At 35.4% G+C, this 72,089-nt stretch overlaps 1 protein-coding gene and 1 long non-coding RNA gene across 3 annotated transcripts; both read right to left on the bottom strand.

The window, feature by feature from the left end:
* Positions 1-33,338: 33,338 nt before the first annotated feature.
* On the bottom strand, positions 33,339-42,704 carry LOC128548908 (uncharacterized). Its single transcript, XR_008367331.1, has 3 exons — positions 42,573-42,704; positions 40,598-40,836; positions 33,339-38,485 (listed from the first exon to the last, which is right to left on the bottom strand). It is a non-coding gene; the product is annotated as an uncharacterized LOC128548908 (long non-coding RNA).
* Positions 42,705-48,648: 5,944 nt separating this feature from the next.
* On the bottom strand, positions 48,649-60,191 carry LOC128548906 (uncharacterized). Of its 2 annotated transcripts, none has more exons than XM_053524536.1 (4): positions 59,278-60,191; positions 58,065-58,199; positions 57,302-57,517; positions 48,649-50,141 (listed from the first exon to the last, which is right to left on the bottom strand). In XM_053524536.1, exons 1-3 carry the CDS (start codon positions 59,821-59,823, stop codon positions 57,443-57,445), a joined length of 756 nt encoding a protein of 251 aa, XP_053380511.1. In that variant the 5' UTR covers positions 59,824-60,191; the 3' UTR covers positions 48,649-50,141; positions 57,302-57,442. The 2 variants fall into 2 exon arrangements, with proteins under 2 accessions (XP_053380511.1, XP_053380512.1); XM_053524537.1 differs by having other exon boundaries at positions 57,302-57,427.
* Between the last annotated feature and the right edge of the window lie 11,898 nt (positions 60,192-72,089).

Raw genomic sequence — 72,089 nt, 5'->3', positions numbered from 1 at the left:
AGCTCTTGTTTTCTAGGGTGCCTCAAGTAAACGGATTTAATTAGACAGAATTCTAACTCCAACATTGAAAAATTAAGGTCGAATCCTGTGGGTCTGTTTTGGATTTTGATCCTTTCATGCAAAAATAACCTTGGGGCAGAAGTAAAACCTACCTACATTTCTTCCACAATATGTAATCTAAAGAATGAAGGCAAAATAGAGAACTTTTACCGCACATAACTCATTATTTTTAAAGATTTCTAACTCTACCCATATTGTTTCAGAGGTAAATTCACTTTGAACAGCAAGAAATCGCTTATTAAATGAAAAAAGTTTCCACTTTTGTACTATACATCAATAATAAGTCTTGAAAAAAGGAAAATTGGAAAAAAAATATTTTGGTCCCAGTGGGGCTTGAACCAACACCCCCCTGAAAATTGCAGTCAAAGTAGGTTTATAGTAGGAACTGAATACTCTTCAAAAAGGAGTCACTCTATTACGGGTCCAATACCTTAAGTTCATGATGTATCATTGATATGTCATTGATATATATCAAAAATAAAAAAGGTCCTAGAATAGACCCTTGAGGAACGCCTGATTTGACGGTAAGTATGTCTGATTGTAAGTTACCTACCTGGACTAACTGTTTCCTATTTGATAGATAAGACTTGAAAAGACTTAGTGTATTTCCAGAAAAATGGTATAATTTCAATTTGTAAAAGTAATATTTCATGGTCTACAAGATCAAATGCCTTTCTTCAATCAAGAAAAAATGTTCCAATTATTTTTTCAACTATCAATATCTTTAATCCAAGCATCAATTAATCTAATTAATGCTGTATTGCAAGAATGATTTTTCCTGAACCCAGACTGTTGTGTATTATACTTGTATTTTGAAAAAATAATTGAAGATGTGAGGCTATGTGGCGCTCATATATTTTGGAAATGGTAGGTAGCATTGAGATTGGGCGATAATTTTCTGCAAGTTCTTTACTTCCTGATTTAAAAATAGGTAAGACACGAACCTCTTTAAGTTTATCAGGGAAAATCCCAGAGTATATACTGCTATTTACAATTGATGTAATGCACGGAATAATAACATCCCCACAGTGTTTCAAAATTTTAGGCCCTATTCCATCAAGACCTGTAGATTTATGTGTATTTAGTTTAGAAATAATATCTTTTACTTCAAGTGTTGTTATATTGGGAATACTAAAGGCATGTTCTCCTAAGTGTGAATCAAATGTCACTTTCAGATCAGAGAAATTACTTTCAGAAAAAGAAGTTCTTTTTGTAATTCTTGAAATATTTATGAAATGCTTATTTAACTCATTTATAATGTTTAAATCACTTTCCAGCACTTTATCAGTAGTTTCAAGTTTAGACGGAATAGTGACATTTTTCCTTTGATTTAAGTTAGAAACATCTTTTAAGTTTCTCCAAACGTAGCAAGTATCTTTATTGTTTTCAATGACTTTATTAAAGAATTTTTTTTATCATGGAATTTACTTTATTTCTCAATAACTTGTATTGATCAATGTCTCCATTGGCATGACAGGAGTCATAACTCCATCAAGGATTTTGGCTGAATTATGGCCCCTTTTGACTTAGAAATCATGGTTAAATTTTTCGTACCAGTTCATATTTGTATATTTGTTTCATATCTGTAGGAAAGAGTACATAACTCTGTCATCTATTTTAGCTGAATTATGGCCCTTTTTTGGACTTGGAAATTTGTTCAGTTTTCATACAAGTCCACGTTTTGTCAAAACTATTTGACATATTGCTTTTAAACTTTGAACACTTGTTTATCATCATGATTTCAATCTGTAGGCAAGAGGACCTAACTCTGATAACTATTTTGGCTGAATCATGGCCCTTTTTGGACTTTGAAATTGGTTCACACTTTTAGTGCAAGACTTATCAAAATCCACAAATACAGGAACATTGTTTGTCTAATCTTTTTTTTTTCTTTTGTCTGAATATCTGTGGTAATATTTTGACCCCATTCTTCAATCAATTCTTCGAATAGTCCAGCGAGCTGTCATCCGACAGCTCTTGTTATCAGCAAGAAACAGTTCTACCAGTTTGCCTATTGATGTATACATACATTTCATGTCTTATTGATGTAGGTTAAAACAAAATGCTTTAGGAAGATTTAATTCAGGTGTTTTGTATGTTTCAGTTTCTGTAGGAATCGCCGCTTCAGCAGGGAAGTGCCTAAGCATGGGGAAGATCCTTCTCGAGGTAAATTGATAGGAAATTATATTGTTCTTTCTTGACTGACCAACATCTGTTACATTCTATGGCTTTAAACACTTTTTCTATGTATAAGTACCTTATTAAGTGTGTGTAATGTTTGCTAAAAATAACACGTTGAAATAGACCTCGTAATGTTTGTGGATTTTAAACACCTAGAATACACAACTTGTTATTTGGGTAATAAATGTAAAACAATACCATTCTTCATAACCTAAAAACATTTCTGTCGATTGGCATTTTGGTATAGCTCCAAGAGACAGTTTGATATGGAAAAGTAATGAATTTTGCTGTAAGTTACTTACGTGCTAGTTAAAGTAAAGAACCTCATTTTGTTTGATAAAGTATTTTTTATGCCCCCCAAAGGTGGGCATGTTAAAATTGCACTGTCCATCCGTCTGTGCATCCAGTAAATTCTTGTCTGGGCTGTAACTCTTCCATCGATAAGGAGATCTTGCAATAACCTGGCATAAATGTTAACCATAATGAGATGATGTGTCGTGTGCAAGACTCGGACCCCTAGCTCAAAGGTCAAGGTCACACTTAGATGTCCAGGGTTCGCACAGGCCTTGAAAAGTCCTTGAATACGATGGTAGTCCTTGAAAACTCCTTGAAAATGACAAAACCCCTAAAAAACCTGGAAAAGTACTTGAATTTTGAAAAAAACTCCTTGAATTTGACCTTTCACTCCTTGAAAATATTCTTTCCGTAACTTTGCTTTGCAAAAAGAATTTAAGGCTTAAAATAAATCGGAGAAAATGAAAATAAATTCGTGAAATTGCAGGATCGGGTCACTCGTATGCTATTATAGTGGTCTACGGCCACACTTTATCGATATTTACAGAGTGCTATTTCTACTATATCACCGTTTGCATGTTTCCGTTTCCGTTTAAAAAAGTACGGGGAATAATAACTCGCAATTTTTAGCTATTTGCGAGTGTTTCCAGTGAATTAAAATGAGTAAGAAAAATAAACATGTTTACTCAAGTAAGCGGGAGATGAAAGACGAATATAAACAGTGGCTGAAGCCCTATAGAGCAGACAGAACGAAGTGTATTTGTACGTCGTGTGACAAAATTTTGAGGTATCATTAGTAGGAGTGTGCTAAAAAATCACAAGAATAGTGATAAACCTCAGCAAAATAGTGAATTACATCAATCTAATAATCGAATTACGTCATTTTCAAAGGTGTGACAAGTGATGGTTGTTTTATTTTTGCATTACATAATAAAAGTTTTTCAGATTAGGTCGTGGTTTTGAAAAAAAATAGTGCTTGAAAAATTGTAAAAAGTCCTTGAAAAGTCCTTGAAAAGTACTTGAATTTTGTCTCTGATATTCTGTATGAACCATGGATGTCAAAGGTTAACATGGTCTGTTTCATGTCCGGTCTATAACTCTGCCATCCATGAAGGGATTTTGAAACAACTCGGCATAAATGTTAACCATAATGAGATGATGTGTCATATGCTAGACCCAGACCCCTAGCTCCAAGGTCAAGGTCACACTTATAAGTCAAAATTTAACAGGGTATATTTCGTGTCCAGTCTGTAATTCTTCTATTCATAAAGGGATTTTAAAATTACTTTGATTAAATGTTTCTCATATTGAGACAATATGTCATGAGCAAGACTCCAACCCTAGCTCCAAGGTCAAGGTCACACTTGAAAGTCAAAGGTTAACATTGTCTGTTTCTTGTCTGGTCCATAACTCCGTCATTGATGAAGGGATTTTGAAATTACATGTACTTGGCATAAATGTTCCCTATAATAAGATGTGTCATGTGCTTGACCCATATTCCTAATTTCAAGGTCAAGGTCACACTTTGAAGTCAAAGGTGTTTCTTGTCCGGTTCAGAACTCCATTTATCAAGGGATTTTGAAATAATTTGACACAAATGTTATCCACATTAAGAAGATGTGCTACGCTTATGACCGAGGCCTCATAAGTCATGGTCAGGGTCTCAAAATGATATGTGAATTTGCGCATACAACTGTGGCATTCTTGGGTCTACTTCGGGGCTTCACCGATAGTGACAGCTCTTGTTTATGCTTGTTATTTTTAGCTCACTGAAGCCAAAGGGTCAAGGTCAGCTTTTGTGACTCTGTTGTCCGGAGTTCATCGTGCGTCATCAGTCTGTCAACAATTTCTGAAAAATCTTCTTCTTCAAAACAACTGGGCAATTTACACCAAACTTCACAGGAATAATCCTTGGGTGGCCGTCTTTAAAACTTGATCAAAGAATTAAAATCCATGCAGAACTTTGGTTGCTATGGCGACTGAAAGGACAATCTTTAAAAATCTTGTCCAATACTGTAAAGCGCAAAACCTTGATATTTGGCATCATCTAATTATGCTCTATGAAGGTTGTTAAAATTATGCCCCTGGGGTGATAAAAGGCACTATACCAGGAGTTCCGCTTAAGTTGGTGCTAGGGGCATTAGAGGTGTTGCACATTTCATTACCTCCCATAAACAGGCTCAATCAAACCAAGCCCGCTGTTATTCTTCTTGGTTGCATTCCTTGCTCCGAATGGATCTTTTTTTACAGATTTTATTAACTATCACAAAAGCAATCTTTAGGTGTCATGTGGTGGCTGTGAAAAGTCTCCAGGTGGTTTGATTCAGTGCTGTTATATTTTCTAGTCATTTAGGATCATCGAGTCCTTCCAACAATCATGTAATAGTGTTCTCCTTAAGCCAGTGCTAGGGGACGTGAGAGGTGTTGCACATTTCATTACCCCTCATGAACAGACTCAGTCAGACTGAGTCTGCTATTATTCTTCTTGGTTGCAGTCATCTTTTTACAGATTTTATTATTACAAAGACTTGTATTGGAAGAACCGTCAAAAATCTTTTTGTCTGAAACTACAAGGCCTTGTGCTTTAATATTTTGTATGTAGCATTATTTTGTGGTCCTCTACCAAGATTGTTAAAATTTTGCTCCTGAAGTAAAAAATGGCCTGGTCCGGGGGTCACACATTTTACATTGACTAATAAAAGAAAAGACTTTGAAACCTTCTTGTCTGAAGCCACAAGGCCTAGGCATTATACATATGTATTTGGTAAGTAGCATTGACTAGTGGACCTCCACCAACATTTTTCAAATTATGTCCCAGGGGTAAACAATAGCCCTGCTCAAGGGGGGCCACTAGGTCATTATTACCTTCAGGGCAAAGTTCATGGTCACACTGACCTGTAGTACCAAAAAAGCTTATAACATAAGACTGGTTAAGGGTAGGACCTTAAAACTTAGTGGGGATATTGGTCCTGACTAGCAGATATATACTCAAGGGCAGATGTCATGGTCTATTTCACCATGACCTTTTACTACCAGAAAGATTGTAAACTGCAATTTTTAGGGATAGGAACTTCAAACTTAAAGGATGTTGGTCCGGGCCAATTGATGACCCTGAGCCTGAAGGCAAAGGTCAAGGTCACCATGACCTTTAGTATTAAATAACATGATTCAGGTGAGTGCTATAGGTCCAGAATGGCCCTTTTGTTAATTATCAGACTTGTCCACTCTACAACTGTCCAATAGAATTTGAACTGTTACTTAGTGTTCATGACCATGGTGTCAAGACATTACGCAGAGTGTATGTCTCAGCAAGTTTAGATGAGGGTTATACGAGTGTCTGCAGCTATTGACTTATAATGTATTTATGAAGTTTATACAAATGTGTGTGGATACCTCTGTATGTACAAAGGACCTGTTAATTGTTTTCAGAGTCAAGCCATAGTAGCACTGAAGTGTCCCACAAAGGCAAGCCTTCTAGACAACACCAAGGTACCATTGGGCCTTATAGGCAATGAGGAGCCTTATGGTCATGAAGGTGTTATGATGCAAGAGTAGGAGAAATCCCGGATTTCAACAGTGATGAGCAGCCCTCAAGCTATCAAAGTGACGAACAATACTCTTATAGTGAAAGCGAGGAGGCCTCTGACCAAGAAAGTAATCTAAAGCCTCTTGACTTGGAAAGTATAGATGACAGTGTAAACGATCCTGATGTATAGATGCAGAAATCTGTATATGTGGAAATCTTGTGAATTTGCGAATCCGGTTATTACTTGACATTAAGCCATGGTTTGACTGATATATTGTTGTGCTTACAAACTGTAACAGCCAAGATTCTTACTTGCCAAATTTTACAATTATACACTTTGTAGAATAAAAGTTACCAATAGAAGAAAATCACTTAGTTTCTTTGGCGTTTTAATGTTTTCTATGTAGAGATTAAAGATCTTTATGTGAGGTTGAATGTGGATATACCAGCCATTTTTTTCAAGGGCCGTACAGTTAAAATTGTGTTTATTCTGATGAAATTGTATTCTCAAATTAAGTGTCTTGATGTCATGTTTCATTCATTAATGCATACTTATAATACTATATTGTTTTATAGCTTGACTTTTCAAAGAAAAAGTAGTGCTTTTACACCTGCCCTGGGGTCTGTGTCACTGTTGGTTAAGTTTTTTGTTAAAGTCTAAAATCTCTGTTACTATTAACTCATTAATACCTGGAGCCATATCTCCACTTAAGTAATGTTACCAATTTTCAAGTCCATTCTTAAGCCACTTGTACTTTTATCTGCTCTGTTAGCCTGGCTCCCTGGCTGTATGGTTATTTTTTTATTAGCTCACCTGAGCACAAAGTGCTCAAAGGTGAGCTTTTGTGATTGCCCTGTGTCTGTCGTCCATCATCATCCGTCCGTCCACAATTTGACTGTTAACACTCTAGAGGTTACATTTTTGGCCCAATCTTAATGAAACTTGGTCAGAATGTTACCCTAAATAAAATCTTGGATGAGTTTGATATTGGATCATCTGGGGTCAAAAACTAGGTCACTAGGTCAAATCAAAGGAAAAGCTTGTTAACACTCTAGAGGTCACAATTTTGGCCCAATCTTAATGAAACTTAATCAGAATGTTACCCTCAATAAAATCTTAGATACCGTAGATACCCATGTATAATGCGCAGTTTTTTTACCCTCGGGACCACCCCCGAATCGTGGGTGCGCATAATACACAGGTATAGACAATTTTCCAACTTCAAAACAAGTTTGTTACCGATGTTCGCCATTTTGGTAAAGGGAAACTACTCCCCGCGCTTACTGTGTCCGCTAAAATCTAAGATTGCCGTTACGTTCCGTAAAAGATCGAATTGTTTATTTTTCTTTCAAACAAAATTAATTTCATATAAATTTAAAAGTATTTTGACGAAAGAAATGTTTACAAATCACAAAAATTATAATACTAATTAAAGATCGAGAATTATCTTTAACCGAGATCAAACTGTGAACAACATAATTGACACGAGGTGACATGTTAATTGCCGGTAAGTACTGGCTTTATGATCGTGACAAAAAGACTATCACACCTTTTGTTATCAGTTTGAATTGAGAAGCTCATGTCATTTTGAAAGATACCATTCCGAAATATTGAATCAGCTGCTATTTATTTATTCAAAATAGTGAATTAAAAAAGGTAAAACAACAAATATAACAATAATTTACTGGTTTTATTTTCGAGAAAACAAAAATCGATAGTACCGTGAACCCGATGCTGCTCTCCGCTGCGGAGATAAAATTTATTACCGGTGTCGATGTAAACCCTACTTTCGTTTTCCATCCACCTCAAAATTGACCAAAATTTTTTTTTTTTTTTTTTTTTTTTCCCCCAGGATTTTGGACTAAGATCGGGGGTGCGCATTATACACGGGTGCGCATTATACACGGGTATCTACGGTAAGTTCGATATTGGGTCATCTGGGGTCAAAAACTAGGTCACTAGGTCAAATCAAAGGAAAAGCTTGTTAACACTGTAGAGGCCACATTAAACTTGATCAGAATATTAATCTTGATGATCTCAAGGTCCAGTTTGAATCTGGGTCATGTAGGATAAAAAACTAGGTCACCGGGTCAAATCAAAGGAAAATCTAGTTTACACTGTAGAGGCCACATTTATGACCATATCTTTATGAAACTTGGTCAGAATGTTAATCTTGATGATCTATAGGTCAAGTTCAAATCTGGGTCAGATGGGGTCAAAAACTAGGTCACTAGGTCAAATCAAAGGAAAAGCTTCTTAACACTCTAGAGGCCACAATTATGACTGTATCTTCATGAAACTAAGTCAGAATGTTAAATTTGATGATCTTTAGGTCAAATTCGAATCTGGGTCATGTTGGGTCAAAAACTAGGTCAACGGGTCAAATAAAAGGAAAAGCTAGTTAAGACTTTAGAGGCCACATTTATGCCATATCTTAATGAAACTTTGTCAGAATGTTAATCTTGATGATCTTTAGGACAATAGGTCAGGTGAGCGATACAGGGCCTTCATGGCCCTCTTGTATAGATACTGCAGGCAAAATAAAAAAATCTTAAGCCTCTAAAATAACACATTTTATCTGATGGCTGAACCATACAGTTCTATGTTCGGAGCCAGGGGCAATAAAAAATGTTGGTGTAGAAACAACCTGCTGGAGTTACTTCCCTCTTATTGAATAAACTTATATAGGCCTATATGTGTAAATAAGAACAAACATAGGGACGGGAGCCAGTCTATGTCTTCTGGTACATACATGTACTTCCTGATGATAAATAACAACCACTACTTTTCTGCTAGTTTTGATTACAAGACGAAAATTGTGTTTTGGACTTGTAAGTGTATGAATGTATTGAATGACAAATCAGTTGTGCTTTTGACATAAAATTAAAGTGATAAAGGCCCTAGATTTTTCAGGGTTTTCTGCATGAGTGACAGCAGCTATAATTGCATATTTTGTGCTACATTTATTTGATTTATTTGAAGATATCCGTAGTTTTTAACAACTGCCTTCACCTCCCAGTTATGATCAGAAATTAATTGTTGAATGTTAGGAGTATTTCCGAAAATGTAGATATGGATTTATAGAGAGATTAGGCACCCACTCGATGAAAAATGAAAGAAATGTATCATTTATTACAGTTTCTTAAAATTTCAAGTACTTTCCAAGAGTAGAGACATTGATTAATTTTTATTTTGTCACATAAATGCTTACTTATGATACTCAGTTTGTATCGCGATATGTACTGTATCGTTGCATCTGTATCACAATACATATTGTATCGTGAGACTAGCATATTGTTACACCCCTAGCAGGGGCCCAGTAGCCCATCGTTCCTAGATTTTGGGCTGGGACCCTAACTTGTTGGAGAAAATGTCCATATACCTAATGTTAAACATTTATTTTTGACAGTCTCGGCCCCTAAATAAAAATAGCTAGAAAAAAAGGTGGTAAATCAGCTTATATACAGAGTTGACTTGGTAGAAAACTTGAATGATTACTAATATCCCCATTACTATTTTTTTTAGCCCACCATCTGATGATGGTAGGCTATTCAAATCACTCTGCGTCCGTGGTCCATCGTCCTTCCGTCCGTCCTTCAGTCCGTTAACAATTTCTCGTTATCACATCTCAGAAACTACCAGGGGGATTTTGACCAAACTTTGTCAGAATGTTGCATTGGTACCCTAGTTGTGTCCCCCAGAAAATCAGACTGGTTCAACAAGTTTTAGTGAGTTATGGCCCTTTGTTTATTTTTATCATTTACATAGATTTATATAGGGAAAAACTTTGAAAATCTTCTTGTCCAAAACCACAGAGCCTAGGGCTTTGATATTTATTTATTTGAAATTATCCCCCTAGGGTCAAATATGGCTCTGCCCTGGGGGTCACATGGTTCATATAGACTTAGATAGGGAAAAGCTTTTAAAATGTTCTTGTCAATAACCTACAACATTCCAATTTAGACCACATGTATGGTTTTGAGTGGCAAGATGAACCTTGGCATGAGTTGACCTTGATTTTGACCTAGTTACCTACTTTCACATTTCTGTAGCTACAGCCTTCAAATTTGGACCACATTCATAGTTTTGTGCACTGAAAAAAAACTTTGACCTTGACATTGACCTAGTGACCTACTTTCACATTTTTGAAGGTACAGGCTTCAAATTTGGACCTCATGCATAGTTTCGTGTTCCGAAATGAAATTTGACCTTGATTTTGACCTAGTGACCTATTTTCACATTTCTCAAGCTACAGCCTTCAAATTTGGACCACATGTGTAGTTTTGTGTAGCGAAACAAACTTTGACCTTTACATTGACCTAGTGACCTACTTCCACATTTTTGAAGGTACTGTCTTCAAATTTGGACCACATGCATAATTCTGTGTTCCGAAATAAAATTTGACCTTGATTTTGACCTAGTGACCTACTTCCACATTTCTCGAGCTACAGTCTTCAAATTTGGACCACTTGCATAGTTTTGTGTACCGAAATGAACTTTGACCTTAAGATTGACCTAATGACCTACTTTCACATTTCTGTAGTTACAGGCTTCAAATTTAGACCAAATGCATAGGATTGTGTCCGAAACAAACTTTGACCTTGACATTGACCTAGTTACCTACTTTCATATTTTTGAAGGTACAGGCTTTAAATTTGGACCACATGCATAGATTTGTGTTCTGAAGCGTAATGTGACCTTGATTATGACCTAGTGACCTACTTTCACATTTCTCAAGCTACAGCCTTCAAAATTTGGCCCTCTTGCATAGTTTTGTGTACGGAAATAAACTTTGACCTTAACATTGACCTACTGACCTACTTTCAAATTTCTCAAACTACAGCCTTCAAACTTAATGCACATGCATAGTTTTGTGTACAAAGAACTTTATCCTTGAAATTGATCTAGTGAACTACTTTCACATTTCTCAAGCTACAGCTTTTGAATTTGGACCACATGCACAGTGTTGTGTACAGAAATGAAATTTGACCTTGAGCTAGTCAATAAGTCTTGAAATTTGGAACACTCAAAAATGGCACATTGGTGGGCACCAAGATCAGTCTGTGATCTCTTGTTCACATTTTCATGCTCCCTTTCAGCTTTAAAAACCGCAATTGAACTTTATCTTGAGTGATATTGCTAGGATATTGCAGTTCCACTGGCCAGATAGCTCAATTGGCAGAGCAACCCAAAATTGAGGAAATTACGTATGGTAATTTGTGTTTTAGGGAGGTTCCAGGTTCGAATCCTGGTCTGGCTGTGCAAACTGTCGCATTGTGAAGTTAACTTTTTCCAGTTTTTTATAGATCTACAGGTAAGATATAAAAATGCATTTTATTTACTTATATTTACCTTGAAATAAATTTATTCCCCGCTATTTTGTTTACTCTTGGGGGCATATTTATACTCTTTTTAGCTCACCTGTCATGAAATAACAAGGTGAGCGCTTGATGTCCGTTGTGCGTCGTCTGTCGTGCGTCATCCGTCAACAATTTGTAAAAAAAAAAAATTCTTAAAAACCACTGGGCAGAATCACACCAAACTTCAAAGGAATGATCCTTGGGTGGCCCCCTTTCAAAATTGTTTAAAGAATTGAATTTCATGCAGAACTCTGGTTGCCATGGCAACCGAAAGGAAAAACTTTAAAAATCTTCTTCTCAAAAACCAGAAGCCCTAGAGCTTAGATATTTGGTGTGAAGCATTGCCTAGTGGACCTCTACCAAATTTGTTCAAATCATGACCCCAGGGTCAAAATTGACTCTGCCCCAGGGCTCACTTGATTTTACATAAGAAAATCTTAAAAAATCTTCTCAAAAACCAGAAGCCCTAGAGCTTAGATATTTGACATGTAGCATTGCCTAGTGGACCTCTACAAAATTTGTTCAAATCATGACCCCCGGCTTCAAAATTGACCCCGCCCCAGGGGTCACTTGATTTTACATAGGAAAGTATTAAAAAATCTTCTTCTCAAAAACCAGAAGCCCTAGAGCTTAGGTAATTGACATGTAGCATTGCCTAGTAGGCCTCTACTAAAGTTGTTCAAATTATGACCCGGGGGTCAAAATTGACCCCGCCCTAGGGGTCACTTGATTTTACATAGGAAAATCTTCAAAAAAATTCTAAAAATAAACCAGAAGGCCTAGAGCTTAGATATTTCACATGTAGCATTACCTAGTGGACCTCTACAAAATTTGTTCATATCATGAACCCCTGGGTCAAAATTGACCCTGCCCCAGGGGTCATTTTACATAGGAAAATCTTTAAAAAAAAAATTAAAAATAAACCAGAAGGCCTAGAACCTAGATATTTCACTTGTAGCATTGCCTAGTGGACCTCTACAAAATTTCTTAAAATCTTGTCCCCCGGGGTCAAAATTGGCTCCGCCCTAGGGATCATTTGATTTTATATAGGAAAATCTTCAAAAAAAATTCTAAAAATAAACCAGAAGGCCTAGTTCTTAGATATTTGACATGTAGCATTGCCTAGTAGACTTTTACAAAATTTATTCAAATCATGACCCCGCCTCATGGGGTTACTTGATTGTACATAGAAAAATCTTCAAAATTTTCTAAAAATAAACCAGAAGGCTTAGAGCTTAGATATTTGACATGTAGCATTGCCTAGTGGACCTCTACAAAAAGTTTTCAAATCTTGTTTTTAACGTTACTTTCAGAAAATTTCAACTATATTTTCTCATAATTCTTTTGATTGATTTTTATTATGATCTTTTGACCTTGAAGACTTGTCCTTAAGTGCAATGATAACAGGTGAGCTAAATAGGGCCATGATGGCCCTCTTGTTGTTTTGTTTAGCTCTTGTGATCACTCGATGTCCGGCGTCTGTCGTCTGTCAACATTTAGCTTGTGTATGCGATAGAGGCTTTATTTTTCAACTGATTTTCATGAAATTTTGTCAGAATGATTATCTTGATGAAATCTAGGCCAAGTTCAAAAATGGTTTTTCCTGGGGTCATAAACTAGGACACTGTCAAATCAAAGAAAAGCCTTGTGTATGCGATAGAGGCTGTATTTTTCAATTAATCTTCATACAATTATGTCAGAATGATTGCCTCGATGAAATCTCGGTTGAGTTTGAATATGGGTCATCTGGGGCCAAAATGTAGGTCATAGGTAAAATCAAAGAAAAACCTTGTGTATGTGATGGAGACAGTATTTTTCAATTGATCTTCATGAAATTTGGTCAGAATTATTGCCTTCATAAAATCTAGGTCAAGTTTGAATATGGGTCAAACACTTTTTCTATTTGCTGCATCTTGCAGCAATTTTTTACTTGTTTGTGATACAGTGTTTCTAGCACAGATTTTCCCTGCAGTCCAATTCAAAGAAAATGAATCAGAAGGAAAATGTTTAATCTTTTCAAAACATTCAGCTTTTTAAAAATTTAATCATGTTCCTTTCTCTCAAGTTTCAAGATTTTTTTCCACATCAGGGCATAATTTAGTGATGAAAACATTGATACACATATTGAACCAGTGTTTATAAAGATGTTGAGCGCAAATAACTTAAACTTTGTTTTATGCTTACAGACTAAAATTACAGTTTTTGCAAATCTGAATATGTCTAATGTTAGGTACTACATCTGTAACTTGCGAGGAATGTCGGTCCTGCGCTTATAGCAAATCCTTAAATGATGCCGATATTTCAAATATATTTCATTTCTAAAACATGCTGTTTATGTAACTTTAAAAAAAAAGAGTGATTTCTGTCATAACAAGAAGGAAATATTACATTTTTATCTGCACAAGATGTGTGTCCTTCGCTAATAGAAAATTCTGAAATTACATGTACTCCGATAACTTGAATATGTTACATGCGTAGCCTGCGTGGGATGTCGGTCCTGCCAATATATACATGTATAAACAGATAACTACGTCATTTGTACATATAATAGGCAAAAGGGTCGACCAACAAGTTCTCGCAACAATAGTAACGAGTCTTCCCTAATGCAAATATTTACATATTTAATTTACAACAATGACAGCTAATTAAGTACATATGTGGTAAATAATAAGTTTGCACTATTACAGCTTCAAACAAGGAGCTGCGTTCAATAAACACTTGATGCCCCCAGTCACTGTCTTGCAAACCGGTTCCATTAGCATTGTATGGTGAGGAACGAAATGAGGTCAAGTTCAAGGTCAAGGTCAAACTGAGGTCAGGTGATGTCTGAAGATGTGGAATGGTCACAGGTTACATCTGCATTAGTATCAAGTCATTCTAGTAAGGGGTGTTGATGGTAGATGAAACGGTCCCATTTGGTTAACCTCGGACGAACGGACAGGACAGTCACTATATGCCTCTCGCATCAATAGATGCCGGGGGCATAAAAAGGAAAGAAAAATAGTTCAAATATGTATAAAGTACAAGTACTTGTGTACTTATATGAACAAAAAACAGAAAATTGGACAGAATTGAAAATGTCTGTTTGCACCAAAGAAAGCATTCGTTCTCTTGTCTTCGACGCTTTTTAAATATCAGTCATGTAATCAAAAAATTATAGGCAAGCACATTATCTGAATCGAGCGATTTTCCTGTGCGTAGGATACCAAATTGGCCACCCTGAAATAACTTCTGCTCTGTTGTGCCAAGAAGTTTGTCTTTTCATATGCGAGAAGTAAAAAACTGCAGAATACGTAAACCACTTGTGTCATACAAGATACAAGAAACTTTATTTTGAGTCGGTTTTTTTAGTTTCAGTTTCAGTTTCAGTTTTTGTCTTTCAGTTACAGCTAGTCAGCATGCTCGCTAGTCTTTTTATTCTTAACATAGTCTTAAATGTGTTAACATGTATTATTATTACTATCCTACTTATTGCCAGTCATGTTTGTTAACCATGTTTTCAATGTATAAACTTTTAGTATCTTTTAGTTACAGGTTGTTTGTTTTTTTTTAAATGTTTTATTGTCTTTTGTTTTAATCAGTCGGAAAATAGCAAAATGATAATGTTACATATGTTTAAAAAAAACGACTCAGAATAAAAATGATTATTTTGCTATTTTCTGACTATAAAACATCTAAATAAAACATCTAAAAAAAAACAACATATGCATTGGTATATGCACAGTAATAAATATGTTTCGGTACACCTGTGTGACAATCGGAACATGGGTGCACTGATCGCATGACCGGGATAGTCAGATGTTGTGTGAATCAAGCCAACCTAATTTGTGGGAAGTGACAAATTCTTGTGATATCCTGTAGCATTTTCGAAAATACGCACGGGTCTATACTGTTCCAAGCGCGGTAACTGTCTTACAGGTTAAAATGTAAATCCGTACAAAAGAAATATCTAAAACATATATTTGTAAAGAAAAGAAGAATTTTTGACAAATGTGTTCAAAAGACTAAGAGAGGGTTTGTTAGAAAAGCACAGGAAGATGTAGAAAAACTAGTTACATCAAATCCAGCTGAATTCTGGTGGGAAATAAGCAAAATAGGAATTGGAAGAGTGTGTTAAGTCTATACCCTTTGAAATAAAAATGCAGAAAGGTTATATTAATAGGAACCCAATGGTTGTTTTGGATAGGTGGGTAGATGAATTTGAAACACTTTTGAACACAAGTGTCAAAATGGCTAGTTCTGTGGATGGTACTGGTATTGATGTGGATCCCGTGGGTCAGCAAGTTGATGACACCCAAATTAATAGTGGTATTCCAGAGTTGGACAGTCAAATCTCTGTTGCAGAAACATACAAAGTTTTATTGGATGCCAAATCTGGGAAAGCACCAGGCTTTGACAACATACCAGTAGATGTTTTAAAAAATGATGCTGCTTTAATAGCGCTCACAAACTTATTAGTCCCCTACTTTCGGGGACTATAGGAATGCACTTTTCCGTCATTCCATCTGCAATTTCGTGTCCGGTCCATAACTCTGTCATCCATGAAGGGATTTTAATATTACTTGGCACAAATGTTCCCCATGATGAGACGACGTGTCATGCGCAAAACCTGAACCCCTAGCTCAAAGGTCAAGGTCACAATTGGAGGTCAAAGGTCAACAGGGCCTTTTTCCTGTCCGGTCCACAACTCTCCCATCCTTGAAGGGATTTTAGTATTACTTGGCACAAATGTTCCCCATGATGAGATGATGTGTCATGCGCAAATCCCAGACCCCTAGCTCAAAGGTAATGGTCACAATTCGAGGTCTAAGGCCAGCAGGGCTTTTTTCCTGTCCGGTCCATAACTCTCCCATCCATGAAGGGATTTTAATATTACTTGGCACAAATGTTCCCCATGAGGAGACGACATGTCATGCGCAAAACCTGGATCCCTAGCTTAAAGGTCAAGGTCACAATTGGAGGTCAAAGGTCAACAAGGCTTTTTTCCTGTCCGGTCCATAACTCTGTCATCCATGAAGGGATTTTAATATTACTTGGCACAAATGTTCCCCATGATGAGACGACGTGTCATGCACAAAACCTGGACCCCTAGCTCAAAGGTCAAGGTCACAATTGGAGGTCAAAGGTCAACAGGGCCTTTTTCCTGTCCGGTCCACAACTCTCCCATCCTTGAAGGGATTTTAGTATTACTTGGCACAAATGTTCCCCATGATGAGATGATGTGTCATGCGCAAATCCCGGACCCCTAGCTCAAAGGTAATGGTCACAATTCGAGGTCTAAGGCCAGCAGGGCTTTTTTCCTGTCCGGTCCATAACTCTCCCATCCATGAAGGGATTTTAATATTACTTGGCACAAATGTTCCCCATGAGGAGACGACGTGTCATGCGCAAAACCTGGATCCCTAGCTTAAAGGTCAAGGTCACAATTGGATGTCAAAGGTCAACAAGGCTTATTTCCTGTCCGGTCCATAACTCTCCCATCCATGAAGGGATTTTAATATTACTTGGCACAAATGTACCTCATAATAAGACGATGTGTCATGCACAACTTTCAGACCCCTAGCTCAAAGGTCAACGTCACACTTAGCAGTCAAATGTTAACATAGCATGAACAGGGTCTGTTTCGTGTCCGGTCCATAACTCTAACATTCTTTAAGGGATTTTAATATCACTTAGCACAAGTGTTCCCTATGATGAGACGACGTGTCATGTGCAAATTTCAGACCCCTAGCTCAAAGGTCAAGGTCACAATTGGGAGTCAAAGGTCAACAGAGTTTTTTTCCTGTCCCATCCATAACTCTGCCATCCATGAAGGGATTTTAATATTACTTGGCACAAATGTTCCCCATGATGAGACAACATGTCATGCACAAAGCCCAGACCCTTAGCTCAAAGGTCAAGGTCACAATTGGAAGTCAAAGGTCAGTAAGGTTTTTTCCCTGTCCGATCCAGAACTCCGTCATCCATCAAGGGATTATAATATTACTTGGCATAAATGTTACCCGTGAGACGACGTGTCACGTGCAACACCCAGTACCCTAGCTTAAAGGTCAAGGTCACACTTTGAGATCAAAGGTCAAGAGGATTTTTTTCCTGTCCGTTTTATAACTTTGTCATGCAAAGCAGGATTTAGATATCAGTAGGCACAAATATTCCCCTGGATGAGACATGTCATGCGCAAGAACCAGGTCTAAGGTCAAGGTCATATTTAGAGGTCAAAGGTCAAATTCAAGAATGACTTTGTACAGAATTTTTCTTCTTCATGCATGGAGGGATTTTGATGTAACTTGGACCAAATGTTCACCACCATGAGGCACCCTTGTTTTTAGAATTACATCCTTTTGTTTTACTATAAATAGATTTTTTTGCAACTTTTTTATTACTGGCGGTAGAGAAAAATCGAGACCACTTTTCTGTGGTACAGCATGCATGTTACATCCAATTTTTAGGTGTATTTTGACCTATCTCTACCTGATAAAGTTTCTTGTGGACTTACATTATATAGATTTTTTTCTTTTTTTTTTTTTTTTTTTTTTTTTTAAAGATTAATTTCCCTTTGTTGTTACTATAAATAACTTACATGGTAATATTTTTATAATCAGCCAAAAAAATTCAAAATGAAAACAACTGTGGGTTTTTATATATGCGCATTTTAATTTAAGTGTGTTGTTATAACATATTGTATATATAGTACAATATTGTTTATACATCATTGACAGATATCATTTCATTATGTTATACTGCAGAGAAAATTAGGTGCCTTCCAGTAGGGGACTTTGTATTGCATGGCAATACTTCATTCACTTGTTTAACTACTGTTTTAATGCAGGCATTATGCCATCTGCTTGGTCTAAAGGGGTAATAACACACATACCAAAATCATCAGCTGCTGATCCCTGGGATTCAATTCAGTACAGAGGTTTAACACTTGCTTCGTCTATATATGAACTATATTGTAGCATAATTAGCAATAGAATAAGTAATTGGTGTAAAGAAAATGATATTCTTCATGATGAGCAAAATGATTTTATTAAGGGTATTGACCATGTTCATAGCTTAACTAGCATAATAGAAACAAGAAAACTAAAGAAACTTAATACATTTGTATGCTTTGTAGATTTTCATAAAGCTTATGACTCTGTCAACAGAACAACATTATTGGATAAAATAAAAGAATTTGGTATCGGTGGCAGGTTTTATAATGCAATATTATCTTTATATAGGAATGTGGAATGTTGTGTAAGGGTAAATGGGTTTGAATCACGTTGGTTCAAAGTTGGTACTGCTTTAAAACAAGGATGCCCACTGTCACCAATTTTGTTTAATCTGTACATCAATGATCTGATAACTGCCATTAAGGACCTGGATATAGGTATTGAAACTGGTAATGAAAAAATTAGTATCTTGTTGTATGCTGATGATGTTGCTCTGTTGGCTGAATCTCCAGAAGACTTACAAAATATGTTGGACACAGTGAATATTTGGTGTAATAATAATATGTTGGTTAACTGTGACAAATCAAATATTGTACATTTTAGACCAAATAAGAAAGCTGTAACAAATTTTGTATTTAAAATGGGAACAGATAGTTTAAAGGTAGTTTCTAAGTATACATATCTAGGTGTATTACTCAGTGAGTTTTTGGATTATGCAGTAATGGCCAAGACAGCAGCTTTATCTGCAGGCCGTGCTTTAGGCCTGGTAATACCTAAAAGTAAAATCTTTGCTGGCTTCCAATTCTCAACTTTCACCAAACTGTACGACTCCATGGTGTGGCCAGTCTTAAATTACTCTGCAGCTATCTGGGGAGATAAAGAATTTTCTTGTGTTAAAGCTGTGCAAAATCGTGCAATGAGGTATTTTCTTGGGTTGGCAAATATACACCAAATACTGCAATTAATGGGGAAATGGGTTGGATACCAGCAAAGGTTAAACAATGGGGTACAGTTACTTGTCAGTTTTGTCGTTTTAAAAATATGACTCATAATCGTGTCAATAAGAAAATATTTTTATGGGCAGAGAATGAATCTTCCCATAACTGTAAAAATAGTGTATTTCGTATGTGTAAAATACAGTGGCATAGAGGGGACATAGGAAATATTTTATTTATCACGTGCGCACGTGGTAGCTAACATGTGCACATGTTTTAGCTGGCAAATAAGAAAACATAAAAGAGCTGCCATTTTCATAATGGAAATTGGTTATAGGGAAGTGCTAATCGGTAAATTGTTTGAAAAAGGGTTGAAATACTGGGATATTCGGCTGTTTTAAATAAGGGCTATGGCGTTTGCATCAGTCTATGGCATTTGAAGAGAATAATGAAGTTACTTGGACTGAAAAGACGAAATTTTACAGACATTGATAGTGCAATTCACTTTATACAGAATGAACTTCGGCAATCCGGTCAATTGCACGGATATCGTATGATCGCAGCTAGATGTAAGGAAAATGGTTTGAGTGTACGAACGGAAGATGTGCGTATCATTTTACATCACTTGGACCCGGTAGGTGTGTCTCTGCGGAGAGCAAGATGTCTTCGCAGGCGTGCTTATTATGCTGCTGGTCCAAACTTCATTTGGCACTTAGATGGCTACGATAAACTCAAGCCGTTTGGGCTTTGTATAAGCGGTTGTATTTGTGGTTTTTCCATACGTATGATTTGGCTGAATGTGTATAACACAAATAATAACCCCAGAGTCATCGGTGGCTACTTTCTCGAGGTAGTAGAACAATTTGCTGGGTGTCCTCGCTTTGTTAGAGGAGATTATGGCACAGAGTATGGACACATCCGCAATTTCCAAACATTTTTCAGGCGCCATTCTCCTGACAGCGATAGATCTTGTATCGATGGAGCCAGTACAGCGAACCAAAGAACTGAATGTTGGTGGGGTTACCTAAGAAGACATCATATGCATTACTGGATCGAGCAATTAAGAGACCTACAGGATCATGGAAATGATTCCTTGCATTAATTCAGGTAATTCCAAACTATTAATTTATCCCAGAACTAATCAGGAATAACCGCGGCATCATTTATCAATTCATTGCTGAGCAACATATCTGATAAAATGTCCTTTGCTCTTTGTTGTCAGAATGTTGGAATATTATTTTCTTCTAGAATCAAGAAAATTAGTTTAGTTCTGACAGATTAATATGGTTAAAACATGGTAAGCAATTGAAGTTCAGATGCTCGGTACATATCATGGGATCATTCCTTTAGATGCTTTCATTGTTGACATCACTGTTTCCGTCTGTCAGTGCGTGTGTCCGTTAAAGATTGCTCAAGGCTTGTTGATTCGTTAAAAAGTGGCCACAACTGTGGTCTGAGGCTTATTTTCTCTGTAAATATAGCGTATTTAGTGATTTGTGGTTCAAGATAATAGGCTTATTATAACAGTAGCTCGATCTGGGATGCTGTATTTGCTCGAGTGGATTTTGCCAGATCGGATCTCACGAAGCGTGATCCAACCTTGCAAAATCCACGAGAGCCGAATACAAAATCTCAGATCTAGCTACTGTTGTTACGACCCTTTTATCATATAACTCTACCTTGTTTGTTTGTTGTTTTTAACTGAATGAAATAAATGTTTATCGATATTAAAATGGAACAAAATGAAGTTTTTATGTGCGCTATTTATAGAACTGTGTCAGGTCATGCATATTAATGAAAGTAGTCCGGCAGCATACAATACAGAAGGTACAATATGGAATTTAAAAGGTACAATACGGATTTTTTTCTGCCTGTTCATATTTAATTGTGAAATACAAGGTGATTTTTTGCAGAATTTATATAGGCATATAACAAATGTCAATTCATCAAAAAACATGGCCGCTACGGACTGGGCTTACTTCCTTATATGTATATAGTGATTTCTTTTTAATCATAACCGTCGGTCCAATTTATTTTCAAAGTGTATAGGCTGTCGTAGTTCAATCACGGCCCTCTTGTTACTAGATAGTCGAAAATATTTCAGTTTGTTTCACGTTGCAGGACGAACTCAACATGGTCTTTCGAATGTGGAACAATCACCACATTAGACGTTCGTCTAATGTTATGGTGCCATGTGGTCGACCAGAAAATATGTACTTCTTCCCGTCATTATGGAACGCAGAGAATCAGATTGTAGCTGTTTCAGAGGCTGATATGGCAGCGTGTTCTAGAGAAGCCGAATTTCGATCAGTTATTTCTTGTGATCAAGATGTGTATGAAGTTTGCGTGGCTATCATGCAGGAGCACAACCTTACACCCGCATAGACCTGTCAAGAGGCTACAGATTTATATTTATATCTTCAAAGAGAAATACTGGCGACACTTTAAAAGAAAGGACTGGCATTCCATCGTTTTATGTTAAATGGCATGTATAAGTACACTGTGTCCTGTAACTTTTTGCTTGCTATGTCTGTATATTGCTTGAGTAATAAAGATTATGATACAAAGAGCCCAGTGTCATTACTATGACTGGCTAACTTTACAATTGGGAAATCACTGGGAAGTCAGATTCATTGAAATTTGGTATACATAATCATCGCCAAGTTTAGTTATGTGAATTATATTAGAGGAAATTTGTAGCATACTTCCACATTTTTCAGTAGGATTTTAATGAAACTTTGTGTACATAAGCATCTTTATGTGTGGTAGTGTGCGACATATTTCCTTTAGCACTTCTTTTAAACTGGACTTACAAATTAAGAATGGAAAAGGGGGCTTACTGATAAAGTAACAGAGATTAAGCTAAATGCACAACTACATAGTATTCACTTTACTTAATATTTCCTGAAAATTTAAAACTGTCGTATTCAAAATCTCCAAAAATTTGGTCCCTTACATCTATCCATCTGACGAGTTAATAAATGTGACATAACAAACGCTATGCAAACGTAATGACGTCCGTTTAATTAAGGCTTATTTCCGTGTCATGTATGCTATTGACTCACATCATAAATACATTTATGTTGTTTTCTCTTTATACCATCTGGAATGAAATGCGTCAGACAATTACTTTTTTTACTGTTTTTGGACTTAATGGTTCTTCAAAGTAACTAACCCATGATTTTGAAGGTGTTGAATACCGTTACGTAATAATAAATATCACCATGGCAACAGCTGGCACTAAAATAAAATTTCTGCAGAAATGATAACCTCTTTATTAGTATGAACTGTAACAAGTATCTAGAATACTGTTGAAAGACATCACAAAATGCATTAATTTGCGTTGTTTTAATGTCAAATTATGTAATAATTATATGTCAATAAGCTCGGTTTTCCTAGAAAACAGCTCGTATGTATTATATGAAATCTGTAGTGCAAATTATTTCAACAATTCGTGGATTTCAATTAAACTTTGCAATGTGCGTAGATCCCAAACGACCTCTGATTGAGCCATACCCATTAACTAGGGTGAGAGGTTTCTGATTAGTTCTAACAGTAAATTTTACTGCTAGACCTCTTTGTCACGGCAAATGCTTTGATAGAATCAGATAAATAGATCATGAAAACCTCGCAAAGTCCAATACCATTACTACCTATTCTATGGGTCAAACCAAAACTAAAAGTGCAGACACGGCTCACTGAATGTTGTTGATCTATAGTTGTGCAGCAAGTATTTTTCTTTTGTCTCCATGACACAGATCAGTTCTGGTAGGGTGGTCCTTCGGAAGCACAAAATACATCCAAAGACAAAAATAGCAGTTTCGGTCGACATAAAATATCTCAAACATAACAACACACGCTGATGATAATGTATACAAAGTTTCATTGAAATCCTACTTAAATTACTCAACATTGCAGAGTTATTGCACTTGGACCTTATATTTAAAAACAAGAACCATCACTGGATGAAATTCATACCTCTGCAACTCCGCATAAAATCAAAGCTGACCCAAAATAGTGTCACAAATATCTGCACTTAATGATGATCATGTATACAGAGTTTTATATAACAATTTTGAAAACTGTGAAAGAAGTCCACTTCTCAAGATTGATTTTGCTAATACAATGATTTTGGGTACATCCAAGGGCTATAACTCTGTCATACATAACCAGAGCTATGCACAGTTGTACATACACATCACTTCATGTTGATCAAGTATACAAAGTTTCAAACCAATACTTTTTAGCTCGACTATTCTAAGAATAAGTAGAGCTATCCTACTCACCACGGCGTCGGCGTCGCACCCTGGTTAAGTTTTTCGTACCAGTCCACATTTTGACAAAGTCTTTTGAGATAAAGCTTTGAAACTTTCAACACTTGTTTACCATCACCATGTCCAGTTATAGGCAAGAGTACATAACTCTGTCAAGAATTTTGACTGAATTATGGCCCCTTTTGACTTAGAAATCTTGGTTAAGTTTTTCGTACCAGTTCATATTTTGACAAAGTGTTTTGAGATAAAGCTTTGAAACTTTCAACACTTGTTTACCATCACCATGTCCAGTTATAGGCAAGAGTACATAACTCTGTCAAGCATTTTGACTGAATTATGGCCCCTTTTGACTTAGAAATCTTGGTTAAGTTTTTCGTACCAGTTCATATTTTGACAAAGTCTTTCGAGGTAAAGCTTTGAAACTTTCAACACTTGTTTACCATCACCATGTCCAGTTAAAGGCAAGAGTACATAACTCCCTCAAGCATTTTGGTTGAATTATGGCCCCTTTTTGACTTAGAAATCTTGGTTAAGTTTTTCGTACCAGTCCACATTTTGACAAAGTCTTTTGAGATAAAGCTTTGAAACTTTCAACACTTGTTTACCATCACAATATCCAGTTGTAGGCAAGAGTACATAACTCCATCAAGCATTTTGACTGAATTATGGCCCCTTTTGACTTAGAAATCTTGGTTAAGTTTTTCGTACCAGTTTATATTTTGTGTAAAGTGTTTGACATATGGCTTTGAAACTTTTATATCTTGTTCAGTATAATAGTCTCTATCAATAGGCAAGAGTACGTAACTCTCTCGTCTTTTTTGGCTGAATTATGGCCCTTTTTTTGGACTTGGAAATTAGTTAAATTTTTCATATAAGTCCATGTTTTGCCTAACATATATGTTAACATATTTGCCATCATGGTCACACATTGCCATTAAGTGCAAGACTAATCGAAATCCACAAATACAGGAACATTGTTTGTTTAATCCATTTTTTTGTTTAGTCTGAAAATCTATGGAAATATTTTGACCCCACTCTTCAATCAATTCTTTGAATAGTCGAGCGCGCTGTCATCCGACAGCTCTTGTTTGAGAACTGCAGAAGTAGTTTGCTAATATTGCAAAAGCTACATACATTGATTACAGTCCAAGGGCTATAACTCATGCATAACCCTAACCCCATTTAAATTGTCACATGCGCATTTCCACTTCATATTTATCAAGGGTACCAAATTTCAACCCAGTATTGCAAAAGCTGTAGATGTAGTTCACTTTACACGATTGCTAATGCTAATTATGGTGATTTTATAAAAAATGGAATTATCACAATTCCAGTAAACATCGTAATGAGTTACTCTTATTAAAATAAAAGCATCAGCGAAAGAATTTTGAAAATCAGAGAAAAGGTTAAGAAATTATGGCGATTTTAACTAGACCTTTAACATGGAATAGGGATGCTTGTTTTAGTGTCCTGGAACGTCATCAGTTTATGTGAACATTATTTAGTATTATTTATATAAGATTTCACAATGTTTCCGCAGGTGAAACAAACGTCATCAGTTTATGTGAACATTATTTAGTATTATTTATATAAGATTTCACAATGTTTCCGCAGGTGAAACACACTTATTACTGTTGGATTACATGTGTAGTAATACCAAAAAGGAATTGAAACATACTGCAAGCTTGGTTAATAAAAATAGATATGTTGCACAAAATATTGTACAAAACAGCTGATGACGTCAGAGGGGTGAATATGATGGCATCCATTTATGTTAAATATTGAAATTAAAAGTCATCATAACTTCCTTATTTGATATCCAATTTTCACACTTTTTTCACCTTAATGTATGGTTCAATAAGCCTGTTCTAAAGATGGGATTATCAGCAATCCCCTTCAAGTCCAAGGCCCGGGCAATAACTCTGAGCTGCACCAAAAGTCTCGTGTACATTTGCACATTGTGTTGATCATGTATAACAAGTTTCAAGTTTGCAACTTGATAAGTCTATTTATGTTAACACTTTTATTTAAAAGTTTTAAAAATGCTTTTATCTAATCCTTTTTTAACCTTCATTTCTTTTCAATGGTAATCAATGATAAACAAAACCGATACTACAAAGGATTTTAATTTTGAGATCAGTAAATCAATGAATCACAGACTGTAAACATGAAACATATGTAACTATACTAAATGCCAATTAAGTCTAAGATAGTGTATCATTTTTGTTCCATACATCACACTATTTCTATTATCTGAAAACAAACAGGGACTGGTAAACACATAATCTCATAAAATGTCTCAGTCTAGACAACTGTCAGCTATATGAAAACAATAACTACTTAACTGATATTCAAGCAACTGGAAGTATTACTGTAAAAATTAAACATATGTTTTTACAACATTCAGTTGCAACTAACAAATAGGGCCACAATGGTCCAGGACCGGCACTCTGGGTATAATATGGCAACAATTTAAAACTGATCATAATATTTCATGACTAGTAGATTGTTCTATTGTTAGCTCTGGTGCTCTAATGCTGAAACAAATAGAAACGACATACATGCTGCAGCTCTCCTACAGATCACTGTTGTAAACTTCCATGTAGACCAACTCAGTTAACTTAGTAAACGCGTGGACCCACTGACTGACTGATTGACAAGCAACAGACAGTGTAAAATCAAAATTTACAGATATTATAAAACACTCTGTAGATAATCATTTATGAAAAAAGACATTGTTAAAAAATGTAATAACATCAACATTCTTTAATCAAGGAACAACATTAACTGAAACTTGACAATCATTTTATCATATGATCAGTACATTTAACAAGAGGGTCATGATGACCCTGAATCACTCACCTGAGTAATATGAGCCACATGTTTCAAACGACAAACTAATGCTAAAATATTAGAAAGTAGGTCAGTAGGTCACATTCATGGTCAATGAAACAGTTTTAAGAGTGGTGTGCAAAACAGTACATGTCATCCAAATTTCAAGGCTGTATCTTAAAAAACAAGAAAGTAGGTCAGTAGGTCAAGGTCACAGTCAAGTGATCCCTAATTGCTTTGGTCATCAGGTAGTTATAATTAAACAGTCTAGGAAATATGACCTGATAATATTTGAAGTATTTTTTTTTTTATATAACTCATAATTATAACAAATGACCCCCACGGCGGGGCCTCTTTTCACCCCAGGGGCATAATTTGAAAAAACTTGTTAGAGACCCACCAGGTGGCAATGTTACACACCAAATATCAAATGCCTAGGCCTTGAACTTTTAGACAAGAAGATCTTTAATTAAATTCCTATATATATAAGTCACAATTTGAACAATTTTGGTAGATGACAACAAGGCAATACTACATACAAAATATCAAAGGCCTAGGTCATGTGGTTTTTTACTATATAAGTATATGTAAAACTTGTGACCCCTGGGGCGGGGCCTCTTTTCACCCCAGGAGCACAATTTAAACAATCTTGACAGAGGACCATAAGATGATGTCACATGCTAAATATCAAGGCTCTACGCCTTGTGGTTTTGGACAAGAAGATTTTTAAAGGTTTTCCTTTCGGTTGCCATGGCAACCAGAGTTCTGTATGGAATTAAATTCTTTGAACAATTTTGAAAGGGGACCACCCAAGGATCATTCCTGTGAAGTTTGGTGTAATTCTGCCCAGTGGTTTTTAAGAAGATATTTTTAGAAAATGTTGACAGACGCATGACGGACTACGGACATTGAGCAGTCACAAAAGCTCCCCATGAGCCTTTGGCTCAGGTGAGCTAAAAACACACATCTGCATACAGGATATGTTTCACTCTTAATCATATGAAAGTAGAAGTTGTTGTCACAGAAACATATGTCTCCTCCATCCCCCACCACACCTCTAAATTTTTTATTTTTTGATGAAATACTGCAGACAAGAGGGCCATGATGGCCCTATATCGCTCACCTGTTATCATTGCACTTGAGGACAAGAAGGTCCTCAGAAAAAATATCTAAGTCCAAAGGACAGGAACAATAAAGGGGAGAAATTTAACCAAAAAGAAGAAAAAAATCTTACAAGGTATAGATATGTCAAAATACACCTAAAAATTGGAGGTACCATCCATGTTGTACCACAGAAAAATGGTTTCGGTTTTTCCCTACGGCCAATAATAAAAAAGTTACTAAAAATAAGCTATTTATTGTAATGTAAAAGGGAAGTAATTAAAAAAAAAATATTGTAAGTGAACAAAAGAAGGATCTGCCAAATAAATCTATGAAATTTCAAATCAGTATCTTCATTAGTTACGGAGATATACCCATTTTAATTTGAAATAAAGGGAGGTAATTTGACATAAAATCAGTCCATAGTTATCTACCCTGATTGTCTCAGTCCAACTAGTAACAATAATGAAATCTTTCAAATAAGTCCTACAAGTACTTACTGATATAAATCCATTTCGACTACAATCAGGGGAGGTAATCAGATATAAAATAACTCTGGAACCTACGATTGGATCTGATTTGTCATGGAACCCAAGATTATTTGTTGCTGAAGATATTTTAGAAGTTTGTATCAAATAAAACCATAAATGAAGTCTCTAAATGGCTGCAAAAGCCAAAATAGCCAATTTTGGACCTTTAAGGGGCCATAACTCTGGAACCCATGATGGAATCTGGCCAGTTCAAGAAAGGAACCAAGATCTTGTGGTGACACAAGTTGTGTGCAAGTTTGGTTAAAATCAAATCATAAATAAAGCTGCTATTGTGCAGACAAGGTCAAAATAGCTAATTCTGGCCCTTTCAGGGGCCATAACTCTGGAACCCATAAAGGAATCTGGCCAGTTCAAGAAAGGAACCAAGATCTTATGGTGATACAAGTTCAGTGCAAGTTTGGTTAAAAGAAAATCATAAATGAAGCTGCTATTGTGCAGACAAGGTCAAATAGCTCATTCTGGCCCTTTCAGGGGCCATAACACTAGAACCCATAATGGGATCTGGCCAGTTCAAGAAAGGAACCGTGATCGTATGGTGGTACAAGTTGTGTGCAAGTTTGGTTAAAATAAAATCATAAATGAAACCACTATAGTGCAGACAAGAAATTGTTGACGCACGCACGCACGGACGGACGAAGGGTGACCAGAAAAGCTCACCTTGTCACTATGTGACAGGTGAGCTAAAAATCATTCCAGTACAACAGCTGGTCCACATGTTGTTGAGAAATAGCATGGGCAAGCCTTTAATACTCAACTAAATAAAAGGGCCTCAACTCCTAAAAAATAACCCTAGAAGAACATGCCAACAATGTGCACAACTAGGCTTGGTATTAATGACTCCTGTCAAGTTTCCTCCAAACTAAATGGGGACTGACAGATGGAAAAAAAAAACCCAAATATATCTAAGAAACCAACAATATTTCTCCACCATGAGAGGAGAGACATAATAAAACCTGTGCAAATTCTATTCTCACAACATCCCATAAAGTTACTAGTAGTTCAACTGGTCAAACAGAATGAATATCCCCCCTTGTGTAAGTCTCTGACATGACCCTATGTATCTGATATTTTGCTTTTGGTGCTTTATTGAATGTTTCACAGCCAAACCAAATGTAAAGGGGATTATTGTCTGTGACTGGAACAATAATCCAGAAAAAGAGATTTTATTTAAGATGTTTTGCTCAAATATTCAAATAACAGTGAATGCTATTAATACCCCTGCAACACCACATTATACTAATCAAAGTACTGAGAGGACTGATGGGGGCAATGCTTTGCAGTTTCAAGACTTGATGTAACCCATTCATGTCAGGGAAGTACATGCAGGCATTATGTAATGCATTTGTGTGTGGCAAGAAATGGAGTGATCACAACTTTAACAGTTCACAACAATAAGATTTATTAACTTTGTGTTCAATACACTTCTATATTTTGTTCAAAAGGCAAAGATAAAAAATCTTGTCTTATTCAATAGCAGTTGTTCATCGACAAACAAAAACCTTTCATTGCCAGGTTTGTTAAGATGAAAAAGATAAAACTATACAATGTATTTCAATTTCTTCAATACTTCTGTTTGCACTCTATGTCCTGACATCATGTGTTCTTGACAGTCTAACAGAAACAGGCAAACTTTGTAACACTTTATGAAGTTTGGAAAGAAAATCAAAATATTCCAGTATGTGAACGTTTCAAGGAACAGGATTTCCTTGAACTGACATTGAAAAAATCTAGGCTATGTTTTCTAATGTGTACAATACTTATCAATTTAAAAAGTCAGGAATGTATTTTGTTACAAATAAGCATCATTTTAATAAGGAGTTGTCATTAGTTAACACACAAACACCTGTAAAAGATATTTTTATAGATCTACCTTTTTTCCACTCCAACTATTGCTAAAATTCAGTAACTGATTTCTTAAAAATATACATGATATATGATGATATTATTATTCATATTGTTTGTTATGTTTGTTGATCAACATTGTCTGTTTCAATTTTAGGTTATTTAACATACATCTGTATTTCAAACTATCAATATCATAATATAAGAAATACATTAAACTCTATGAAAACCGTGACTCGTTATATCAATGAACCTACCGAACTGGCGTATACAGTTAGGTTCGAGTAAATTAGGATACGAAATGCCCGTGGAAAAAGAACAAGATTTCTCGTGGTTCTGCCTTCGAATATCACCATCAGAGACCATTTGCACCCTCAGATAGATGAAATACATTAAACTGATAACATAAATGTACATCTGCAGGGATGATTACCAAGAAAATGAGGTCAAAATATAACAGGCACCTGATCAGCGTATATGGCGTTTCCTTTTTCAAGGAATTTCCCGAACATTTTATGTTAAACACGTCATATACATAATGTTCTGATCTTTAGACTAAAGAATCGGGCACATGTTCAGTTTGGGAAATGCTGTATTTTTCCATAATAAGAGCGTTTCTATTGACCCTATAGTGAGGTCAGATTTCAGGAAAAAGTAAAAAAAAAAAATATCTCTCCTGATTTGCGGTGGCGTAGTGGTTGCTATTGAAATTACTGCATGCCCGCAAGATTCTGATGCCATAACTTTTGATAGCATCTCCATTGATTTAAACCTTCCCTAGATGACATGTATATTCAGGATGCTCTCTCCAATTCACAGTACATATCCATATCGACGCACTCTGCGAAATCTGCTATATCTGCAGTTTCTTTGCGTCGGCACTGGCTATTTTTTGCTATAAACAGTGTCCAGGTTGGTATGGGAGGCGAAAAATTGAGCTGCCATCCATGATCACAGGTATGCTGCTCATTTTGCTCCCAACTTAATGAAATTTGTTGATGGTGTACTGACATGGAACACTAGCCCGACTTTTTCCACATATTTTAACCAGTTTTTGCTTTGATATCAAACATATCAAGCGCACTATTTGTATTCATTTATCAATATTCTTCCAAATAATAAAGATAAATAGGCCGAAATGTAAATGGAATTTTTCAAAACCACTTACTTCCGGTTTTGTTGTGGCATACCATTTTTTTTTTTTTTTTCTTTTTTGATGCACAGGTAGGCTCTGCATTACGCACAGAGAGGCTCTAGGCTAATGGCTATCTGGAAACATTATAGCTTAATTAATTTTGTGTGTTTATCTGACCTTTATGACTGCCAACCTGTTTATAGCAAAGAGTCGCCGGTGCCGATGCAAGGAACTGCCGATAAAGCATATTTCACAAAGAAACCGCCGATATGGATATGCACCGTGCAATTGTGTATTAAATTTTAGTAACTATTTGAAATTCAATTCATTTTTATGCAACTTCTGTGGACAAGACATTTGATTAACGATTTACAGCTGATTTCGTGATCAAAATATATAATTATACATAATATACAATTACGAATAAGGAAGGTCAGACCAAGTACATAAATATGCCTTTCTGCTTTAAAATGTTCTTAATAGTAAAACAGAAGTAATCTGTTATTAGTTGATTTTACGAATTCGAACAATGAGAGAAAAAATCTACTGACGATTATTAGGTTAGGTAATAATTACAACAAATCATACTGTCAAATTAATCCCCCCCCTCCCCACTGAACCAAATAAGTCATAAATTCAAACTGACGAATATATAATGAATTAATGAATTTTTTCTACTTATTCTATTTCAAGTAAAACACTGTTTTTTATTTTATTTTTTATTATTATTATCTTTTATATAGTATTAATTTTCATAAATAACATATCTCTTGAAAATATTTTCTTAGACATGCGAAAAGCATTTCATTTCAGCACTGTATTTTCTGAAATAATATTTTAGAAATAACACCTGCACAGAAAAGATATTTTAACAGATTGCGAATTGGGATCTATAGGATGTTGCCGCATATTTATAGATTCGCCTACTGATAAACGGTACTAATCGCCGCAAACTGATAAAGTTTTTCAATAATACACATCCATAACAGTGTCGAGCTTAATCTATCGGCTTATCAGTGGCGTTGCCTTAGTAGTTGCTATTTTCACGCAGAATCATGAACACATTTTTTTGAGCGTATTGAAACTAGTCATTGGATTTCAGAATAGGTCACATGATCAAAACAAGTGTCGGTTTCAAAATCGATCACGTGATCAAATCAAGTGTCTTTATTATCCCCCGACGAAAGTCGGAGGGATATAGTTTTGGCGTTGTCCGTCAGTCCGTCCGTCCGTCCGTCCGGAGCCATATCTAGGAATTGGTTGGGAATATTTATTTAAAACTTCATATACATGTTCACCACAATGAGTTCTTGCGGCCAATCAAGTTTCAGTCAGATTGCCCAAGTAACACCAGAGTTATGGCCCTTAGAAGTTTCTAGTGTTAACTATATAGGGTACTATAAATATGGCAATTTCTGCATCATAACTTTTGATATATTTGACCTAGAACTATGAAACTTAAACAGAGTTTAGATTACCATAATGTGGTTGTGTACACACAATTTCATTTGGATTTATTTGTAAATTAAGAGTTATTGCCCTTTAATTGTATAAAAATCCACATATTTGTACATAACAAACTTACCATTTTGTAGAATTTCGTTAAATTTCTTTCATTCTTTTCCATGAACATTTATTGTAAACATGTGAAGTTGTGTACCCACACACCTGGTCACCCCCTTACCTTGATCACACACCTCCCCCCCTATCCCCCCCCCCCCCCCCCCCCCCCCAAAAAAAAAATTAATTCCTTATTTTAGATTTTTTTCAAACAAACTTCATATACATGTTCACCACTATGAGGTTATGGGGCCCATCAAGTTTCAGACAGATTGCCCAAGTAACACCAGGGTTATGGCCCTTAGAAGTTTCTAGTGTTAACTATATAGGGTACTATAGATGTATAGATATGCCAATTTCTGCATCATAACTTTTGATATATTTGACCTAGAACTATGAAACTTTAACAGAATTTAGAGCACTATAATGTGGTTGTGCACAGACAATTTTGTACGGATTTCTTTTTGTAACTTCAGAGTTATTGCCCTTTAATTGTCTAAAAATCCACTTTTTTGTACATAACAAACTTACCATTTGGCAGAATTTCATTAAATTTCTTTCATTCTTTTCTGTGAACATTTATTATAAACATGTGAAGTTGCGCACCCACACCTGGTTACCCACTTGCCTTGGTCACACCCCCTCCCCCTCCCAACCCCACTCCCCCCCCCTCCCTCCACCCAGTCATGCCCACCACTGATCATGCATCCTCTCCCCCCCCCCCCCCCCCCCCCACTCCAACTTCACCCTCTTACCTTTTTTTTTATTTTTTCATTTTTAATTTTCAATCAATATTTATAATCAGCATGTGAAATTTTGTTTCCTCTCCCGTTCCTCTGCACCCCCACCCCCTAAAAAAATAAATATATACATATATCTATATATAGATATATATATTTCCATTCCTTTTTTTTTTTTTTTTTTTTTTTAAATGTTCAAACCTTCAACATGTTAAGTTGTGACTGCACAAACCTTGCCCTCAGCCATGTTCAAGATATCTTATCTGTGTTCTCTTAAGTCTGATCTTTTAAGTTCAAATGTACATGTAAAACAGCAACACCTGGTGCAAAACCACACAAAGACAATATTTCATTCCAGTTAAACTTCAAGCTCACATTTCAATTAACTGCATTTAATTTTAAAAGCTAAGCTTATTACAGTAAGCATATCCCATTCTAAATAAATTCTTTAGTCCGGATCAAAGTATCATACATTTATTGTGTACTCCTTAATTAAACATTTGTTTTCTGTTAAATTGATTTTGACTAATGAAATTATTTGCTTCTTATTAACATCCTTAACTTTTTGCCGGATATATCTTTTTGCCATTCCTCACCACAAACCCTTTCGGCGGGGGATACCAATTCATCGAATTTCTTGTTATTCTTACGCTTAAGAAGATCTATTATAATCTATATCTATAATGCAGCTTTTTTCACATACTGCTGTTAATATAAAATGTGTAGATCTATTTAATCATATCTGGATCAAAAATATAATTGCAAAATGCAATATGAAAGTTATGTTTGGTAAATACTTTGAAACTTGTTTTCTGTGTGTTGTCAGGTTGGTCATAAGCTCGACAAGAAAATTGAAAGACGGTTTGTTAAATCTCGGGGCATTGCCCCCCAAAAACAAAGCCGCACCAAACATGTGCACGAACATATACACTTGATGTTGATCAAATATACAGAGTTTAAAGTCAAAATTCTGAAAAAAAGTAAAAGTGGTTTGTCCCTAAGTATGGCTTATGCTAATATACTGATTTCAGCTAACTTCACAAGATTGATGTAATTGCTCTATAGTTATTTTAACTCATTCTGCCCTAAAGCGTTATTTCCACATCTATGCCACCTAGGAGGCTGATAAGCCAATGTACCCTGAATACCGAGAGATGTTTTGAGAGATAACATTGATTTTGTAGTTTTTTGCTTGGGATATTGTTGTTAATTAGTGACATATCACATCAAATATGTGCTAATAGGTATGGAATTTGCACTCTTTGTAAGAAAATTGAAGTAGCTACGCAACAAAATTAATTTCATGCAGCTTTGTAGTACAGTCATTTCAACAGACTGTTGAATTAAAGGCGCAAAACAAATGACTGTATTCTCTCATCAGATTTTGTTTTGGCTAAACAACATTTATAAAATGCTACATTTTATCATGCACATATTTAAAAAACAAATATGAACAATTCTTAAAAATAATTTTAAATACATATTATTGTCATTTTCTAACACTGATTTTACCGGTACTCATTTATATGCATCCAGGCAATCAAAATGCATCAAAATAAAGTTATTTCTCATAAAAAATAGCGTATGTGTTTAATATGAAGACGTAATAAAATGAATATTTTAGCTATTTTAGAAAGAAACTCTTGTGATGAAATGAGATTATTTTGGGCTTATTTTCAGAAAACATGTACATGTATGAAAACTTTGAATTTTGAAACAATTTTGTGGAGTTTCTAAAGTATCACAAACAAGCTGTCGAAATAATTGAGTTATTATTAACACTTTATTCTATAGATCAAGAGACAGTCTCGAAGTTTAACAACAAAATAAATAGATGAATGAATGAATAAATAAATAAATAAATAGATACCAACAAAGATGTTTTTACTTTTCATACACACATAAGCATTTTATATCGCATAGGTAAAAATTAAAGATCTGGTGTGAACGAGTTGAAGATAGTTTAATCTTACATGTAAAAGAAAATATTTGAGTTCTTTTCTTTTCAATGATATAATCCACAATTCTACCACTTTTTGTTTGGTTTTGCATTTCGGTATGATACTTACAAGTTATTTTTGTGCGGTAATTATGTACGTCTGTCTTACTGAAGGGTATTTTTTATAACAATACCCGATCATTTATAATTCAACTTTTTTCTGCACTCAAATGTTTAGAACCGTACTTATAAAGAATATAGACAACGCCATTTCTAGCTCCATAGCTATGTTTTTATATTTATCTCTGTTAAATTTTGACAGATTTAAATGAAATTCTGGCACGATGTTTAATGATAATTTTATAGTAATGAGAATAAACTCATTTAGCCGTAAAATTGTTTGATCCCGCATATGGCATTATTTGCCGCATAGCGACGAGCGAAAAAGTATATACTTTTGGGTTGCATTATTTCAATTGTCATTTCTCAATGAATATTTGCTGATATCTATTTATTCATTTTTTATATGTTTCAATCATATAAAGAATCATCCATAATTTTCAGGCTTCGAGAAATCACAAATTATAACTCGAACGACGCTCGCTTTTACAGCTTTCTTTAACCAAAGCATTTGTTTTTTCACAACATACGGTTTTATATATGTTTTAAAAATGTTAAGCGACAAAAAATTTGATTGGTCCGACTTGTTACAAAGAACTAAGAGATTTTATTTAATACCAATGAAATGTGACGACTGAATGTGTCATGCGGAATTCAGAGCTATTACTGTAAAGACGCATGTACGCGGCGTGCGGTTTCCAAATGTAGATAACAACACCGCATATAAGCGGCACGCGGTATTCTGATAAAAATTGATCGACACATTTATGCGTCGCGCGGGCAGAATGAGTTAATTAAGTCCAAGGGAAACTATACCAGGAACAAGGCAGTCTGAAAGACAGCTAAATCCCCCACCACTATTATGGATAGTGAAATGGTAAACCTTTGACCTTTAGCTGTGACCTTGACCTTGAACTGATATGACTGACTCATGGATTCTGCACGACATCTTGATGAGGTGATCATTTGACCCAAGTTTCATGAAAACCCTTCAAGGGGTTTAGGAGATACAGAGCTCAAACCTTTGACCTTGAGTTATGACCCTGACCTTAAGTTGACATGGTTGACTCATGAGCTCTTAATGAGATGATCATTTGACCCAAGTTTGATGAAAATCCTTCAAGGGGTTTAGGAGATATAGAGTGGACACAAAATGGAAGGCTCAAACCTTTGACCCTAAGCTGTGACCTTGACCCTGAGCCAGCATGGCTGACTCTTAAGTTCTGCACATCAATTTGATAAGGTGATCATTTGACCCAAGTTTTATAAAATTCCTTGAAGGGGGTTTAGGAGATATAGAGCAGACACGAAATGGAAGACTAAAACCTTTGACGTTGAGTTCTGACCTTGACCTTCAGCCGGCATGGCTGACTCATGAGTTTTACATATCGCCTTGATGAGGTGATCATTTGACCAAAGTTTGATGAAAATCCTTCAAGGGGTTTAGGAGATATAGAGCAGACACAAAATGGAAGACTCAAACCTTTGACCTTGAGTTGTGACCTTGACCTTCAGCCGGCATGGCTGACTCATGGGTTCTGCACATCGTCTTGACGAGGTGATTATTTGACCCAAGTTTTATGAAATTCCTTCAAGGGGTTTAGGAGATATAGAGTGGACACAAAATGGAAGGCTCAAACCTTTGACCTTCAGTTGTGACCTTGACCTTGAGCCGGCATGGCTGACTCATGGGTTCTGCACATCGTCTTGATGAGGTGATCATTTGACCCAAGTTTTATCAAAATCCTTCAAGGGGTTTAGGAGATATAGAGCGGACACAAAATGGAAGACTCAAACCTATGACCTTCAGTTGTGACCTTGACCTTGAGCCGGCATGGCTGACTCATGGGTTCTGCACATCGTCTTGACGAGGTGATCATTTGACCCAAGTTTTATTAAAATCTTTCAAGGGGTTTAGGAGATATAGAGCAGACACAAAATGGAAAGCTCAAACCTTTGACCTTCAGTTGTGACCTTGACCTTGAGCCGACATGGCTGACTCATGGGTTCTGAACATTGTCTTGATGAGGTGATCATTTGACCCAAGTTTCATGAAAATCCTTCAAGGGGTTTAGGAGATATGGAGCGGACACGGAAGTGTTATGGACAGACGGACGGACGGACGGAGACCATTCCTATAACCCCCCATCACTTGTGGCCGGGGATAAATAAGCTGAACCATACCAAATTCTATCATGCACATCTCCACTCAATTATGATCCTGTACACGAAGTTTTAAGTAAATATCTTAAGAAATGTCCAGTTTAGTTCACTCAACATAATTCTTGCTAACTGACCAACAGACTGACTGATCAACAACTCCTATATACATGTACCCTATCTCAAACTTTGTTTGTTGGGGTATAATGACATATGCTATCCTGCCTCAAAAGCTTTAACCTTGACTTTGAAAAAGGTTCCCAAGTGCTAGTGATATGTAACAACAATCTCAATTTTCATGCCACCCAATAACTAAAATTTCCATAAAGTATGCGATTCTACCTACAGTATGGGATAGTGTAAAGTTTTCAACTGCATGCACTGCAGAACATAAAGGTATTTAATTTAGTGTGTGTGTGGGCCTATCTTAAACAAAAGCAATCAAAATAGTAAGATTTACAGCATACAGCATGAAAAGACAGAAGAATGTTCATTCATAACTATAATGAGACATGCTTTATGATGTGCTATGTGCCATTCCTTTACTTTAGTATTGTGGTGATCCAATGACCTAAACATTTAAATGTTGCATACTGGCCTGAAACAAGAGCAGTAGGTAGAATCTTGAGTTAAAGTATTGCAACTGTTTGATTGTAAACTAATAGATGGCTTCAGATCTGATTGTACATTGATGCATTTAACATAAGTGGAATCCTCCACTCCACTCAATAGCTTTCACCATATCCTCCTTGAATAAATCAGGATCAGCTAACCCACGTACAAGTTCTAAAACCATGCCACAGGTATGGGCTACAGGCAGTTTTCTATCACCCGTAACAAAGTCCACTTCAAGTTTTTTGTCAAACCCCATCGGGGGCACAGAACTTGCTCCTGTCCAAAACATCAGTACATCTGCCAAGGCTATGTCACTTTCTTTGCCTAAAAATGAAATATCATGGAGTTTTTGTAAGTGAGAATATACAGCACCTTTAAATCATACTAATGCTACTGATATGCAGGCTATCAAAGACCTTCTATCCAAAGAAATTATTATAGAATTTATTACACTGTAAAATTACTTTGTTTAAAATATCCCCATTTAAAGTGGTATATACTCCAAGCACAAGAATGAACATGAATCTGTTTATGAAAATCTATACTAATACTGACTGGCAATATTGCTCAACCTGAATTTCAACAATACTCAACAATAACTTGTCAGTCTCCATAAAATACTACACCTATCAAGTTAAGCAAGTATATCAACTATAGCAAGTTTGATGAATTATTTTCAAGGATATGAAAAAAACAAGAGTTGTCCATAAGACAGAGTGCTCAACTTTTTGCAGTGCTTGACTCTGAGTTAGAGATTTGCCAGAAAAAGGCGCTTAACTGTATCAAATAAAGAAACAGAATTATACGGATTGTTTCACCTGATGTTTCACAGTACTGGACTATTCTAAGTGCTTGAGTCTTAAAAAGCTAACTAACAGAAAGTACAGAACTTGTCACCAGTATAGTTTTTTTATTGTATAATTGTGTATGTTAGTAAATTAGTATTTTAAGTTTCAAGTTAATTACTATGAAAGTAACAGAGATTACTGGACTTTATATAAAACAGTAACCTGAACATTCCTAGTAATATAAAGGGAGCATAAACATGTCAAAGTTCAAACAGAGTAAAAGAATTGTTTCTCCTGGTGAAGACTTTGATAGTAAATAACTATTCAAAGTTTCAAGTCAATAGCTTTGAAAGTTACAGATATATTGCACTTTAATAAAACATTTTCTAAGTTAAAAGGGGCATAACTGTCAAAGTTAAGATCAGAGTTATGGGGATTGTTTCTCCTGGTGTAGACTTTATAGTGAATAACTATTTTAAGTTTCAAGTCAAAAGCTTTGATAGTAACAGAAATTGGACTTTATCCAAAACAAAAACTTAAAAATTATATGTTAAATAGGGACATAACTATGAAAAAATTTAATCAGAGTTATGGGGATTTTTTTTCCCGCGTGTAGACTTTGATAGTGAATAACTATATTTTAAGTTTGAAGTCAATAGATTGGAAAGTAACAGAGATATTTGACTTTATCAAAACTTTAACCAATGGCGACGGTGACGCTGGGGCGAGTACAATAGCTAGTCTTTTCTTCCAAATATCGAGCTAATAGTGCATTGTTTGTTTGTTGCATAACGGCAAAGTGCACAAATTGTGGTGAAAATTCGAGGACTGAGATATAAAGTCAAAATACAACACTTCTATTTAGGGCCAGCCCTGGACTTTAGACATAAGTTTACCTACTAGACCAGATAGTTCATGATAATATTCCCAGTACCAAGCCAAGTTTCTGTTTCTGTTACAAGTGAAACCAAGTTAAAAAAATAAGTTTGTTCCAGTAGTTTCTTAAATCCGTAGCATAATAATACAGTTATAATACAGTTAGTGTGAATAAGAAATCAAAACTGATTCCAATATATTACAAGTTCATATGACTATTCAAGTTATTTCAAATTTGATAGCCTTGTTAATTTAAATAGATATGTCTACATACTAGATATATATGAAAACAATAGTTAGCAATGCAAGAAATTATTGAGGCAATGTAAGATTTAACATGTCTAAAACTAGTAAAGACCAAACCAGACAATTTATTTTTCCTATCCATTACTTTAATGCAATTATCTAGAAAATATTTGAACATACGAATCTATTGATTTAACTTTCTAAAAAGGACACTATTTAAGTCACACTTTTTAGCACTGTAGATATAGTGGTTTGAAAAATAATCCTGTGTTGAAAACTGGAACAAACTTATTACACACCCTTTAGTCTGGTAATATTACTGTTTGCTACACCAGGACCAGACAATAATAGCATTTCCTCTTCATATAGACAGCCAAGGAAATGATTCAAGAAATTGTCCTGTCAATACTCAGACAAACGAACGTGCAGGTTAGGGCAAACCTAAGTTTCAACCGAAGTGTGCCCATAAAATGTTTCACAGCCATCTATAATAGGTAGTATTATATTCATATGCAGTTTATATTACCATCACATTCAATCAAGAATGCCTCCAAGCAGTATACTGTATCCTTCTCCAACCTTTGGTTATTGGAACCCTCTGGACTGAAGTTCACTTCATACAATAATCTGAATGTGTCAAACTTTAGATGAACAGCTTGGTGAACAAACAGACTAGAAAATGCTTCAGGTGCATGGAGGATCCCTTTGTGCAACAAACCCACTTTATCCAGTCCATTAACAAATTGGGTAATTTCAGCATGGAATCTGAAATGTTTGGTCAATCCATGAAAAATGATGTCAAATACAAGGAATCCAGAAATGACATGATAGCAACATCAACAATTAAAACAAAATGGGAAAATACAGTTGACAGTACAAAAGTGATTACAATTGAGGCACTGTCAGTGTTGAACCTTAACACTAGGGGGGTTTAACCAATTTACTGGTGCTAAACCTCACTGTTGTCCCAAAACCAATATATCGACTAGGCATTGTAAACAAGGATTGTTTGTAAAACATGTATGCTCCCCCTCCTCTCAAATGTGCAACCATGATATAAAGGGCTATTGCCATTTCAAGCAATTTTCAAGAAATACGGGGTCATGATCCTGGCGCAGTGTGGCTGGTTATAGAACATGACTCATTTATTATGCCTATATATAAAAATACCCGCTCTCTGAAGAATTCTAACAAATGGCAAAATGAAAAGGACACAGAGTATATTATTCCAAATTTACTCAATGATTCATGGCTGTAACTAAGAGCACCAAAATCGTCACACTTGAAGGTACAATAAAATTGGTATACCAAGCAACTATCCACTTCCTATGTTTAACAAGAATTACCAATGAAGGTTCATTCAGTTCAGCAAACATATTATCATTGCACAATACAAGCAGTTGTTGTTTAATTTCAAAAGGCATTGAACTGTGCTATATTTGTCGCTATTCAAAAAATTCGAGCAAGATCTGACCATTAGAAATAAATCAAAATTGAAAAAAAATGCAAGTATTTTCACTGATGATGTTGTAAAATACACACATATTACTTATTATTCAGTATATTAAGCAGAAAGTACATTATATGAGATCTTTGACCTCAAATTGTGACATGAACCACTTAGGTACATTTGGAATATCCCTGTACTAACCTTTTTGGTCTTAAGCCTGAACATCCAAAGATAGCATGCATATATGAGGTTATGTAGTCATGGATATGCATGTATCGGCCTAATAAGAAATTCAGGTGTGCATTTATCCCAACAATCAAGCGTTCGAAAGGTGATCAGTTGTTTGTAATGTTAGCAAACATATACAGTTTTGCACAAATCTTGAAATATGACTTCCACTACATAACAACTGAATAAGATTATGTTTTAGACAATATAATAATTAACTTGATATATAACAGGGTTATTATAACAGTTACAGTAGCTCGATCTGGAATGCTGTATTCGGCTCGAGTGGATTTTTGCCAGATCAGATCTCACGAGGCGCGCCGAGTGTGATCCGACCTTGCAAAATCTACGAGAGCCGAATACAAAAATCCCAGACCTAGCTACCGTTACAATGACCCTTTTATTATATACCTATACCTTTTTGCTTGCGGTTTTATTATTGAAAGAAATCTTCAATTTTTATCAATACTAAAATTGAACTAAGTGAAGTTTTTATGTGTGCTATTTATGGAACTGTGTCAGGTCATGCATATTAATGAAACTAGTCCGGCAGCATACAATACAGAAGGTCCAATACGGAATTTAAAAGGTACAATACGGAATGTTTTCTGCCTGTCCATATTTAAATGTGAAATACAAGCTTATTTTTTTACAGAATTTATATAGGCATACAATAAGTATATATATATATATATATATATATATATATAACTTCAAGACCTAAATTCAAATTATTTTAAAACCCTTTTGCAGTATATACTTTCTTTTGGTGAGTAGTGTTCATTTTGACATTTGTACACCAGTAAAATACATCAAAGTATACCTGTAGTAAAGTGTTTTTCAGCAGGTATGTAGCTACTTTATCTTTCTTCTCCAATTTTGTTTTTGTAGGAAGTAAGCCTTGATCAATAATCCAGTCAGCATGTTTGTCGATAACCGACTTAAATCCCTCATCGTCTGGGCTGTCCAGGATCTGGATAAAATGTGGAAACTGTACTATTGTTTACTTTGTTATGATAGAAATAGAACCACAAAGTCACTGTCAAGGAGTGAAAATCTCTCCATTCTTGTTACACAGGGATATAAATTAGCAGGGGCCCAGTAGCCTATGGCCCCTAAATTTTGGGCAGGAATCCTAAATTGTTGAGAAAATGCCCATATACCTAATGGTAAACATTTACTTTTGACAGTCTGGGCCCCTAAATAACAAGAGCTGTCCGTAAGACAACCAAGCTCGACTATTCGAAATATTGTCCCAGAAGCAGGAAAATATTACCCAAAATGTTAAATATATAAAGAGTTTTAAGTTCAAAAGGGCACATAATTTGACCAAAATGCATATCAGAGTTATGGGACTTGATGCTATCAACTAGTTTTATAACCCCGAAGACACATGTAAAGTTTCAATTCAATATCTGCATTAGTTTTGGAGATAGTAACTTGCATGTAAAACTTTAACCAGGATTTTCTCAGTCCAAAAAGGGGCATAATTTGCCAAAAATATATGTCAGAGTTATGGAACTTGACCCAGTGAGGTTGGTAATTTATCTAGAAAAAGAAAAAATAAGTTTCAAGTCTATATGCATTTTAGTAATAACTGTATGTACTTGCACGCAAAACTTTAACCAGAATTTTCTAAGTCCAAAAGGGGGCATAATTTGGCCAAAATGAAGGTCAGTTACGGGACTTGGTGCTATCAACTAGTTTTATAACCCCAACCTAGAAAAAGAAAAAATAAGTTTCAAAGCTATATGCCTTAAAATGACAGCTGTATGTACTTGCATGCAAAAACTTAACCAATGTGTGACGCTGACGCCGACTCCAGGGTGAGTAGAATAGCTAGACTATTCTTCGAATAGTCAAGCTAAAAATAGCTAGTTTATATTCCTGTTGTATTGAACAGTCATAATATTATGGTACAGGGTCTAGCCAATCAATGTTGGAACATCCCGGTGAACAATTGTGTTAGGTTATTTTGAAATCTTTCTTTGCACAAAGAAGTTACAGTCTGGACCACATCGGATGTACACATGGACATTCTTATTAACTGGTACTAATGTGGCAACTCTTTTGTTCTCCCTATTGTTCGTTTTAGCCACCTAAATCCAAAAAGCCACATAAACCCAAACATGTTGAATGACATTAAAGATAATTTACTGTTACTTATTGTTCTCAAAGCCACCTAAGTACAGATTTTTTCGGGGCAGACAGACAGACGGGAGCACATACATGTACAAGGAACTGCTGTTGTGACAACTACTTAATGCTCATCACAAGCGGGTTCATCAACAAGCAAAGGTGCTTAGGCAGAAATGAGCGGAACAGAATTCTAAGACTTCTATGTACTGTCATTTCTTTTTTCAAGAGAGCAAAAAATATTAATGCATGTGAGAAATGGGCATTCAATCAATACTGGAAGTTAAAAGTTTTGACATTGATTAAATGCAAAGGACCTAAGGACCTTGCATGAGGTCAAAGTCAAGGTCACAAACCAAATCATTGTAAAGGACAGCCTACACTGAGTGTATGTCTGAAGTTTCAAGATATTCTGTCAATGTTTTAAAGTGTTACTGTAATATGAAAATAATAAACAAGTGCAAAGGGAGATAATTTGCTAAAAAAAAGCCAGGAAAAGTTATGGTTACCTCATTTCCGAACATTTTTGATAAAACTGATGAAGTTTGAAGGAGCAGAAGGTGCAGCAACATGCAATAAAGTGTTGCACCTGTATTATGTAACACAATGTTTTTTACCATGTCAATACTTGTTCTTCTATGAAAATTCATGTCTTCACTACAGGTTTATTGAATTTTTGTAATATACGAGGCTATAAATGTATTATGACATTTAATGCTAACAAAATTATGTAATGTTATGTTATCTATTATGTAACATAACTGCTGTACAAAATGTTAAATCTATATTCCAATCCCAGGTGCACAGGTTCAGACCTTGTTTAGAGTGCACACAATGTTAGAAAGGAATCCTCTGAAAACTGTAAGGGGAGTTGCGGCGACACAAAGTAAGGTATACATAGTTAATGGACAGATAACACATGAATAATATACGTCTAATAATCAGTCACCGTCTATCAACGGCTGTATAAAAGCCATGAAAAGAATCACATTGAAAGAGTATCAAGCATACTTTTTTAAGTATATACATTGTAAAACTGCACTGAGAGTTACCTGAGCTATGTCTGACATTCAAATATGGTAAATATGAAGTTTCAAAGGAATATATTGAGTAAAACGAATAAACTCAAAAAGGTTTCTGTTATCAATTTGTTATTATTTGAAGTAAGAAAGCTCTGAAGGGTTATGAAGCAGCTGTGCAGTCACCAAATAAGCAATTTGAACATATAAGTTGCTATGTACCAGAGATATTCTCTCTTTGGACCTCCTTGGTCATCTCATCTTCACCAGAGAATACTATTCGCAGCGGCTGTGACCAGTTGAAAGTAGATTTACCAACAACTCTTAACGTCGTATGTAACAGCCTCTCCCGTTGAACAACTATTGTTTGTGGCTCTGAGGGCTGTAGTGCTTTGTCAACCCATTTCTTCAACAGTGAGCTGTCTTTCTCTTCTTTATTGCTGTAAATGAATGACATCATTCAGAAAATAATGTCACAACTGATTTCAAATAACAAGAGATCCAACAGGCAGAGGCGCAACACTAGTTCCCATGGCCTAAATATGAACGCACCAGAGCAATTCGTACAATCTTTGGAGGCGACCACCAAAGGATCAGACTGATATGGTTTGAAGAAATTGTTCATGCGTTGACACGCACACAACAGACACATGGCAATCAACATATTGCTCATCTTTAGCACAATGTGATCAGATGAGCTAAGAATATGGCAATCTAAGGATAAGACAGACACGCTTTCTGACCTGAGCAGAGTTGTTACTCCCTTATCAGCTGGTAAAAAGTTATGTATTACAATAAAATGTGACTAATTACTTCTAACTTCATTTAGTTTGCATCAAATTGTTTCTTACCTATTATAAAAACTTAACAAACTTTCTTTAATGGCCAACTGCATGTCATCTTGTCCGAAATACTCTTCCGCTGACATAGCATCATTTGTCTGGTTGGAAGACTGATCTACTGTGACAGCATCAGGTTCTATAGAGTGGTGGTTAATACTTCCCGACATATCAGCTGTTTCACTGTATATTACTGTGGCTGAAGGACACACTCTACGCTGGAAGGTAAATATATTTCATTTTGATTGTACTCAAGTGAGATGTCAATTAAAATAAATCATGACTATTGGCAAGCCGCATCAGACCCCCAATATCAGAACCAAGCGGTTTGACTTCTACTGAATTATTTGTCAAGGTAGACCCAGGTTTAAAGATGTAAGATGCAGCTGTGTATTTAGGTGATAGTTCAGTCAACAATTAGAAATTTAAAATTTATTTACTGATTTTATTCTTACTGTAGTGCTGTATTAAGAGTTACATCCCCTGATTTAGACAAATCTATGAAACTTACACCATATTATACGGCAGTCAAGCTAAGGACGATTGGAACCAAAGTCAATAGAATGGCACCTTTCAATGAATGTTTGTTTCAAAGTTTCATGAAGTTCTGCCCATCTACTTAAGAGATATTAACTTGTAGATTACTAAAAAAAAACAAGAGGGCCATGATGGCCCTATATCTCTCACCTGTTATCATTGCACCTGAGGACAAGAAGGTCTTCAGAAAAAATATCTAAGTCCAAAGGACAGGAACAACAAAGGGAAGAAATTTAACCGAAAAGAAAAAAAATTCTTACAAGGTACAGATATGTCAAAATACACCTAAAAATTGGAGGTACCATCCATGTTGTACCACAGAAAAGTGGTCTCGGTTTTTCCCTACAGCCAATAATAAAAAAGTTACTAAAAATAAGCTATTTATAGTAATGTAAAAGGGAAGTAATTAAAAAAAAATTATTGTAAGTGAACAAAAGAAGGATCTGCCAAATAAATCTGTTGACATAAATGAAATTTCAGATCAGTATCTTCATTAGTTACAGAGATACACCCATTTTGATTTGAAATAAATGGAGGTAATTTGACATAAAATCAGTCCATAGTTATCTTCCCTGATTGGCTCAGTCCAACTAATGACAATAATGAAATTTCAAATAAGTCCTATAAGTACTTACTGATATAAATTCATTTTGATTACTATCAGGGGAGGTAATCAGATATAAAATAACTCTGGAACCTACGATTGGATCTGATTTGTCATGGAATCCAAGATTTATTGTTGTTGAAGATATTTTGGAAGTTTGTATCAAATAAAACCATAAATGAAGTATCTATATGGCTGCAAAAGCCAAAATAGCCAATTCTGGACCTTTAAGGGGCCATAACTCTAGAACCCATGATGGAATCTGGCCAGTTCAAGAAAGGAACCAAGATCTTGTAGTAATACAAGTTGTTCAAGAAAGGAACCAAGATCTTATGGTGATACAAGTTGTGTGCCAGTTTGGTAAAAATCAAATCATAAATAAAGCTGCTATTGTGCAGACAAGGTCAAAATAGCTAATTTTGGCCCTTTCAGAAGCCATAGCTCTGGAACCCATAATGGAATCTGGCCGGTTAAAGAAAGGAACCGTGATCTTATGGTGATACAAGTTGTGTGCAAGTTTGGTTAAAATAAAATCATAAATGAAACCACTATCGTGTAGACAAGAAATTGTTGACGCACGTACTGACGACGGACGACGGACGAAGGGTGATCACAAAAGCTCACCTTGTCAATATGTGACAGGTGAGCTACAAATGGAGATAATTTGTAAAAACTACAAAACAGAATTATGGGATCTTTACATATTTAATGTCTTTTCAAAAGTGAGCAAAATTTTGCTGCACATGTGAAATGGGCCTTCAATTATTTTTGAAATTTGATCAAATGCAAATGACCTTGAATGTTGTCAAGGTCCATGACAATGGAAAGGTCATCCTACAGCGGCCATAACTCTGAGGTGACTTGTATGATCATATTCAAACTTGCTGGCCCTCTTCACACCATGATGATATATTTGTAGCAAGAATAATTGAAATCATTTGACAGTTACTTAGATGTGGCACCTGACGAACGGAAAGATGGACCACCAGATGGACATTCTTAGGAAAGGATACTTATGTGGACACTCTCTTGTTCTCCCGTTTGTTCTGTTAGCCACGTGAGAGAAAGAATGAATAGCATCTATTGTTCTCTATTGTTCTTCTAGCCACATGGATACCTAACTGCTTGGACAGACAGGGGAAGGACGGACAACGGAATACTATATCCTTTCCTCTTCTAGCAGGGGAAATAAGCCCTGCCCACTATAGCTATGCATATGAACAAAATAGAGGCATTCAACTATTGATTCATGACAAAAACAGATCTGTCTATTTTTAGCTCCTGAGACAATTTACCGCAGATCTGAACGATCATTGCTGTAAATTTTCATAACAATTGGCCCTGCTGTTTGAGTGGATTATTTTGACATTTTGTTGAAGAAAAAGTTGATAGATACACACGTGATAGACGACGGATGAAATGTGATCACAGTAGCTCACAATGATCCTGTTGTGCTCAGGTGAGCCTACATATAAATAGCCAAAATAAAAATTATATTATAGCGATAAGCAGACAAGCGGACATTGTCATATATTTTTCAAACCATTGAACCATATTTTTGATAAATAAGGACACTGCCAACTGCTCCAAACTTCTTTACATGAATTATAGGGTCACAGCGGGCTTGATTCTTAGTTGTACGATTATATCTGTTTATAGCTTACCAAACAAAACTGTCTTCTCTGACGAGGAGCTGGTATGTCTATAAACTCTATGTCTGCCGTATCAGCTGCACCACAAGCCTCTTAATAAAAATAAATAAACATTGGTTGAAATTTTAAAACAAGAGGGTCATGATGGCCCTATATCGCTCACCTGTTATCATTGCACTTTAGGACAAGAAGGTCCTCAGAAAAAATATCTAAGTCCAAAGGACAGGAACAACAAAGGGAAGAAATTTAACCAAAAAGAAAAAAAAATCTTACAAGGTATAGATATGTTAAAATACACCTAAAAATTGGAGGTACCATCCATGTTGTACCACAGAAAACTGGTCTCGTGTTTTCCCTACGGCCAATAATAAAAAAAGTTACTGATATAAATCCATTTTGATTACAATCAGGGGAGGTAATCAGATATAAAATAACTCTGGAACCTATGATTGGATCTGTTTTGTCATGGAATCCAAGATTTCTTGTTGCTGAAGGTATTTTGGAAGTTTGTATCAAATAAAACCATAAATGAAGTCTCTATATGGCTGCAAAAGCCAAAATAGCCAATTTTGGACCTTCAAGGGGCCATAACTCTGGAACCCATGATGGAATCTGGCCAGTTGAAGAAAGGAAGCAAGATCTTGTGGTGATACAAGTTGTGTGCAAGTTTGGTTAAAATCAAATCATAAATGAAGCTGCTATTGTGCAGACAAGGTCAAAATAGCTAATTTTGGCCCTTTCAGGGGCCATAACTCTAGAACCCATTATGGGATCTGGCCGGTTCAAGAAAGGAACCGAGATCTTATGACGACACAAGTTTTGTGCAAGTTTGATTAAATACAAATCATAAATGAAGCTGCTATTGTGCAGACAAGGTCAAAATAGCTAATTCTGGCCCTTTCAGGGGCCATCACTCTGGAACCCATAAAGGAATCTCGCCAGTTCAAGAAAGGAACCAAGATCTTATGGTGATACAAGTTGTGTGCAAGCTTGGTTAAAATCAAATCATAAAAGAAGCTGCTATTGTGCAGACAAGGTCAAAATAGCTAATTTTGGCTTTTGAGGGGCCATAACTCTGGAACCCATAATGGGATCTGGCCAATTCAAGAAAGGAACCGTGATCTTATGGTGATACAAGTTGTGTGCAAGTTTGGTTAAAATAAAATCATAAATGAAACCACTATCGTGCAGACAAGAAATTGTTGACGGATGCACGAAACGGACACACGACGGACGAAGGGTGATCACAAAAGCTCACCTTGTCACTATGTGACAGGTGAGCTAATAAAATCTATTTCCATATATTAATCTTTGTCCTACTTCCACTGGCGTGCTTGTAGAAAGCTTTTGATAATGAATTCGGTGAAACTTCAAAATATAGGTCCTAATGCCATACTTTTACATGAAATACACCTCATTCTTCAGTTGCAATGCTCGAGCACTTAGCATCTATCCCTCGAATTCTTAGCAGGATGCAAAAGTCCCCTTAAGCATCCGTTATGGTTATAGAAAATGTTACTACTGGAAACAAACTCTTACCATGTACTTCTGCCTATTTGTCACCACAGTAGGTGTTCCTAATTCAATGTCATCTGAGCAGTTCTCCTGAGACATTTAAATACTGAAATGACTTTTTTGATTTTAAGTGTTTGTAAATACAACATGTCGACTAGTTGAATGCTTATAAGGCCGTGAGCCAAGACTCCAAATTTAAGAAATTGGTACCAATCAGACTGGCAAAAAGATTTAGTGTTTTTTGGATAGATATATGTCTGTAGTCTTTGAAAAAGTTGGGGGGCCTCTCTATGGCACAGATTAGTGACCGAGTTTTATGTATTTCTATGACAACCAAAATTTTGTTAAAATATTGAGAAAACTATCTATCATATTTTGGACACAAAAATTCTATATAATTTTGTAAAGATTAAGTATATATATTATCATATATCACTTACTTAGATGCAAAAAGCTCTTGCAAAGAAAAAATGTCAAGTTGAGCCAAGATGTTACACATTTTTTATAATTTACATGACTAAACATATAATGTTACTTATAGAATGGAAATTGCCTTTGAAGTTTATGTTCAAAGCAATGTTTTCATTTTCAGGTGTACTTAAATTGTTTATTTTATAATAATTCACTTCATCACACCCCATCAACAAAATTGCATGAGTAAACAAACACTTAATACCTTTTTATTAATATAATTTACGTGACAATTATTTATTAAAGAAATAAAGATATTACTGCATATTCATTTTAACAATATTTCTTCATAACAGTAAGTGGTGTGATTTTATAGTTCCCTGAAGTATTTTATACTTTGTATATAAAAACATATTTTCAATATATATTATACCCTAGAGTAATGGATTCTTCAGTGTAACTTACATAAAATACGTTACCAAAATATCAAATGTCACATTTCTATGTAATCTTGCCAATTCTATTAAAATGAATTTTTAGAACTTTTGAAGTAGTTTTTATCCTTCTATGAATTTAATTATCACAATGAAACATCATCTTCATATATTGTTACAAAATGATATGAACAATAAACACAATATAATAATCAGTAATTTTTTATTGAAAATTTGTTTCACATTAACCTTATCAAGTACAAATTTATATGCAACAAGCATTTAAAGATTCAAAATTAACATTTATAGATCAAACCTGTTTTGTATTGATTTGTACACAGCAATTAATAGAAGCAATGCGTTAACATGAAGTGAATTATGGTAACTGAGCTGAATGTGTTACATTTTTGGTATTTTACGTTACTATTGCACAAAATTATACATTGCCCAGAACTGTTTTCGTTCAAAATTCAAATATGTATATAAACTGCTTACTTAACATAAATATGTCTAATCTTTTGGCATTAATGGAATTGTATTGTAAAAGAACTGCTTTTATTATCCTTCATTATTATGATTTACATGACATTTATTTGTTATAAGAAATAAACATTTCGCATATGATTAATACGTACCCTACTTAATAGTAACAAAAATATTTTCTTTCCTTTTCCAATTTCCGATTTGTGTAGAAAAAGAACATTTATAAGTATATGTAAATATCCATAATAACAAATCCAAAAGCGTACCTTCTTTTACAATACGTAACCAATAGGCAATATATGCATTGTCCATCTATTTTAAACAATTAAAACTTAACAACTGTTATTAATTGTCGAAGTGTAATATCAAAAATGTTTTCTTTCAAACAGAATCAGAAAATCATTTATTTACAGAAAAGAGTGCTTGACATATATCTCATCAAATATAAATCTATAAGATTACCTTAAAGTTAAACAAGAGCACCGCCTTGCGGGTGCTGACGCTCATCTGATTTTTTTTGTATAATAGAAATATTGTCCTACCCACGATTTTCTAAGTCTAAAAAGGGCCATCACTCTTGCAAAAAGCAGGATAGAGTTATGTTTCTTGATGTACAGTGTCCACTTATGATGGTGAAAAACTGTTGCAAGTTTTAAAGCAATAGCTTTGATAGTTTATGAGAAAAGTTGACTTAAACATAATATTCAACCAAGAAAATGATTTTTCTAAGTCCAAAAGGGGCAATAATTATTGCAAAAAGCAGGATGGAGTTATGTTGCTTGCTGTACAGGGTCAGCGTATGATGGTGAACAAGAGTTGCAAGTTTTAAAGCAATAGCTTTGATAGTTTAAGAGAAAAAGTTGACCTAAACATAAAACTTAACCAAGAAATCTGATATTTTCTAAGTCCAAAAGGGGCCATAAATCTTGCAAAAAGCAGGATGGAGTTATGTTTCTTGCTGTACAGGGTCAGCTTATGATGGTGAACAAGTGTTGCAAGTTTTAAAGGAATAGCTTTGACAGTTTAGGATAAAAGCTAACCTAAACATAAAACTAAACCAAGAAAACTGATTTTCTAAGTCCAAAAGGGGCAATAATTCTTGCAAAAAGCAAGATGGAGTTATGTTTCTTGCTATACAGGGTCAGCTTATGATGGTGAACAAGTATTCCAAGTTTCAAAGCAATAGCTTTGATAGTTTAGGAGAAAAGCTGACCTAAACATAAAACTTAACCAGGCAACGCCGACGCCGACGCCGACGCCGACAACCGCTCAAGTGATGACAATAACTCATCATTTTTTTTCAAAAAATCAGATGAGCTAAAAATGAACACTGAACCCAAGCTATGTTAGTTTCAGTAATAACATGCTTTTCCCCCACATGTATTCTTGTTGTAAGAGATGTTGCCAAAATACATATGGTTTTTGAATATTTATAAACTAGCTGTGTGTCCACAGGACACTGGTGATTTCACTTTCTTCCACTGCACATGGTTTCGAGATTCTAGACGATTTTTTTTTTTTCCAGATATATGCAACAAAGACGTTAAAGCACTTTATGTATTGTTTCACCAAGTCAAGGACCATAACTCTGATCTTGCTGAGTGAAATTGCAAACAGGAGTGCAATTTCACATGATGTATAACAATCCTCTAACATTTCAAGTCTCTAGGTTAAACATTTTAAGATACACGTGACATTAACTTTAATGCACTTAATGCATTATTTTGATTAACCCAAGGGCCATAACTCTGGTCTTGCAGAGTGAAATCAAAAACTAAATCCAGATGCATAAATTCACATGCTGAATAATATTCTTGTATGATTTCATGCCTTTTTCAGATATACGCAATACAAATGTATAAGCACTTTATGTGAATCTTTCACTAAGTCAAGGATCATAACTCTGGTCTGGCCGAGTGAAATCGCAAACAGTTCACAAGGTGCACAACTTCAGATCCTATATAACAATCATCTAAGTCAAAATTACTTATTGAGATACATTTAATACAAACTAGTATGATCTTTATGTATTTTTTGACTAAATCAAGGACCATAACCCTGGACTGACCAAGTGAAATCCAAAACAGTTCACAAGGTGCACAACTTCAGATCCTATATAACAATCCTCTAAGTCAAATACTAATTGAGATACATTCAGTACAAACTTGTCTGATCTTTCTATATATTTTTGACTAAATCAAGGTCCATAACACTGGTCTGACCATCGAAAAACCCAAACAAACCCTAAGGTAAACAACTTCACATGCTGAATAATATTGCCCTTATGTTTCCTGACCTTCATTCAATTACGTTTTAAGATTCATGTGACTCCAACTTTTATGCTTACTTTTTCTAAGCTTAGGGCCATAACTCTGTTCTGGCTGAGTGAAATCTCAAACAAAACTCTAGATGTACAACGTTATACACTAGATAACATTCCTATAACTTACATAATCCGTGGTCCAATACTTTCTAGGATACATGCGGCACAAATGCTTAGGCCCTTTCTTTGCATATTTTTGACCAAGTAAAGAGCCATAACTCTGGTCTGGCTGTGTGAAATCCCAATTAAAACACCAATTGCACAATTTTACATGCTGAATGACAGTTCTGTGAGGTTTGATAACTCTGGGTCAAATATGTTATACACGGCACAAATTCAAACAGATATACGGCCGACTATTTTCTACTAAGTAAAGGACCATATTTCAATTTTTTCTAAGTTACATTTTCATGCAACACAAACTTAAAGTCCCCTTCAATGCATATTTTATCCAAGTAAAGGGTCACAACTCTGGTTTGGTTGTGTGAAATCCCAACTGAAATATCAGGTGCACAACTTTACACATTGAATGATAACTTGTGAGATTTGAAGACTCGGTGTCAAATACTTTTTAAGATATTATGTATAACTTAAATTCGAACAGACAGATGGACAAGGGCAACTCTAAGTGGCCTCAACCCCCGCCCCCAACACACATACACTTTAGAAAATTGCGACGGGGACAAAGAAAGCTAACATATTTTTGTTTAAAAATTTATCTCTTTTTGTTATATATGAAGATCTGAATAATAAATACATATTTATAACTCAAATGTTTAACTGAATAGGTCTTAGATCTTATGAAAAATGATAACAGTTACTGTTAAACGGAAATCTTTATTTGTTTAGTGGTGGAGTGTTCAAGGTCACTGACTGGAATCACTTGCCCCTCACTGATCTGCGTTCGCTTCGTATGTTTTATTTATGTGAAGAAGTATTCAGCTGGTTTACATAAGGTTGGTCATTTTACCAATATGACAACCAATACATGCCTTCCTTTACCATCAAAAGCTGGAAAAGTCGCCATATAACCTAAATTCTGTCAGTGTGTCTCGACACCTAACGAAACAAAACATTAATTTCACTGTCTTAGTCCATACGAAAGTTCATTGTTGGTGTGGAAATATGAATTCATGTATAAAGTCATATTTCATCAATTGCAAGGGTGATTTTCTGCATAAATGTCTTGGACACATTTACGAATGTGATCATGAAGTTTATTTAGTTTTGCTGTAATAGAATTCTGGTTAAGCCAGCGGGCTTGAGGGGTGTTATAAGTTTCATTACCTCTCGAAGACTTGATCAAACTGAGTGTAATGCAGGGTTGAAGTACTAAGAAGCAAAATGACGAAATAAGCCATTGGAAAAAAGGAGGTAGAAGTGTACCGGTAGGTGGGGTATTAGAAATACTTACAAGAAACAATATTTGATATAAGATAGTGTGAGAAATGCAAAAACAATACAACAATAAACAATTTGGGATATAGGGCAACAAAAGGGTATGGGGACTCTGTATATGAAAAACATTTAAGATAGAGTAAGTTACAGATGTTTAAAGTTAAAGAAACATAATGAAGAAATAGCATGGATGTTGGACTGTTAAAGAGGGTTACTTGTGATCTGGTATGGACATTTGGAATGATACCAAAGGCGTTATAAGAAAATTAAAATATCATTAGGAAAATACGTTTTAATAGAATTTTGGAGTGTTTCATAATTTTTCGTCTAAATGTTTGATGAATTACAATTCAATTAAAGATATATTCCTTCATTACCCTACATTTTTTTAAATTTGAATGTATTATATGGAAATTGTATGTCCACATGAACATGTGAGTTTTAAGTTAATTTCAAGATTGCTTTAGGGAAACATTCTGAATTTACTCATTATATTTACTATTTTATTTTGTTGTGTTTGAAGACATTATAGTAAATTAAATTATCATCTTGATATTAAATTGTTTAGAATATATGTAGTAATGAGTTACTTTCAAAAAATGAATAATTGTTAATTTGTTCAATACATAATTGCATAATTTTTGCAGACTGGCCTCCATTTTCTAGAACTAGTGGTGGATTTGAAAAAAAAAAAAAAAATTTCCACAAGATTCCAATCTTTTTTTTCTCAACAATTGCAAATACAGTTTTTCAACAGTAATGAATTATGATATACATTTTGTACCTTTTTATCCAGTAAAGTCTGGTATTTATTGACCTTTTTTCACTAATATTCACTACATAAAGTCTTAAATAGATGAGAAAAGACATTGCGTTAGATGCTAGTACAACTGAGTATAAAATGTTTACTGTAATAAAGTGACTTGTTTAAGAACAGGTCTCAATCAATCATGGGAATCCAGATAATAGTGACTATCCGAAGACTGTTACACTTTCCGTTTCAGTCTTTTTACACTTCATCTACATATTTCAAAAATCAATTTTTCTTATTTAGTGTCTTAATCAATCTAATAAAATAGAAATAAGATGTTAGCCATACGCATACACCTGAATAATACATACTATCAGTAAAAATAGTGTTTAAATGTGATTACCCCACATTTATTTTGCATGATTCACTAAAACTAAGAACTCATCAGCTGAAATAAGTGGTGTTTTTCTCCAGATATAATCCTAATTGACATATTCATTTGAAATATCAAGGTAAGTCCCATTATCAGCATATCTAAAATGTAAAAATATACTATTTTGATGAAAAATTATGTTGTTGTTGTTGTTGTATTAATTTATTGCCACAAATATTCATTTTTTTAAAGTCAAAATGTTGTTTTCTTTGAAATAATATATGTAACACATCAGTAAGTGCTAAAAACTATCAAGAATATGTCTTTAGACATTAAGACATCGTAGGTAGGTTGAATATAAGAATAATTGACATTTTCAAATAAATGGCGGCCATTTTGGAAGCCATTTTGAAATCGCTTGATTTCAGACCTTAAGCTGTGCCGTTGACAGGCCCCCCTGAATTTTTTTAGAAGTGCACATATATATCTTTCAAAAAGTGACATAGAGAATTTGCCAGAAAAATGGTACCAATTTTTTGTCTAGCTCATGGCCTATATCAAAGTATTAAGTATACTGCTTATAATGTATATATGCCAAGTGATCAAGATTATCTCATCATAAAATATACATGACTGAGTTAATTTTCTTATACGTAGAAATTCCCGTCTAAAATTACTCTTGTCCTCATGGATAATCCATCAATGTCTCAATTACAGAGCATTGTTAATGGGTGAACATGTTGTGCTAATTCAGGTAGAGTTAGCAAACATTGCATTGGTGCTGGCCTAGAAGGCTAAGATGACACAGGAAGTTATTGTTTAGTTTTAATGCAATGCAACACAAGCATGGAAAAGGAAGATAAACATCTACCCAGAGCAAGAATTTGCAGAAAAGATAAGAGCTTTAATGTTAATATTCCACCTGAAGTAATCAAACAAAGTTCTATGATCCTAAAAACAGACATTACTTGAAGCATGATTTTGTAAATGTAACTGTACAAAATCTACAACTGGACCATTACTAAACTGAATTTTGGGACAACTGTGATACAATTAAACAAGAGTTAACATTATTACCTGTCGAAACGCCTGGAGTGTCTCTCATCTGTGTGACTCACACTGTATACCAGACGAGGGAGGTGACCAGTCCTACAAGTCTGGCAATGACACTACAGTGTGCTGGTCAAGCTCATCTGACGAAGACTGAAATTAGCATGATCACTGAAGTATATTCATATGCCATAATGATGCTTTATCAGTAACTGTATGGCCAAAGTCCAAGAGTAGGTACACCTGCAATCAAAAATGAAATATATATCACGAACATCTACAATTCAGCTACACTTCAGGATGATCATGTGTACAAAGGAACCAGTGTTGCACATGCCCATCAACAGGCCAAGAAGCAAACAGACCAATGGACGAACCAGACAAGATATTTTGTTTATTCCCATGATTTGACACAAAAATGCATGTCTGCAGTTTTTCTTTATATGTGTTTGTTCATCACTTCAAAGAATATTTTTAATTTGTTTTCTATTACAGTTAGAATTCATTATGTCGATATCGCTTATGTCAAAATTCCTGATATTTCGAAATATCACACGAGTTTTTTTTTATTTACAAGCTTGAATATTATCACTTGTACAAAATTGTAGAATTGAAATTATGACAAAATGACAGCAACATTGGCACTCCTTTCCAGTGGCATCTACATCTTTCCAGCAGCATTTATGTCAAATAATTACTAGATTCAACATATTCTAGATTTAAATCTGAAGAAATAAACAGCCTGTGAATATGGCACCTAAAGTTCAATTTCACACCACTATGTTCCTACCATGCACTCATTGGATGCGAGAAGAGTTGCGTCACGAACAGCAATTGGCGCCGTGGTCACAATCTGAACCTCTGGTGCCACCTCTTCCACTGTACTGGATGGCTTGTTGGTCGCAGTGTGCACCTCTTCTCCTACCTGACAACACAAGAGATAAGACCTTTATTTAAATTACACTGTTTGGCAGAAAGTACCTTATGAATAGAACTATCACTTATGGTTCATTATAAATACCCAAACAATACCACTTTATCAGAGGCAAGCTGGATCATTTTGACACAGAAGAATATTTTGTAAGCATTCTGAGGATAGAAGTATGTTTGGCGAGAATTGGTGTGGTGTCTTTTTGTTAGCATGTGTGCATGGGATGCTACTTGATATGTGTCATGACCTAGTACAGCTGCCACATCACATTGCAATGTGTGGGTATAATAAGTGGATACAAGTGCCTTCTTTACACTTTTGAAACTTAAAAGAGAATACCACATCAGTATGACATCAACTATGGTAACTGCACTATTCAGTTGGAAAGCTTTAAAGGTTTACGAGTGTTTGGTTTCATTCAGCTAAACTTTAAGCAAGTTTGTTTGTTTTGGGTTTAACGCCGTTTTTCAACAGTATTTCAGTCATGTAATGGTGGGCAGTTAACCTAACCAGTTTTCCTGGATTCTGTACCAGTACAATCCTGTTCTCCGCAAGTAACTGCCAACTTCCCCACAAGAATGATCAGAGGTGGAGGACTAATGATTTCAGATACAATGTCGTTTACTTTAAGCAAGGGTAAGGCTGAATGTTAAAACTATTCTATCAATATAATGTTTCATAGCATCACGGTTTAACAGCCCAGTTTTTCCCCCCATTAAATTTTTTTCCCCAGGGAAAACCTAGACTGGCATGGTTTTTCCTAACATAGTCAACTTCTTTCCTTAGGAAAACCTAGCCTGCCCAGTACTGTAAAAGCAGAAATTTTCGCGAGAGTTAAATTTTGCTGTATTCGCGAAGCCCAACATATTAGTATCGCTAAAATAGTTCCTCGCGTAAATATTCACCGTAAATATAATTCAAATTAAAGAATGATACCATTTTCACAATTTCGTGAATATTAAACCTCGCAAACATACTCAAAATTTCAAATTTGCAAAATTTTGACCTAGCGAAAATATGTGCTTTTACAGTAATTCATTAGTAATTCATTGCACACATTATTTCACTATACCTTTTCAGTCTTCTTTTTGGAATATAAATATACCCAAAGTATCTTTAATTTTGACTCAATATAGAGTTCGTTGATTGTCTTTTCCATATTGACACACATGCCTTGGAAGTCTTTCAGTTTTAATTCAAACTCTTGTAGAATACTTCGTTGGGAAACGCCGGATGGAAAGAATGCATCTAAAGCATGGTTAAGGACTGCCTTTAAAGAAAGTGTTTTCTCAACTGTGAGATGGCGGACACCACCTCCACATCGTTGCCACACTTGCTTATAACACATGGATTCGTTGCTGTAATCCATCCATCCTAGCTCCAATCTTCTTATGGTCCTTTCCACATAAGCATTTCCAGCTTTGAAACCACAGCTGCGGAGAGTAGATCGCTCTTTTTTCCATTTCCCACGTAATTCATTCAATGCATTTGAGCACTGATTACTTTCAGTGCTTGACAGATCACCTTCAGTTTGAGACCTGCAGAAAGCTATTGCCGACACTCTATCACCATACGCAGGTAAGTATGATTTCAACGTATTGTCATCAATTAACAGCATGACACTGCAGTCAATCTACAAAAGCATAATGAACAATTAGAAATTTAGAACTATTATGTGCTATCTATAAATATATGTAGTCTGTATATCACATGTGCATTGAACAATGGAACAATCAAACACTTACTGAAATGTAAATTTACTTTCTTTACTGCATCAAATAAGAGGTATTACTGATGGTGAGGAATACCCTCGCTAAAGCTTTGACACAACACAAATTGCTTGTTTTGAATACATGTACAATACAGAAGTAAATGAGAGCTGTAACTATTGAAAACTGGTCCTGTCCAAATCATACATGTACTTGTTTTGAAAACAATGTGCTACATCTGGTCATAGTTTATATGTTTTCAAACATAAAATGTGCAATTGAATTCCTTATAAACTGTAGAAGAAGCTGAGCTGACAAACTTGCACACAGTAATCATGTGGTTATTTTCAATAAACCAAGTGTTATAATTCCTGTTAAAAGGCCACTTTAAAAGTATTTGATACATCACCTTATAGTTATCACTTTAAAAAATTTTCATCCAATTTACTTGTAAACTGTAGAAGGAGTTGTACTAAAAACATGCATGCAGGTGTTCTTAATGAACAAAGGGCTATAAATCCTCCTATAATATTCTGATCAAACAAAACAACAACAAACACTTCATGATAAACATGTCCTGAAAGTTTCATCAAAATCCCTAGCAAACTGTAGGAGGAATTGCATTTAATGTGATATGGGACGGACGGGACATGATGCGATGTTATGTGACGTGACAAACAACCATTCTGGTATAGCCCCCACTTCACTTTGTGGTGCAGGGTATAATTACACCACGAGCCGTCTGTAAAGACAGACTGCTCCACTATCTGAATGCGTGCCAGTGTAATAAATCAACCCTGAACATGGCAAAACATTTTTATAATGCTTAAAGTTTTCCAATGGCTGTAGTTTATGTAACACATGTATTCCACATTTGTTGAATAACAGCCTATAGAGTCTGAAAGACTCGTGTGTAGTTTTAATGCAATACATACATTATTAAGCAAGATGTACACTGATACAAATGCACATAAACCTAACCTGCTACAACTTTTTCACTGAAAAATTTCATTGGACTGCCATTCTTGTAACCCATCTAAATTTACCAAACATGACTTGGATGGTAGTCATGATGGTTAGAAACTGTTACGGACTCATGTGTAGTGTGAATATGTATGCAATGGTAGCAGAAATATGCACTTACATGTTGTTGCACATACACTTTAGAGTGAGGTGTGATGGGATGCTAAATGGTGATACAGGGATGAGTTGAAAAAATTAAGCTCAAAAATTAATATAACTGTAATGTAATTGTGCAGCTAGTTTAGAAGAAATCATGTTTGCAGAATGATAACATCTGGTACTATTTCTGACACCAGTTGATAACTTCTGCGATAAGCTATAAATTTTAGATATTCTGTCAGCCATGCATTTTGGACTTTGGTGACCATACAAAATTTTCACAATGTGTGTCAGGCCTATGTGAAGTGAAATATACCGTATATAAATATCACGCTTGCAGATCTTGCAGATGTGCAAAATATCTCTAAAAAGTAATCACTGTAAATGCAGTGCAGATTGCAGATTAAGTGAAATGCTCATTAGCATTGTCATCCTTACTTGGACCCGTCATGAATTTGAATTCTTCAACGGGCAACTTGTTTCTGTTTTTCTCAAAAATTTGGAATATGTCTCCAAAAATCTCTCATGTGATCCTTAATACGACATACTATTAGAAATAATACTATTAGCATCAAAATGTACACAATTGTATGTTTGTGTCTGATGTAATAAGCATATCGTGTCTTTCCAAACAACAGCTTGAGGAAAAGAATCACATATATCCACACAAGATCCTTTCACTTGTCTTATATTATTACCCCAAATAGTACAAATGAGCTTGTTTTGTCTGTTGTACAGTTAACTGCTAACCACTGATAATAACAACTGCTCAAGGGCCATGATAAAATAAACAAGGCAGTTCGAAAGACAGCTAAATCCCCCGCCACTGCTATGGATAGTGAAAGGGTAAACTTTTGATTTTAGCTGTGACCTTGACCTTGAACTGACATGGCTGACTCATGAATTCTGCACAACGTCTTGATGAGGTGATCATTTGACCAAAGTTTCATGAAAATCCTTCAAGGGGTTTAGGAGATACAGAGCTGAAACCTTTGACCTTCAGTTGTGACCTTGACCTTGAGTTGACATGGCTGACTCATGAGTTCTTGATGAGGTGATCATTTGACCCAAGTTTGATGAAAATCCTTCAAGGGGTTAAGGAGATACAGAGTGGACACAAAAAGGCTCAAACCTTCGACCCTTAGTTGTGACCTTGACCTTGAGCTGACATGGTTGACTCATAATTTCTGCACATCATTCTGATGAGGTAATCATTTGACCCAAGTTTTATAAAATTCCTTCAAGGGGTTTAGGAGATATAGAGCGGACATGAAATGGAAGGCTCAAACCTTTGACCTTCAGTTGTGACCTTGACCTTGAGCCGACATGGCTGACTCATAAGTTCTGCACATCGCCATGATGAGGTGATCGTTTGACCCAAGTTTGATGAAAATCCTTCAAGGGGTTTAGGAGATATAGAGCGGACACAAAATGGAAGGCTCAAACCTTTGACCCTAAGTTGTGACCTTGACCTTGAGCCGGCATGACTGACTCATGGGTTCTGCACATCGTCTTGATGAGGTGATCATTTGACCCAAGTTTTATAAAATTCCTTCAAGGGGTTTAGCAGATATAGAACGGACACAAAATGGCAGGCTCAAACTTTTGACCTTGAGTTGTGACCTTGACCTTGAACCGACAAGACTGACTCATGGGTTCTGCACATCGTCTTGTTGAGGTGATCATTTGACCAAAGTTTTATAAAATTCCTTCCAGGGGTTTAGGAGATATAGAGCGGACACAAAATGGCAGGCTCAAACCTTTGACCTTGAGTTGTGACCTTGAGCTTGAACCGACAAGGCTGACTCATGGGTTCTGCACATCGTCTTGATGAGGTGATCATTTGACCCAAGTTTCATGAAAATCCTTCAAGGGGTTTAAGAGATATGGACCAGACACGATTTTGTTACGGACGGAAGGACGGAAAGACGGACGGAAGGACGAACGGAAGGAAGGACGGACACAGACCATTCCTATAATCCCTCCGCCACGGCGGGGGATTAAAAAATATAGTTTCTTATGTGGAGAGTTCAATATAGATCTATCATTACTAAAACTTATGAAGAAACAGTCACATTGGAAATGTAATTTGTGTTCCTGATAATCCAGATTTCCTTATGCAGTATGCAGTAGAAAATTATATACCAGTGTTATAAGTTATATACCTTATCAATGCCTCTCTTCAAAAGAAATTCTTTAAGTTTGTCAGACATACTGCTGCAAATATAAAAAAATATTTACATTTCATTTACATTATCCTTCCAGGGCTGAAGATGGTCTCTGCATCTGAAAGCCACAGCATATTTTCACAAACCCATGTCCTTTCTGGAAGTACTGTGAATACTTTGTCTACCCTGATCTTGAAATTATCCTATGTCAGTGCTGTGACAATCTCAGAGAGAGATAGTAACCCATGTGATAAACATCTATGAGAAAAAGTACTTTCTGACATTTTTTTGGAACGATTATTTCTCTAAATTCATGGGATATCCATAGAAACACAACATTAGGCTACCATACAGTACATTTTACATTCACCAGGTCATGATCAGTTAACTTAAGAATTTGGCCCTGTAGATTATCATATGAATGATTTTCAGCTGAAAATGGTTGAAATAATGATTTGCAAGGACTATGTAGACTTCCATTCTTCACTGTTGACTTAACAATGGGAATATGTCAGGGGTTTAGGATGTGGTCTGTCACCCTAAAGCTCCGAGTTCGATCCCGGCATGGCCTTTCATTTCTTCTAGCTTTTTTCTCTCTGAATTACATTGCATGCTATATGTATAAAAATGACTTTTTTGCTTATATTTATTGGATATATATGTTGCAAGTTCATTCTCTATATTTTAGTACATTTATGATTTGATAAAATTTGCCATATAATCTCATCTGAACTATATAGAGAAAAGATACTTAGCACAATCAGATACATGTTACATGTTCCTGGCATATTAACACCCTTCAACAGAACTGTTGATAAGGCTAATTTTACATATACAAGCAAAGCAACAATGAGGTGCCAGGCTGCGTGGTCTGGTCGTTGTGCACCTAGCTTATAATAAGGGGGTCACTAGTTCGATCCACAACACAGCCACAACATTCTGTTACATATCATTCCGAAATTTTTTTTCCACGGTAATTTGTCTGCCACCGTTGATTAAAGAAGCTGGTTAGCCTTCAGTTTGTTCGACTAAATGTGGGCACTGGTTTATCCAGGAAAGATTGACAGCCGCCTTTATTTTGTCATTATCGTGCTAAATGGGCACGAACACACAGACAGACAGACAGACAAACAACAGATGTGTAACGATGAGAAAGGTTGCAACAAAATACATTTAAACTGACTTAAGTAAAGGAAAATCAAAGACAAACAGAATTCAGTAACTCCTGAGCTTGCATAATGATTTTTAAGTCAAATAAAGTGAAACAAATAATAATAAAAATATATCAAACAACTCATGTTGCGATTCGAAGTCATCCATAATGTCTTAACTATTTCACCATAGCGTTCAATGGGAACACAGTTGATATAGCCTATAACTTGTAAAACACGAGTTTCGTGATAACCAAAACAAGACTTTGCCTATTTACCCTATTGAAATGGACTGCGCTAAAGGTCCAGGTTCAGAGGTCATGTCCAAACTATACTGAGCTGTGATGGACACCACAGGTTCATGTGTCTACACAAAGAACTATAAAATACATTTTTATTTTTATAGCTCTTTGGTCTACAGAAAGGTCTTCTATTAACTTACCGTTTGGCACTTGGTAGTTTTCAACATTTCATGTCTAGAGCGGGGTCGGGCATTTCTGACTGACGTGTCTGAACTGAACATTCTTACATGACGCTATAACTTTTGTCAGCGACATTGCACAAAGTTCTAAACTGGCCAAAACATAAAATTGGATGCCTCACTCGGTTTCTATATTGATTTTACACACGTTACAGTGGTGACTTAAACTTCGACCCAGTAAGTATACCCGACACTGTTAATAAAAATTACTTAAAACAATAAGTTTACGAACATCACTAGTTAAGGTTTTGTGTCTAAAGCATTTCTGTTTGTGGCTTTTATAAGTAGATACACACATTTGTATACATTTTACTATGTTTTCACGGCTGTTGGAGATCAATAGACCACTTTAAATGACGTAATTTGTGTGTTCGGAAATACACTAATGAATTTTCACAGAGCATCTTTTTCCAAACACTGTTTGTATTGAATTCAGTACTAGACCGAACGATATGTTACCGGAATTCTCTTAACTGTCTTATAAAGTATATAGAGAAAGAAATATTTTCTCAAAAATTAGACCCCAAAAAATGCACCAGATGCCAACATTTTAAATTTTCCAGGGGAGAGCCCTCTCCAGGGGGGTATCCCAGCTCTCTTAATATTTAAACAAAAAATGTGCATCAGAGGCCATCATTTCATACCTGCATCCAAATTTCTAGGACAGAGATCTCGAGCTCCCTGACGCCCAATAATGAGGAGGTTACTCTCTCCAGTATCTCATAATTTAGATCAGAAAAAACACCAGAGGCCGCCATTCCAATTACCGTGAGCCCCTGACCCCCTAAAATGACAGGAATAACCCTCCCTTACCTCAAAATTTAGTCCCAAACACGCATCAGAGGCAACCATTTCATACCTGACCCCTTCCCCCATCCTACTCCCTCAAGAACCTCAAATTTACACCAGAAAATGCACCAGAGGCCACCTGTATTTCAAAACTTTGCAGGGGAGAACCCCCTGACCCCCTATATTGACAGGAATATGCCCTCCAGTTACTCCAACCCAAGACCAAAAAATGCACAAGATACCTCATTTTATATCCATATATAATCCTTGGGGAGACCCCCCTGAAACCCCCTCCCCCAACAGTGGCTGACCTATTTCATCTTTGTTCTATGCACCTCCCCGATGACGCCTTCAATCTAAACTTCTGCCCCCCCCCCTCCCTCGCACCTCCCCCCCACAATCAAATATTTTTGGATCTGGCCTGGGTCAAGGTATGTTAAGATCTGTTAAGATGAAAAACATGCTTTATGTACAATCATAAATATGAAAAATGTAACTTGTGACCAATCAATGCAAGTATTGCACACTGCATTTGCTACCGACTCGCACACATACATGCACCTTGACTCATTTAAAGCAAAATAAATAAATTAATGTCTATGTACAACAATTATATTAAAATCGATAATTTGAGTAAAATACCGTTCTCCAGGAACTAACAGAATAGGCCCTAAAACCATTCTTAACAGAGATGGAAGTCTCGACTGGGACAACAAGAATTGCTGCTAACGAAGAGGAAGACGTTTCTTTGTTTCCGTTTGGGTGTCTTTAATACTGAATGAAATCGTTCGCATTAGTTCTAATTAAGTCTTCAAATAATCAAATGAAAACGTCAAAATAAAATAGATCTAGCTTATTGCTGTCAATGTTTTGAGAATAAAACGTTTTGTTGTCTAATTTTCCCTTTTTTAAAAATACACTCATGTTCGGAAATAGACCTTTAGTCTGTTCGCTGACACTCCATATTCGGAAATAGCCGCGAGCGGTCACCTTCTTTAGTACATCAAAGAAGTATAAAATACATATTTTTATAGCTCTTCAACATGTTTTCATAGTTACTGTATATAACGGCTGCAATACATGTAAGGAGCATATTTCCAAACGTTAGATAAAGGTGAGCTATAAATAACTGCCTAGACAACTTTTAACTTTTTAAATAGTTACAGCACAGTGAATTGGCTATACACCATCAATATACTGACCCTTGTTCTATATAAAACTGCGATATACAACTTGAATTTGAAACGTTTTCAGTATACAAATGGTGAATTTATCATCAGGGGAAGTAACTTTCACATAATAACCTTGGATCAATTACCAAAGACTAAGATTGCAGCAATAAGTCCAAAGTATTTAGTAGCTCTAGGTACCTTAAGTTTATAAAGTAGATCTATTACAGTAAAGTTCTTCTCGTTTTTGAAAAAAATGGCTGATATTTCGATTAGTTTCATTGGTCAATTATCACGTTCGCACGTGTTAGCTAACACGTGCGAACGTGATGGTTAACACGTGCGCAAGTGATAAATAAAATATTTCCTATGTCACCTCTATGCCACCGTAGATGGCAGGCCCGTAGCTACACTGAGGCACAGGGAGGCCAGTGCCTACCTGTTTTTCTGCCAAAATTATGAGAAAAAAGAATATGTTTAGAGTCACCATCTTAAAGGGCAAAACCGAACTTAGGCACTATTTTCCGCTATTTTTTTAATATCACGAATAATTACACTATACATGGCTGTAGCGAGAGACTAAATTTTACCGAGGCAAACGAGTATGTGCGTTTGTTCGTGGTTATTAGGTAAATTTGAATGGTAAAGTCAAAGCCCCGACGGGCATTAATTTGGAAGGTTGTGTCCCACCCTCTTCCATATATGAGGGTTTGTGGGGCTCCCCAAAAAGCAAGATATATGATATGTAAAAAAAAACACACTTTGTTGCCCTGTTTTTTATATTAAAGAGACAAATTTCCCTTTCACTCCTCAATCTACCCCTGGTACTAATACCGATTTATGGTTTGTAATGTGTCGCTCTTGCGAAGGAGGTCTCGGATGCAACACAGGACTTACTTTTTGGGAGATGTATGTCTATATTATTCTTCTTGATAGAGCCGCTGATTTATCTTATACGAGTAAAATTAAATGTAAAAATGTTGAAACAATTTTCCCTAAAATCAAAGTTCCGTATAATGTTGCTCTCATGCTGAAAAAGGTTTTTCTATAAAAAAAAAGTTCTTCTTTCATACAATGACAAGGATGTTGCTACAAAGACTGGATATCCAGAGGTAAGAGAAAAATGCTTTTTTAACAAATTGTTTGAAGGGTGAAATTAAAATAAAACTTCATAAGGTTGAAAAGAACATTCAAATCCATACCAATTAATGATTACAGCATAAATGGAGTTTCATCAATTGATCACAATACCCCATGTTCTACCTAGCGTCTGCTTCAACAAGAATTTCGCGCTTAATATTCTTCAAAATAAATTAAATTCTAACACGACCAGTGAAAAACCTACATACATATACATTATTCATCAATAAACCACCATTGAACTGTGCTGCACGCGCTTCGTGTTTTGGCTATTCCACCTATACACTGCGTGTTAAGTTTTATGAATGAATCTGCAAATGATTTATAACAGTTTTTATGAAGGGAAGGAGGTGGAGGCATGTGGTGTTTAAGACCAGAAAAATCAATCTGGCTACGGTCCTGTATTTCCGATACGGAAATACAAATCTACCAAAAATACAGTTTACTGATATATGCGCAAACACTGACACAAGCCTCATACCTTCGCCTGATATGTTTTATTGCTTCTTCCGATATTTGATAGAATTCAGCCCAGCTCTAGCTGAGAAAAGTCGAGCGTGCTGTCTTTGCTGTCTTACGGACAGCTCTTGTTTTTATTGAGCTTTAATGTAATTTTAGGTCGTAAGATATATCAGTTTTTAATTAACGATTAGCACCTTTTACACCATCTTGGTTTTAACACTAATTACATGTACATGTGAGAGGTAGACATAGTGTAGTATACAAAATTATCTTATAATTCTAATGTATTTAATGACTGTGTACAGATGTTTAAAATTAGGACTGGGACGATTACTCGGTTAATCGGATCCGTTCAATTACTATGTGAAACCGGTTTCAATTTTGCAAAACCGCTAATCGCTCTTAAACAATAAATATCACGAATCGTACTTTATCTTTATATATTTCTAATTTCTTTGACCAGCACATTGACCCATAGTATATTTCCCTAAAAACATCAATCAACATAATCATTAGTCTTGGATTTGCCCGTCGTAAAATATTCAAATTGAAATACACCAAAATATGACTAATTAATTATCAGACTGCTTGCAAATGATGAAGTCCGTAAGTTCCTAATGAAGTCAGCATTTCAATATGGGGCCGATTAATCCGGTTCGATTCGATTTCAAACAAATGATTAACCGGTTTCAAAATTTTGAAATCGTCCCGGCCCTAGTTTAAATATGCTAATTCTTTTATGTATCTGTAATGAGGCTACAATAAAGACTAAATATTCGATATTTTACCCTTTTTATTTTTAGGCTTTGTCACAGTTTCAAAGCCATATGTAAAACAGTTTACACTACATATGAACTGGTACGGAAAACTTAACCAAGATTTTACGTTAAAATGGGCCATAATTCGGTCAAAATCCTTGACAGAGTTGTGTACTCTAGCCTAAAACTTGACATGGTGAAGGTACACAAGTGTTGAAAGTTTCAAAGCTATATGACAAAAGGATTTGTCAAAATGTGAACTGATACGAAAAACTTAACCAAGGTGTGACGACGACACCGTTGTGAGTAGGATAGCTCTCCTTATTCTTCGAATAGTCGAGCTAAAATGAAGATTTAGGGAGACATTTTGCACACATTTGATAAAAATATAATCTATTAAACTGTATAGAGGTATAGAATAAATCCTGCCTCGCGATCAACTGTATTAAGTAGCTATTCAGCATGACTTAAGCAGCCGTCCTTCTTAAGCAGTCACGCTGAGTCGCTTCTTTTGATGGCTGCTTAAGATGGGTTTGCTATAGTCCCATTCGACTTAGTTTGCTAAAAGAGTAAGAACGCAGAAACTATTGTTTTGAATGGAAAGTACTTCAATATTGTTTTGATATATGGGCAACACCATGAGCCCTCATCCTTGGCCCTAATACTACAATTTGGGAGCTTATTTGAAAATGAAAGGGGAAGATCAAAGTTTGAATTTGGTATCTGCAATGAATTACTTAATTTGTTTGACACAAATATTATGGATATATTTAAAGCTATGAAAACTAAAAGTGCATTAGTTTGAGGCTGCTGTCTGTTTCTATTATTCGAACGGAGTTATCAGGTGCTTTTTATTCCTATTTTATTTCACAAATTCAATGACACTGCAACTTATGCCCATATTACCAAGTAATGAGATCCAACCAACTAACAAATAAAAAGGCATAAAAACTTACTTTGCGGCATTCATTACGCTTCATACATTTTAAGATCATTTTTTCCACGGTATGTATATATTGTTTCATTTAGCGTGTTTAATATTACGATGCAAATGTAACTTAATATAGTAACATCCTTGACTCCAAAACTTGATTTATGTATTACCGGCTATATTTGGTAAATCGTTTGAAGATTATTTAAATTTCTTTTCTTTATTTGCGTGTCTGAATCATGAAATGATATCTTAAAATGTCAACCTGACATCAGTTTATTGTTGTTGTTGTAAAATCATTTGTTGAAAATCTTTCACTGTATAAATTAAACTTCAGTAAAGAATGTGAGTGGGATAGTTTTTCTTGTTTTTATATATGATATATGATATGGTTCGAAAACATTATACCAAGCAAGCATACATGACCATATGCCTTTAAATTGGCGTTTTAGAGTGACAATAATCGCAAATAGGTTGGCTGTTTCAAAAAGTAACAAAAACATGTTTGAAATGCAGAAAAACGCACGAAATGGCATCCTAAAAAAATCCCAAGGGAGCATGCCCATGGACCCCCTACCAAATGCCTCCCTATTTTTTTACCTCTGGCTACGGGCCTGGATGGGACATAAGAAATATTTTATTTATCACGTGCGCATGTGTTAGTTAACACGTGCGAACGCGTTAATTAATAAGTGCGCACGTGATAACTATCACGTTCGCACGTGTTAGCTACCACGTGCGCACGTGATAAATAAAATATTTCCTATGTGAACGTGATAGCTATCACGTCCGCACGTGATAAATAAAATATTTCCTATGCGAGCGTGATAGCTATCACGTGCGAACGTGTTGGCTACCACGTGCGAACGTGATAGTTATCGCGTGCGCACGTGTTAATTAGCAAATCTTTAAAGGCAATGAATGTTTTAATAAATAATATTAACAAATATGAAATAAGTCCATTTATATCGCTTCAACTGTTTAACTCGTTTGTGGGTTCTATTTTAAATTATGCATGTCCGATATGGGGTTTCTCAAAGTCTAAGGATCTTGAAAGAGTTTTCCTTAAATTTTGTAAAAACATACTTGGCGTGAAACAAAGTGCATGTAACGCTGCAGATAAAATTATTTTAAAAGGTATTTACCAAAATGCTTTAGAACAGTGTAATCATAATGGTGTAACAATTGGACATACCATGACCGAGCATGGTTTCTCTGATGTTTGGAATCTACCAAGTCAGTCTGAAGCCAAAACATTTGTACCCATTTTTAAACAAAGAGTTATAGATTGTTTTAAGCAAAAATGGTGTGCCGATATTGCTGCAAATAATGTTTAAATACTTTATATTCACATGTCAAAACAAATTTTGGTATTGAAAAATTATTTGAAATATTATTATGAAGTATATCTGCACATAAGTTACGTATAGAGTCTGCCAGGTACGCAGAGACAGGTTAGAAAGACACGAACGAATTTGTCAGTTTATGTGATCTTAATGAGATTGAAGATGAATTTCATTTTGTTCTTAAATGCAGTTTATAAAGAATTACGTGCAAAGTTCATTAAACGTTATTTCTATACTCATACAAGTATGTATAAATTCTTAGAATTGCTACAATCAAGTAATAAATCTATTCTAGTTATTTGTGTAAATATATAACATTAGCTAATAACAAGAGAAATGAATTATTGCAAGGAATTTAAACTCGTGTCTGGAAATGCTTTTAAGTTTGTTTGTGTTTGACTTATTATATAACATTACTGCCATTCAGTTTATATTAAACTACCTATAATTCTTGAATTCGTAAATGCAGATTATTTATTAGCCATTAATTTTTGAATACTAATATAACAAGATTGATATTGTTTTTATTGTGATATCGTCGTAATATTCTTGTAACATACTGATGGTTAAAATCAGATCTGTTCATTCTCTACATATACCGAAAAGTCATTTTGCCTATCACGTGTATTGTATTATATGTATAATTTCATGTTGTATT

The sequence above is a fragment of the Mercenaria mercenaria genome, chromosome 15 (assembly GCF_021730395.1).
Source record: "Mercenaria mercenaria strain notata chromosome 15, MADL_Memer_1, whole genome shotgun sequence".
In the NCBI taxonomy this organism is placed as follows: Eukaryota; Metazoa; Mollusca; class Bivalvia; order Venerida; family Veneridae; genus Mercenaria; species Mercenaria mercenaria.
The sequence above is the reverse complement of the archived record's forward strand: the minus strand, read 5'-3'. Positions and strand labels throughout refer to the sequence as shown.

Excerpts from the sequence above, each read along its gene's own strand:
- LOC128548906 (XM_053524536.1), bottom strand. The coding sequence starts at position 59,823 with ATGCTGTTAATTGATGACAATACGTTGAAATCATACTTACCTGCGTAT. Across the intron at positions 58,200-59,277 it reads CCAAAAAGAAGACTGAAAAG|GTAGGAGAAGAGGTGCACAC; the intron begins GTATAGTGAAAT and ends TTGTGTTGTCAG. Across the intron at positions 57,518-58,064 it reads TCGCATCCAATGAGTGCATG|GTGTACCTACTCTTGGACTT; the intron begins GTAGGAACATAG and ends TTTTGATTGCAG.